The 71,790-nt window shown below is 39.8% G+C and overlaps 4 protein-coding genes and 2 non-coding genes across 6 annotated transcripts; 1 reads left to right on the top strand and 5 right to left on the bottom strand.

The window, feature by feature from the left end:
• Positions 1-4,216: 4,216 nt before the first annotated feature.
• On the bottom strand, positions 4,217-13,297 carry wdr73 (WD repeat domain 73). The gene is made up of 8 exons (XM_047597745.1): positions 13,177-13,297; positions 12,377-12,444; positions 12,003-12,088; positions 11,824-11,912; positions 10,700-10,767; positions 9,801-9,965; positions 7,979-8,344; positions 4,217-4,618 (listed from the first exon to the last, which is right to left on the bottom strand). Exons 1-8 carry the CDS (start codon positions 13,245-13,247, stop codon positions 4,338-4,340), a joined length of 1,194 nt encoding a protein of 397 aa, XP_047453701.1. The 5' UTR covers positions 13,248-13,297; the 3' UTR covers positions 4,217-4,337.
• A 6,297-nt stretch (positions 13,298-19,594) lies between these two features.
• Positions 19,595-34,147, bottom strand: cfap418 (cilia and flagella associated protein 418). Its single transcript, XM_047597784.1, has 6 exons — positions 33,848-34,147; positions 32,614-32,716; positions 31,523-31,587; positions 31,037-31,102; positions 30,789-30,884; positions 19,595-21,939 (listed from the first exon to the last, which is right to left on the bottom strand). Exons 1-6 carry the CDS (start codon positions 33,988-33,990, stop codon positions 21,780-21,782), a joined length of 633 nt encoding a protein of 210 aa, XP_047453740.1. The 5' UTR covers positions 33,991-34,147; the 3' UTR covers positions 19,595-21,779.
• Positions 34,148-37,625: 3,478 nt separating this feature from the next.
• On the bottom strand, positions 37,626-37,707 carry trnas-aga. The gene has a single exon. It is a non-coding gene; the product is annotated as a tRNA-Ser (tRNA).
• Positions 37,708-42,828: 5,121 nt separating this feature from the next.
• cd83 (CD83 molecule) lies at positions 42,829-47,069 on the bottom strand. The gene is made up of 5 exons (XM_047599345.1): positions 46,871-47,069; positions 46,534-46,670; positions 45,465-45,693; positions 44,710-44,813; positions 42,829-44,494 (listed from the first exon to the last, which is right to left on the bottom strand). The coding sequence occupies exons 1-5, from the start codon at positions 46,917-46,919 to the stop codon at positions 44,342-44,344; spliced, it is 672 nt and encodes a 223-aa protein (XP_047455301.1). The 5' UTR covers positions 46,920-47,069; the 3' UTR covers positions 42,829-44,341.
• A 6,309-nt stretch (positions 47,070-53,378) lies between these two features.
• Positions 53,379-70,996, bottom strand: zgc:113232 (uncharacterized protein LOC541546 homolog). Its single transcript, XM_047599344.1, has 26 exons — positions 70,768-70,996; positions 68,164-68,248; positions 67,575-67,640; positions 67,268-67,422; positions 66,233-66,349; positions 65,788-65,841; positions 65,618-65,671; positions 65,189-65,242; positions 65,048-65,101; positions 64,298-64,351; positions 63,293-63,346; positions 63,061-63,114; positions 62,818-62,871; positions 62,414-62,458; positions 59,771-59,824; positions 59,632-59,685; positions 58,962-59,015; positions 57,665-57,736; positions 57,077-57,112; positions 56,294-56,338; positions 56,147-56,179; positions 55,554-55,700; positions 54,971-55,147; positions 54,660-54,750; positions 54,219-54,296; positions 53,379-54,074 (listed from the first exon to the last, which is right to left on the bottom strand). The coding sequence occupies exons 1-26, from the start codon at positions 70,786-70,788 to the stop codon at positions 53,869-53,871; spliced, it is 1,968 nt and encodes a 655-aa protein (XP_047455300.1). The 5' UTR covers positions 70,789-70,996; the 3' UTR covers positions 53,379-53,868.
• Positions 67,704-67,775, top strand: trnap-cgg. Its single transcript has one exon. It is a non-coding gene; the product is annotated as a tRNA-Pro (tRNA).
• Positions 70,997-71,790: the final 794 nt, after the last annotated feature.

The following is a 71,790-nucleotide window of genomic DNA, read 5'->3' as shown; positions in this document are numbered from 1 at the left end:
TCCCAGACTCTTGGACTAATGCTCTGAACTGACATGACGTCTAGGGCGACACAGGTAAAATACTGTCCTTAATGATGGACTGTGAACCAGTCGAGTCTCTCAGTATGGTGACTACTTTATGGTCTTTTGAGTCTCCAGACAATGAGACAAAGCCTTCTGAAATAAAAACTCTAAAACAAGAGTTAGGTTTATTATCAACATTCTCAGACTTAATCAAACTCACTTTCTTTTGTGGAGGAACTGAGGGTAAATGCTGTTTTCTTTTCAAAGAAACACAGCCAGCAATGACATGACCTCTTGTGACGAAAGAAACACTCGTGGAGGTGACTGGGGTCCTTTGGCCTTTTCAGGAGAAAAATTACCAGTTCAAGCCTTGCAGGATGTGAATGTGATTCTGTCAGGTCGAGGGGACAGTGCAGACACATTCTTATGTGTTAACACAAACTCATCAGCAAGGACAGCAGCCGTGGACAAGGAAGACACTTTCTGTTCATTCAGAAACATTACCACTTCCTCTGGCAAACGTCATTAGCGGCACACCATTTATTAAAGAGGATGCCCTTCTCCCGTGCAAACTCAACAAAAGTCTCAACAGTAGATTACCTGAGGTTCCTAAATTTTTGTCAGTAGGCCTCAGGAACAAGCTCATAAGCATGCAAAATTGCCTCTTTTAACACATCATATTGCATACTGCCTTCTAAGGAAAGGGCAGACACTACCTCCTGTGCTTTAATTATCAGCAACCCTGTTTGCTGGATACTGTTTGAAAAGATACCGACCTGTCAGAAAAGTTTAATGAGTGACCAGGGGAGATTTTCAGAGCTTCAACGTCAAGTTGCTTCAGTTTTTCTTTTCCCTCAGCTTCTATTTCTAACCTTCGTACCTGTATGCGGAGATCATAATCTGCTTTACACACCAACTTATTTTCCTGGGTTTCCAGCTGAAGGCAGGCTAAACAGACCCTGAACTTAGCATCCATATTAAATCAGCCAACTATTCTGTGACCTTTTTCTTGAGTTCTTTCTTAAGACCATACTTTTAAACAGGAATGTTGAAGTGTGCTGCAATACACAATAAACTATACATCAATCCCTCAAATGAGGGATTGTGAACTAAGTCTTGCAAGTTGCAACTTATTTTTTCTCACAGGCCAAACACACAGTGAGTAGCTTCTTACTGACAGAATAAAAGAAAAACAAACAAACAGGAATAACCCATACTAGCCCCCAATTGTCAAGTGTAGACAAGTAGAAAAAGACCAAGTTAGGGTACTAAATTTATTTGATTAATTACAAAATTTGCAGTGTCTGTTTCTGACAGATTGAATGCAGAGCGAGTAGAATCTTTAATTAAAATGTCCTTGTAAAAGAAGTCACTGATAATTAGAAGGACGGTTTAGAACTTTAACGTATTAATTCAGCCATTCGGGAGAACAATTTCGTAAGTCTGTTTCTGAACACTTATTGAAATAAAAAATTTTCAAAAGGTTTCAAAAAGTTCATCTTGTTTGTGGCCAAACTGAGACCAGCTTCTTTCTTTTGGTGGAGTCATGAACACTGACCTAAACTGAGGCTAGAGAGGCGTGCATGCAGTTCTTTGTATGTTGTAGTGGGGTCTTTTGTGACCTCTTGGGTGAGTCGTTGCTGCTCTCTTGGGCTAACTTTGGTCGGTCAGCCATTCCTGGGAAGGTTCCTCACTGTTCCATGTTTTCAACAATAGAGGATAATGGCTCTCACTGCGGTTCACTGGAGTCCCAAAGCAAGAAATTACTTTTTCCAGACTGACGGAGCTCAATTACTTTCTTTCTCATTCATTCCTAAATTTCTTAGGACCTCGACATGATGTCTAGCTTTTGAGGATTTTTGGTCTAATTCACTTCAGCCTCTTTCACATCTGTGCGTTTCCGTAGTTTTCGACCCAGGTCTAATGACCCAGCAATCAACCCGGGATTTTATCGCCTCAACTTGGCTTCCATGTGAACAGGAATGCCTCATGGACCCACTAATTTACACGGTGATGTTGATGTACCTGCCTGTCACATTCTGATTTTGTCACTGGACGGCCTGTCAGATTGTCTCATTGTAGAAGCTCCAGTGCTGCGAGCAGCTCAAAAACGGAGCAAAGTTGTGATCTTCTCCCATAAGAGACCGATCTTTGAAGGGCAGAGATTTTTGTCCGTTTTTTAATCAAATGTGTTGCTACACAATCATTAATGGAAGTGCATAGGTAAATTAACCTTACGCCATGTTTGGGAAATCACACCGAGGATTCTCGATGTGAACTGCCCATGCGTGGCTGTGTGTATACAGTTTATATAGCAATATGGTACACTTTTTTGTCGCATTGGCAAGGCTGTGAGATCTGCGAGTAATTTCTTGATTAAGAACAGGTGTGGCAGTAACCAGGCCTGGGTGTGGCTAAAGGAATTCAACTCAGGTGTGATAAACCACAGTTAAGTTATAATAGGGGGCAAACACTTTTTCACACAGGGCCATGTAGGTTTTGTTTTCCCTTAATAACATTCATTTAAAATCTGCATTTTGTGTCTGTCTGTCTATCTGCCAATCAATCAATCGTCCAACCAACCAATTTCTGTCCACTGGAAAGGCAGCCAGAGTCAAAAATGGAGGAACGTATTGTTGCTCAGTAGCTGCACTGCATGATTTACTCTCCATCTGATCAGAAATTTAGTGGTTAAAGAATAAGAGATAGAAGAGGACAGAGAAGGACAGTTAGAAGAACCTGAACAGAGCGAGAGGGAGAGGGTGGATGAGAGGAAATTAGCAACCAGGGACAGTCAGATTTGGAGATATTAAGGGCCTGTTCATGACCATGTGATCTTGGAGATACAATTGAGATCGCATTTGAGAGATCTGCACTCTGACCACATTTGGAACCGGTCTCGGTCGCATTCCTTTGGGATTGTGAATGATCTTAATACAAGGTCTGAATCTGAGCAGGCCCTTAGATTACAAATGAGACTGATGTGCATGAGACATGATAGAAAAGCATGGCTAAAAGCACTGTTACTCTTGAGTAGACACACTGTTTAAAAAATGTCTGATTTCAACCTAATCATAATTGCATCATTCAAGCAAGCCCCTTAGAATATCTCAAATCTTTGTGTCTTTATTTAGTATCAAAAGAAGTGAGCATAAGGGGACCAACTAAGAGAGATGATGAAACCTTAGACAATGACAAAGCATTTCTTCAGCTAAAATTCTAACCTCAATGCTATAGTCATTGCTGCAACGTTACAACACAGATGTCGTCAGGATTTGGATTATCTTAATACCTTTTTTTTTCTATCAGATGGTGTTACCTCAGATATTCATGTCTTAAATGTGTGCTTAAGATATCTAGACTCAATATTTTAGTCTTTATAGCTACACACTTTGATAAGTTTAGATACTTTACAGATTTGAATTACTGTGCATTTTTAAATTAAAACATGATTGGATGAGACCTGGCAAATCTGAAGTCAGTCATCAATGATAATCAATGGTCTGCATGCTAAGCGCCTTACAATACCTGTTCAAATTTTTTTATAACACAGTCTTGAGTGAAAAGTGGCTGAAAAAGTTGCCAATCAAACTAAACTATAAAATTAGAGATGCTGATTCACACTGAAATATTATACAAGGAATATGGTGGGTAATTTGCAAAGTGATTTCTGGAAATTATGGACATGGCCGGCTGGCATGGAATTAAGATCACATATGACCTCACCTATTAATATGGTCCCTGGGCAAATAGGGCTTCAGCCTCATGACTGTTAGGAACTTCAGTTGATTTTGAAACAGAAAGGTGTAGTTCAACTGAATGATCATTTAAACGATGTTAAGACTGAGATTACACATAGCTTGCAGTGACAGGATCCAGATGCTGTGGCTAAACACTAAAAGAGCAGTGCATGTGGTAGATATTCTGTATTCAATTTTAACTTCTAGTATGTCACCAAGAAGTAGCCTGGCAGTGACCCCAGTTTCTGGTCAACCGAGTTTCTGGCGGATTGTACCCACAGAGTTATTCCTATTTAAACCTCAATTTCCCACTAGTTTGTCAGAACTGAAGAAGCTACTCGGATAAACACACATGAAAATAAGTCTCGAACCTTTCAATACAATCCAACAATTTAAATGAGAGTGGTTACTTGGAACACATGTCACCATAAAGGCAAAGTTCTGAATAATTTCAGTGAAATAAATTCCACTCGTCGAATATTTTCCATTTTATTTAGTGATATTTCAGATTCATTGTAAAAAAAATATAGATATTCCAAGTTTGTAAGTCATTTTTTTCTGGAGTTTGATGAGCAGTACTGTAATTTCATGAGGTTATTTATTCCCCCTTGTTGCAGGTGAACTGAATCTTTCCTTTGTCCCTGATCCATTTGGATCTACCCAGTCCCAGACATGGACGGAGCCGTCTGAAGCTGCAGACAGCAGCGTCTGCGGCCGCTCTGGATGCCAGGTGTGTGAGGTGACATAGATGGGGACGCTGTTATCGGTCTCTGGCGATGAAACCACATGGCCACGGTGCTGAAACAGAGGTTGTGCGTCCTGTAGCTCTGTCCTCCAGAAACGTGTGTTGAAGATCTGGACAACTCCACTGAAACCTGGGAAAGAGGAAGATGGGAATGTTGAAAACGTTAAAAATCTTTTATCAATTAATCTTGGACATCAGTTCTGAAAGGCAAATTTATTTGAACCTAGTTTTGTTAGCCCTCATTTCTATTATGTCAACGAATGAAAACAACAGTAAAAAAAGAAAAGAAAGACAGAAAGAAAAAAAGTGTCAGACAGGTTGGAAAAAAAACACCAATTCATCTTCAAACTGTGAAGTGGAAGTAGGCTAAAGACTGGCCCTTACAGCAATTCGACAGTCTTAATAGACTAAATTAAGGATATTCAAAAAGGAAAAAAAAAATCCAAGTTTAACCCAGACCTAGGGCTTTCATATAAAAAAAATAATATTCAGACCTTAAATAAGTTCTAACATTTTAAACTAGGCTAATCTATCTGTGCATTTTCATATCCAGATCCTGAGAATGCTTAATGAAGCCTCAACATTGAAGTATACAGAAAACCCAAGCACACAGACCAGTACTTATTATTTGATTCCCACACAAACTAGGAGTCATCAGAACCCTTCAGCACCGAGCACCGACTGTACCCATAAGACAGGATGGAAAGGACAAGGAGGGGAAACACATCAAACAAACTCTCAAAACATGGTGATATCCCAACTGGGCCTTTGTCAAAGGCCAAAAAGATATCCCAGGAAGGACGGGGAAGAGGAGCACAGCAGAAGGAAGAACATCACCATCCCCTACATAGCTGGTGTATCAGAGAAACTCAGGAGAATTTTCAGAAAACACAGCATCCTAGTTTATTTCAGACCTGGCAATACACTTAGACAAAAACTGGTCCACCCCAAAGACAAAACACCTAGACAAAAACAGAGCAATGTAGTATATGTTGTTCAGTGCAGTGAGGAATATACAGACTTGTACATTGGGGAAACCAAACAACCCATCTATAAATGCATGGCCCAACACAGGAGAGCCAGCTCATCAGGAAACGACTCGGCAGTCCACCTCCACCTGAAGGACAGAGGACACTCCTTTGAAGATACAAACGTAAAAGTCCTGGCCAGAGAAGACAGATGGTTTGAGAGAGGAGTGGAAAAACCTTCTCTAAACAGAGGAGGTGGACTGAGATTGTATTTACCATCTATTTACAATTCAGTTTTGACTTCTATTCCCAAGAACTTTCAACACCATTCACACCTGAACCTCCAGACTCCCACTGATAATAGCTTCGTTAGAGCTCCATTCATAGGGTAAGTAGCCTAGGCACACAGTTCCCCCGACAGGTAAGTACCAGCCGTTATGGAAATAGTGACCCCAGTTTCTGGTCAAGCAAGTTTCTGGTGGGTTTTACCCACAGAGTTTATTCATATTTAAACCTCAATTTCCCACTAGTTGGTCAGAACTGAAGAAACTACTCGGATGCGTGGCGAAACGTCTTCAAGAAATTCTACAAGTCCAGTTGCCTTTATTCAACACCTTTTGGATTTAATGAATGACATTATTTGGAATTATTATCTTGTTCATCTAGTTTGAGGATGTCATGACTGTGGTGGGAATCAACAATGAGATGAGAGTAACTACAGGTGCAAGGTCACCTTGCCATGTGGCGCCAAGACGTCATTCTCTCTCTGAGCGTTACAAAGACGAAAGAGACTGATGTAGACCTGAGCACACCCAACATCCTAGAGAGGATGAGCAGCACCAAGGTCTCCTCCTGGGCTACCAACACCACATCACTGGCGACCTGCAGCTTCGTTTACAGGCGTCCGTACTGTGGTTTTAACTTGTAAAAGGCCAACTATTAGTTTCTAAAGCTTACGATGATTAATTTTACCATGAGCGAGCATTAGAATGTTAAGATAGTCTTCAGGGTGGCATTAGAAAGGAAAGGTCACGAGGTCTCTTAAACATTAAGTAGAATCATCTTCTGCACAACTCGGCAAATGATAATTAAAAAATTTATAAAATTGGCTTCTCTAAATAGTCAGTTGGATGGACCAGATGTAGATCACATACAATGTGCTCAAATGCCACCATGACCAACTCTCCATCTTTAATTCCAATAATAAAAATGCATAATGAGTAACGCATCACCAGGGTGTTAAGATGACAATGGACATGACAGCCTTAAAGGTTAGTTGACCTTTATAACATCAACATCCAATAGCCAACCAAATTAAAAACTGTTAAGACAAAAGGTGACTGAGCACGAAACTTGTTTTTTTAGGACCTTTTTTGACTTGTTAATTTGGAACAAACTTATGAGTCAACATTTGGTAAATGTTTAAGCCTGTCCTTCCTGCTGCTGAAGAATAATCATTTAACCCTGGAAGTTCACGGATGTCGCACTTAATAGCGTAACAGAGATGATTGGTTTGACAAGAGCAGTTGACCATGAAACTACAATGCACATTCTAATTCTTAAGAGTTAAAATACCAAACCAGGACACATTAGTGATTTCAAAATTGAAAGAAATTACGGCTGTCAGTAGAATATTTAATTACGGCATGATTTCCATTCATTTCCATCAATATTATACTCAATTTCCATTAATGCAAATCACATTTCTTTCTAATTTTCTTTTTATTTAACTTTATCAATATGGAGTGGAAACATATTCTTGATTTATACAAATTATGTTATTATCATTGCAACAAACCAAAACTATGACAAATACCGTCCAGAATATTATTACCCAGGTGTCTTTTCCAATTCATGCAGCTGCTTGACTCAGTTCCCAACAATGACTGCGGTGGTGCCTAATTCCCCTCTCCAGTCAGCGCTCTCATCCTGCTTCATTTCACTATTTAAGAGCTTTTCTGTCATTCAGGATGACTGTGATTTTGTGAGAGCTGTCTGCCTCATGCTCCACTGTTTGCATTTGAGGCCTTCTTGTAACGTGAATACTAAAATCTTGCTATCACCTATAACTTACGTTTTAGCTTCATGCTCACATTTCATTTTTCTTTGAAGGAACCACTTCCCTACCTTCTTCCCCTAGCAGAGCTTGGACATAACAGTAGCTAACAGAAGTGTCACCATCTCATCTTCTAATACTTCTTATCCTGCTGGAGTCATCAGGCAAGAGGCGGGGTACACCCTGGACAGGTCGCCAGTCTATCACAGGGCTAACACAGAGACAAACAACCATTCACACTCACAATTAGGGTCACCAATCAGCCTAACAAGCCTGTATTTGAAGGTGGGAGGACACCAGAGTACCCGAAGAAAACCCACGTAGACACAGGGAGAACATGCAAACTCCATCCAGAAAGGCCCGAGCGGACTCGAACCCAGACCTTCTCACTGGGAGGCATCAGTGCTAACCACCGACCACCAACTCAGTCTGTTGTTAAATCAGATCAGTGTGCGTCTAAACTCACCCGACACTGAGAGGCAGTCGTCCAGGGCTGGAGCCCAGGACACTCTGACATGGTCCAGGTTGCAGAGACGTGTTTGGACGTCCAGCTGAGCCTGACACACGGCTCCTCCCAGGTTCCTCAAGTCCGACACCACCGCCCGTCCAGAAGAGGAGAGTCTGAGGACCCTGCAGCTGGACGGATGCGGGCCTGTAGAAACATCTGTCCACCAGAGGACAGCTTCGCCTGATGACGTGGGTGAAGGCGAAAGCTGAGGGGCAGCAGACGTCCGAGTGTCGGCCACGTAAACGCTCCCACTACAGCAGCCGGCGAGGAAAACCGTGTCACTCACAAACTGTAAGGAAGTCAGAGGATCTGCTGAGTCAGTCTCTGTTGGGAAAAATAACACACAGCACACACAAGGATCTGTAAGACATTATAACATTAAACATCATCTGCAACACCTAAAGCGCGTTGTGTGTTGGTAGAATTTTGGTGCAGCCAGTAATAAAAAAAAAAAAAATCAATATGAGTCCAAGTCCACTCTGTATTTTTCTCCATCTTTATCTTGCCATGCTATCAGTGGAGGCTTTCTGCAACACCGCTGGACTCCATCAACAAATACTGTAGTTTTACCTCTCAGATCATAGAAGTTGCCACTTAAATTCAACCACCATGTGTAATGAACTGAACCAGAGACAGACGGAAATGATTCTTAAGGTTACCTGAAATATCTGCAGTAAAAAAACAAATCCTTGTGACTTGTTTGCGAATATGTGATAATATACATGTTTCTTAATGATTTTTTAAAGGTGGCCAAATGTGCCTTTTCTTGTTTTTTGTTATACACAATGAGAGCTACAATTAGTAGACCACTTGGCATATTTCAGAGCGTTTCGGTGTGTTTCTGTTGAACTGGTCATTAAAATACCCAGAAAACGAATGAAATATCTACAACGTCATCACTGTGTTCTACTAACCCCATACAACAGAGCCACCACAAGGAGATTCGGGTTATTTTCCTTACAATAAACAAGCTAGGTCTATTTCACTTCCAATATCGCTGAATCACGTTCCTTAACACAAGAAGCTAAAGTAGTTGTGTAATCATTGTCAGGTGTGATCATGGTTACACTGATGTTGAAGCAAGAGTCTTAGGACACAGCTGTGTGTTTGTTTTGAATGTACAAGGCCTGTCCTGCTCATCGACACTACAATGACTAACGGTGCAACAGCGTCTTCACTAACTGTGTCTTTACTGGGAGAAGGAGGACTTGTTGGCAGAAAAGCAGCAACGAAATCAGATTTGAAGGAGGAAAAAAAAAAGGGTGAAATTTACAAAAGACCACAAGAAATGGACAAATGAAGATTGGGCTGTGGACTGATGCCTCCGAGCTGAACAGTTTGGCGACAAGTGAAGAGTCTGTTCGCTGAAGGAAGGGGGAGAGATATAAAAATGAGTGTCTCTTAGTATTATGGTGTGGGGTGCCATTATACACTCAGCAACAGGTGACTTAGTGAAAGATGACGGCATCATGGATAAGAAAGTATACTGCATCAGTCTCAGATGCATGGCCTTAATTGCCCTACTCAGCCACACCTGCAGCAGACATGGATAAAAGACATGACTGTAGAGGTCTACGCCACAGACGCCACATTTCAGCTGCAGAGGCTCACCACGTCTCAAGTGTCACCTTCTTTTTTTTTATTCCAAGGTGTAGAAAGAGACCATTTTTTAGTAACTCTTGTGTTGGTCTCCACTTCATGCTGCAGCTCTTTCATACTTGTTTATATGTGAGCATCAGTTTAAGGAATGAAGTGTACATGGCAGGTCCAGCAGTCTTACCTAGTGAATAAAGAGTGTGTCCTGAGGTCAGTTCAGTCAGCTGGACGTCACTGGTCCAGGCTCCGTGAAGGATTTGCGGCGGTGTCGAAAGTCGAGCTGCGATCCTGCTGCCTCTCTCTGAAACACTCCTCTTCCCCTGGATGCTTCCCGTTCTCCTGATCACATCTGCCATCAGATGACAGGATATTAAACAATCGCATTTTAACAAGTCAGTTTAAGTTTGTTCTGCAATTTCAAACCATGATAGGTACGTGGTAAAATCAGGAAGAACTCATCCCAAAACAGCTCCTAGCAGAAAGAATGACCTATAACGCTGTCTGATTATTTTAGATGAATAGTGCTTCACCGTAGTGGGCGTTATAAAATTACCTTTTCTTCATGTCATTTTACCAGCAAACAACAAATAAATGCAGCATCAGTTGTAATGAAGTTAGTTGTTTTCCAGGTCCTGTTAACTGATGTGAACTGTAGTTGTTTTGTGATGAATAAAAATGGTAAATATAAATCAGAGCTTTAATTAAAATTACAACATACGCATTGCTTCTCAAAATCAAAGGGACGTGTTTCAGAAATAAAAGTTGAAAAAAAAGTGTAGACACGCCTGATCTAATTCACACCATTTATGAAATGTTAATTAAAGCCAGAACCTGTCCTTAAACTTGCGGTCTGTGGGACTGTAACACTCAGTAAATAGCATGAGTAATCCTGGGAACCGCTTCAAACGAACAAAAGGACTCCACAAAAAATGATACTGTCAGTTAAATATTCAGAGTAACTAGAACTAATGGAGGAGTAAATGGGAAACGTGTTTAATATTTAATATGTCTTTACATTTTGGTAATGAGCCTTCTACTCAAGTTCTGTCAAGTTCCACAGTGGAGCAGATTCAGTGAACTCACCGCTGTCATCTCCTCCAAGGTCCCACACCTGCAGGTCAGAGCTCAGCCCATCGTTGGTCACGACACACCTGCCAGGCCACGAGAAGAAGACGTTAAATCATCTTAGTGAAAAAGACATCTGACAGAAGACATCAGTCTGCTTGAGCACTACTACTGAACTAACTCCTCTGATGCATGTTTGTTAAAGCTGCACCTTACAGGTATTATGAATGAATCTAATTACTGATTATTTTTTACGATTAATCATTAATTATTTGCCTACAAAATGTCAGAAAATAAAGAGTCTTTAGCGTCATCTTCAGAGGCTGGGACCAGGCCATGTTTTGAATTTAACTTTTAGAATTAAAACTAGTAATTAAAAATCTGAACTGCTGCTGATTATTTTACTATGGCCTGATTAATGCATTACTAATTAATCAATGTATCATTTCAGCTCTGAGGACGAAGAGGCACTTAACACATTCTGAAGCTCAGAACATAAAGAAGCAGGATAATAGTGTTGGTTTATTGTTGAGAATTTTTCTATGAATATCATTAAAGTGGATTAAGTATAAGAGTGGATAAACTTAATTTAAATTGCACTCTTCTCACTCACCAAAGTCCAGACAACAAAATATAAAACAATAAAGATGTATTTTAAGTGTTCACTATGCACATTTATGTTGGGTGTGGGTGTCTTCTTTTTAAAGTTTCTTTCCAGTTACACATTTGTCCCTGCATTTAATCAATTTATTTTAGCTTCTCTAAAGTAAATGCCACAAATGGTAAATGGTCTTGCTCTTATATAGCGCTTTTCTACCTACTCAAGGTACTCAAAGCGCTTTTACAGTCAGAGACACATCCACCCATTCACTCACACAAGCACACACACATTCACACACCAGCACCAGTTGCACTGGGAGCAACTGGGGGTTCAGTATCTTGCTCAAGGACACTTCGGCATATGGCACATTTGGGGGATCGAACCGCTAACCCTTCGGTTCACGGACAACCCGCGCTACCTACTGAGCCACAGCCACCAAATGAAGCATTGTAACTTTTCTGCAGGGAAACACCTCAACGGACCTGCATGCACTGGAACTGGAAACTCAGCTGGTGCCTCCTTCACCTGAGTTAGAACTCACCTTGTTCCTGGAATGTGTCTGAGGCAGCAAACGGGACCGTCTGTGAAGCCACCATTGGCAACTTTAAAATCCCGTTCTGCGCAGAGACCCTGAACACATCGGCATACAGCAAAAGCTCAGAGTCTCTAAGTTACACCCAAGTCATCAGTTTATGAAAATGAAAAAGTGGTGATTTATACCTTGTTTTCATCAGCAAGAAGTTTCAGCGGAAGACGAAGCTCCAGAATTTCATTTTTCGATGGACTGAAGCCTGCAACGCATACGGCTGTAACACAACAAACACTGATAAATATTGACAATTTCAGCTGCAATTACAAGCCTTGATGTCTGGAAGAGTCTCTTTTCATTGCTGTGAAAACATCAGTCTGCTCTTGTGTACAATTGTGCAACATAATAGCAGTGGCCTGCTGATGCATTGTTTTACTTGTAGCCAATGAAGGGAGGCAACTACAGTTTGTTTTATCTGTTTTGTTATGCAAAAAACTGAACTTGCACAAAAGTGTTATATTACTTATCAAATGCTGATGTCAGCCAGTCACATAAATACACTCACTCTTCCCTGACGTCCATTCGATGACTTGAGTGGGATGTTCCAGCTGATACACATGAAGATCTTTGTACCTGAAGGAATCAGACAGTCATGAACCACATAAACCTTGATAAACCACTTAGTATTTAGCCTGCTTATCATTAAATCTGCACACACAAATGAAATAAAAAAATAAAACATTTATAGCATGGAGCTCCCTGCAAATTAAAAAGTTCAAGAAAAACAAAATCTAAATTCAGAATTATATTTTTCCCTAACATAGTCCTACAGATGTGTTGCAGTGCTTTGTCAACAGTATGTGATGTTTACGTTAATGTTCATGTTAAAAGGACTTATTTTTAACCTCCACGCCAGACTTCATAAAGACTTTTTAATAATCAATATCTCCTGCCTCCGTGATCACCGTAGACGCGTTTGCAGTACAATACCATCGGTTTTAATAATCGTCTGATCATGTAATTTAATTCGTCCTGGATATAACACTAGCAGTCAAACCAAGTGACACAGTACTTCGTGTATATCTGGGCTGTACAGGTACGAGTCTGCTGGCGTTAACCTTGTGTTGTTCTAATGTTTTAAAGAGAATTGTCGTTTTGTGTAGTCTACTATGGCTAAGCCGAATCAAGGAGGACTAACGTTATAATGTGTGCATGAACGACTTTGTATTTCTAAGGACTGTAAACCTGCTATGAGGCGTAAATGTGTACGACTTTCAAGCGGAGTTTTGTACAGCTAGCTCCAGTAACTAACAGCTATTATAACAAACATTACGGTTTAACAAAACTGTAAAAACGTTTGCTCACGTTTTCAGAGACTCGATAAACCAGTCATCTAAAACATCATCAAACTCTGTGTCTTCCACCTCTCCCATCATCTCACGTTACTACAGCCAGACCGGGAAAGCGGCTTCTCTTCGACTTCCTCCCTCCTCACTTTGAAATAATGCTTAAAGTCTACAGCGCCACCTGATGGTGTGGAGTCGTTATGGGTTTAAAGTCAGCTTAAACTTTAAACAGCATATTTACTGTAAAGAACCATTTTACTTTAAACTTTAAAATAAAGAGTAAATATCAAAATAGTAAATATGCAGATTTCCTTCAAATTTGTTTCAGTCTTTAATGAAGAGAACAAATATATTTGCTGTAGATAATTTAAATACATTAGCAAGAAGGTTCTGGGTTCAAATCCATCTGCCAACTGGGGTCTTTCTGGTTTCTCACTGTGGTTTCCACTCACCATCCAAAGATATGCTTGTTAGGTTCATTGGTTCTAAATTGGCCCTAGGTGTGAGTGAGAGTTGTTTATTTATCTTGCCCTCAATAATGTCTTGAGAGTAAGACCTCACGTCATTTGTCTCAGTGTCTGCACCATCTTGTATTTAAAGAACAAAACCTAAAATAATGGAAATACTGGTGAGAGTTGAGGGAAGAGGTCACAACCTGTGGTATTAATGAGCTGTCTCCAACCTAACAGAGAATACCAAGTCACAACAACAACATTAATGTGTGTGTCACTGCACTCTAAGTGCAGATGTGTCAACAAATGTGCCTTTGGATGGCTGCAGGCACCTAATAACCACAACGAGATTATTTTAAAGCTGTATAAAGCAGCACTATTGTGGTCAACAGATTTGTACTGAAACACAAGCTCGACTTTTGTTGTTATGACACACGGTAACAAAGGAAGGTTGCGTTTAATTGCTGTGAAGATTTGTCTGCTCAACTCAGTGTATTATCTAGAGTAGAGGTTGATTTTGATAGTGTAATGAAATAAAGGAAAACGCAAATAAAGGAAAAGGCGTTTGACATTAATGATAAAATGCTCACACCACCAGTGCACCTTTTTTTAGTCTGTCGGTTTCCTCCTTGGCCAGTGTGTTGGACAGTCAGGACTTCATCCTTCCCACGATGTGCGGCTGTTGTTTTCCTCCTCCTCCTCCTCCTCCTCCTCCTCCTCCTCCTCTTCAGCAGGCCTCTCATTCTGTTCTTCCTGCTGTCTGACAGGATAGAAACTGAGTCACTTTTCTGTAACTCTGGCTTCCTCTCTCAGCCCATTCCTCCCTGGGGAATACAGAATCAAGTCTAGAATTACATTGATAACATGGAAACTGATGCCTGTGTACAAGGCTGCAGCTACTGTTTGAGGTAAATCAGCTCATTGTTTACACGTTCACATCATTTCAGGGGCTCTTGTCACACGGCAGTAACAGTGTCACGTTCCAGTTTTCTGAACAAATCTGTTTTCTCTGTGCACACACATCAGTTATTAAATCAGATCTAATCCAGCTTTGTGAGCACACTTGAATGGTTTTGCTCAAGAGCTACCAATGTACTAATGTAACAACCTCAAGAGAAAGCAGGTAGAACAGAAGCAGGAGCATAATGAGAAGGGTGCATTCGAGACAAACAACATTTGAGTGAATTAGCTAAATAAAAGCATTTTCTTTGTAGTGACTCCACCTGGGCAGGGAGAAACCTCAGCTCCCATGAAGTGAAGGTTATTAACTTTATGTTCATAAGCACTGAAATGTCTTCTCATGATTAACAATGCAACTTTTTACATAATTTTGTTCTTTTGCTGAGAAGGTGTAACGCTAGAAATAAACACAAAACACTAAACTTCCTCTTACGTACACAATCATGATGACAGGTGCGAATAACAAACATCGATCAGGTTTTAAAGGCAGATCAGATTTCTGATATTAAAGTGTGTGCAGCACAGCTGAATTGAGAGTGGAGTTTCCTGAAATGTTCAGTGCTGAAAACGGAGAGATTTCCTGCTCCACTATCTATTTATTACAATCCACCACACAGAACTGCTGTGAATAAACAATATGGTGATAGTTTGTTGTCTTCTCCTTTTTAATTTTTTTTTTTTTTTACATGAACTCCAGAAGGAATAAGGGGTAGAAAGACTTTCCTACTATGGAGGACACCAGCTAATTTCACCTGTGTTTACAATACAAACTGACTCGGCCATAGAATATTAGCCAAAATTATTTTACTGACGTTTGAACATTTTATCCAAGGAAGCAGTCCAGCTTACCGCAGGTTCTACTATACAGTATGTCCCACCACCAGAACCATCACTGACATCAGCCACAGGACTGATGAACACAGTTTCTCTGTGCCTCTTTTGCCTTTTCTCTCCATCTCAGAAGATCCTAATAGATAACGGTACGGTCAGATCCAGTGTCAGTCAGGCCACTGATCTACTGGTTTTATGGGCCGGTCAGACCAATATAAATTAAAAAAAAAAAAAAAAAAGTGTCGGGGCTGTCGGACTAAATAGCACATCAGCCCACCGGGAAAACTCCTGGTACTCCTGAAGGCCAATCCACCGCTGGACTGAGAGGACCTGGGCGTCCTCTCTGATTACTGACATTGTGCTCAAATCCCCCGAACCACTTGATTTCAATCCAGTGATGCACAGAGAACGGGCTTTTCATCCAACACAGGTCACTTCCATCATGAACACTTAACATGCATCACTGATTGCGTTCTTGAAAAACACTCACTTTTCACTTGGCTGACACTGAAAAAATAATGCCTTTCAGCACAGAGCCTTCCTCGGAGCATTTAGATTCTGTTATTTACACTGCTTGGCCAAAAACAAACAAAAAGGTCACACTCTGGGAGAGGCTGACCACTACACAAACCTTTCTCCAGCACGTCCCAAAGATTCTCAGTGGGGTTAAGGTCTGCACTCTGTGGAGGCCAATCCATGTGTGAAAATGATGTCTCATGCTCCCTGAACCACTCTTTCACTATTTGAGCCCAGTGAATCCTGATATTATCATCTTGGAATATGCCAGGAAGGAAGACAGTAAGAAAAAATCCATTGATGGAATAACCTGGACATTCAGCAAGTAGCCAGGTGACCTCATTCTTCAGGCATGATGTTGCTGAACCTAGACCAGAGCAACTGCAACAACCGCAGATCATAGCACTGCCCCACAGGCTGGTACAATAGGTACTAGGCATGATGGGAGCATCACTTCATCTGTCTCTCTTCATACCCTGATTGCCATCATGATGGTTCCCCACTATCCTTAGAGTTTTTGATAACGCCTTGGACAGTTCTAAACCTTGTTTTAGTAGTTTCTGCTTCAATCTCCTTAATTTTCTCTGCTTGATGCAGCCAATGATTTGACTTGTCAAACAGACTAACATCTTTACCACAACCATGGGATGTGCCTTTCCACATGGTGATTTAAGAAATGAGAAGCTACATGTTGTATCAGTCAGAGTTAAATAACTTGTTGCCAGCTGAAAGATAATCACCCATGCAGTAATTATCCAATAGGAGTTAAATCCCGGTGGAGATGTTTGTTGGCCAGGCTGTGTATATCTACAAGGGCAGAGCTAATACACAGCTGACTGACTATAGCCAATCACTAAAGGACCAATCCCTTTTTTATCCTCAGACTCGTGATAGTGACATATCTCCATAATAAGATCCCTTTGACAATTTGTAAGCTCATGGGACCAAGAAAATTCAGAAAAACTTTACAGGAACAGCAAAGATTTATTGTTGATTTTATAATCAAAGTCCTTTCAGGTGTGCACTATTTCACTATTTTCTACTTTTTTTATGAGCTTGGGAAGCATTCTTGTTCAATAGGGTTATACAAAATTGTTATTTTCTAATACCTTTTTTTCTTTGAAAGGTTTGATGGGGTAGAATTCTTCTAGATAAGGGCCAGTAGCACGAACTCAACCAAAACAAATCCACAAAGTCCTCAAAAAGTATTCTGACAGAGAATCCGTCTGAAGCAAACAGACAAAGACAAAAACAAGTGATCTCTCTTGACCTGTGCTTGGAAGACGACTTAAAAACAGCTCTGAACGTCACTCTTTTATGACTTTCCCTGTTCTATATCTACTTTAAGATAGATATACTCTAAGATTATTGGTGGATTTTAAGGATTTTATTGTAGCACAAACCCATTCATGCAAATGTGTCGACTGAACACGCAGCCTGTTGGTCGACATCAAAATGCTTAAAACCAACTCAGTATCTGTGGTGTGTGTCTCACTTCATTGCTCACATTCTACACTTGTTCTGTGCTGTGGATTTTAAGCAGCCGTGTGTTGTTCCTCCCTGCAGAGACTGAGCGCTGCCTGCCTCTCATTTAATGCACCACTACTGTGGCACAGTCACACAACTGTAAACACCTTTTAAACATTACACAACCAACATTTAAGTTAATATAACCACTACAGCTAATCTTTCCCAGAGCCAACAGACCAAAGAGCAGCGTGTTTGATATCAGCTGTCATTGCTCACATCACATCACAGAGCTTTGACAGTCTCCTTCCCACTGCGGTTGTTTCACACTCGCAGCAGGAAAGCCTGTGTTTTCTTTGGATATGATAATTATCTATCTCTCAGACGAGCCAGAAATCGTCCCTGGCTGAGTGTCAATAGGATGCCAGCAGGTGCTAATAGTTTCTGCCAGAATTCAAAGCGGATAAATGGTATGTGGGATCTCTTGGATGAATGTTTTTTTCTAAAAACAAAATATCAGTATTTGTATGTAGAGCGGTATCGATATCTATCTATCTATCTATCTATCTATCTATCTATCTATCTATCTATCTATCTATCTATCTATCTATCTATCTATCTATCTATCTATCTATCTATCTATCTATCTATCTATCCTTTGTTTATTGGATTGGATGGAAATGAATATAAATGTTAATGTAAATTGAAGATTGGAGCGTTGTCTGTATCTGTAAAATCTGTATTTCAGTGTGTGTTTGTTGCTGCAAAACCAGAATAAGGGATCATATTACTCTGATCTCCTCCAAGTCTTTACTTAAAGTGTGTCACAGGTAAAGAAAACAAGGGAGGACCCAAGTACAAAACACAGGAGTCAGGAGACACGAGCTTGAACAAAATGCTCCGCAGAGGTTAGCTGGTATAACAAATTCAAAAAAGGTGAGATTCAATGAAAAGAGAATTGAGCTAACATGAGAGAGCCAACAGAGAGAGCTACATGTAGAACAAGTTCTGATGACTTAACACAGGTGAAGTCAATGATGATAACTTAAATGCAAAGAAATAACTGATTACAAAAACAACAACAGGAACCACAATGAAACCAAGCTGGATTTGGCTCAGACAGGAGCCTGTGTGTGTTCTGCATAAAGACACTTAAAACAGTAGCACACACATCCCATTTCTGAATGCACCATCCACGGCAACAGCCATTTCTTGCCTGTATTTATTCCGGTCATTGCATCACTCTATATCTCCAGTTTTTATTAATCTAAATTGCATATATCGTCTTCCTCCTTTTTTCTTGCTAAATTAACTTTTATTTAATGTTACACCAGGTAAAATTCCTGTGTACATTGTACAGTTGGCCAATACAGAGATTCTGATTCTAATAACAAGAGACAACACAATATTTTGAAACAAGCTTCTATTGGAGAGCCTTGCCTGGTTCTAATTGAAATGATGAAGTGTTTTGAATATTTTTATTGTTAGTATGAATTAAAGGACTGGCACCTTAGAGGTACAGGTACAATGTTAAATAGTTGTAGTTTTTAAAAATCATTATCAGTTTACCTCTAACCAGTCATTCATTTTTCTATATCTTATATCTTGTAATATATCTTTCCTCCTATATATATATTTTAATATTCTTATTTGTATTCTTTCTTGCACATAGTCCACCCATATGTACACTGTATGTGTAATTGCTGAATGTCTCTGTGTGGGATGAATAAAGACATAATCTTATCTTAGCTCACCATCAAACTGAAAATCACCACTGTGTCATTTATGAGGTTTTTAATTGACCAAGTTGTTGACCCTCAGCACACATCCAGAGAACTCACCGCTTCGCTCACTCCCTGAGTAATTCCACAGCTGCTGTTACTCTGCGTGGTTTAATCTGTTTGCAGCTAAACTGAAATATTTAATCTCACTAAACTGTGACTTGACAGCACTGACTGAATTTCACCAGGTCACATCAGACTGTCATCACTTCAGAAGCTGTTACTAAAGACCAACGAGGCAGAAAACTGCAGGGCTGAGAAAGAAACTGCAGCTTCCATGAAACTCTAATCACCAACAACCAGATGAGTCCTGGGGATGTCTAACAGACGCATTAGTGTATGTGCTACTACCTAGGAAAAGAAGTTATGAATGTCACAGATGACATCTGCTGATGTGACATTTATAGGAAGAAAACAAAGGAGACGTGGAGAATTGCCAAATCAACAGGATTTTTACTGAGTCACTGATTCACTGACAGAGCACATGTACATAAAAATAAACAATACAGCTAGAAAATATGAATGGTCTTAGTTTGAAACTGTGAAAGACATTATTTACTTAGTAAAATTATAAGAGCATTTTCCACACAGATGTGGATTCATGTTTCATTATTAACCTCACAGTGACGCACATGACAATATACTCGGTTGGGAGCCAGGTCCAGAAGTCAAAAAAAAAAAAAAAACACCCTTTTAGGGAAAAGCTTCTGGCAAAAAGATGTAATTGCACATATCAGGGTACTGCAACTGCATAAATGGTCAACTGAGTCTGAAATTTTGCATGGTGTCTCCTGACACATCGGGGAAACTATCAGAATAATATTCTGGGGCTTTACTGCTTTTCTGTTTTCAAATACTACCCTCAGTATTCCCCACAAGACCAACAAAATGTCTGTCGACCTGACTTAAATGTCATCAAAGCGTTCAAGCATTTTTTTTTTTACACGTATCACTGCCTTACATGGATATAAAAAAAACTTCCCATATTTATGAGCTTCAATTTAAGTCTTACATGACATTTCTGTCTACAGGATTACGACTGCTATGACCAAAGTTCTCCAGTGTACCTCAAATTGGAGAACAGAACATTAAAGCATTACCCTTCCAAATGGTATTAAGCATGTTTTCTAGTATCTAAACAATATCCTAAAGAAGAGTTGAGACATACTGCTATATACTACTACACTATCTAATTAATTACATGAAATGTGAATAATGTCACCAGGGTATCAAGGTGCAACATAAAAGAACAGATTAAGAAAAGGAGGGTTCAGTCCAGGCACACAGTCATTGGTATATATTGTATATACACCAAAAATATATATTGTCTGTATGATGTGTATCTATAATTAGTAATTTTGTCTCTATTGATGGTTGGCTTCTTGAAAACAGACTGCACACTTGAGTCATTGTTATTCATTGTCTCGCCTGGACTTGGTCCTTCAATAAACCTCTTATTTTGGTCCCACTTACTTTGTTTAATCTGTTCTTTTATGTTGCACCCTGATACCCTGGGAGCGTAACATGATATATAGTTGAGTCCTACAGTGGAGTTGAGAGGATTTCTGTCTACAACTCTTCCATGAAGACCAGTTCTGGCCAGACTTCTCCAGACAGCAGATGTAGGTGTACCTGGGTCCCACAGGTTTCTGACTGTTCTGAGCTGATGACACTGCTGGACATCTTCAGATTTCAAAGGGTTTTTTATCTGCTGCACTAAGCAGCTAAGCATACAAATTATTTGTATTGGAGAACAAGACAAACATCCTATCAAAAAGCTGCCTATCCTCATGTGACCACAGTGAATATCTGTGCACCTGCCTGGACTGAATGACGTTCAGAAGTCAGAGTGAACAGAGGAGGTTCTGACTGGACCAAACACGACTTACCTGCATCATTATATTTGCTGGCATATAACTTATGGGAAGTGGATATTATTCTGTTACATTACATTAACTTTGAAATGTCTGCAGTAAGGTTCTCTCATGTTAGCATTTGTCTGTTAGCTCGCTAATTCAATCCAATTCAATTCAATTCAATTCAGTTTTATTTATATAGCGCCAATAACAATACAAATCGTCGCAAGACGCTTCACAAAAACCAGCCTGCAACCTGCAGAGCAGCCTGAGGGCGACGGTGGCAAGGAAAAACTCCCTTTTAACAGGAAGAAACCTTGAGCAGAACCCAGCTCATATGGAGGGACCCATCTGCCAAAGACTATTGTCTATTCGTAGTGGTAAATGGTTTTGTTTTTATATAGAGCTTTTCTATGTATTGGTACTCAAAGCCTTTATAGTCGCAGACACAGTAAGCCCCAGAATATTATTCTGATAGTTTCCTCGATGTGTCAGGATACACCGTGCAAAATTTCAGACTTAGTTGGCCATTTATGCAGTTTTGCCAGAAGGTTTTCCCTAAAAAGGGTGTTTTTAGGCCCCTGAGGCCAAAAGGCCCCGAGTTGGGGGTGGAGGTTGTCAGCTTGTGATGGCCCAACGTATAGGATAACCTGAAATAATAGTGAAAAAAACATAGCAAAAAACATCATGAGGAGTGGACCTGGATCCCAGCCTATACACTTGATGTACCCAAAGACTTTCTGTCTTCATCATGTCACATTAGTCCTGGTGTTTTCCACACACCCATCTGAGCTGAGGTTGGTCCCTGAGGTCTGTCGGCTCCAACGTGGAGAACCAGCTGCACTGGCAGCTGTACGCCCGCACACCTCTCCTCTTCTTCAGCCTGGCTCTGAGCTTCTGACGGTCCGGCATGTTGTTCCTGCCCACAGGTAGAGACAGAGACAGAATGTAGTTAGAGTTGAATCATAACGGAGGATTTGACAATAGTGTTTATGGTTCCTTAGTGCTCCTGCTGAGCAGCCGCAAAGTATTTGTTTTTCCATTTCAGATTCAATAAGAGATAAGTTTGATAAGTTTGATAGTGTGTAACGGGTGGTAATTAATATCCGCTGTGGTGTCAAGATGAAATTAAAAAGGGTTCTTGTCCTGGGATAAACTCTTAGCTACAATATGAAGAGCGTGAGCTGCAGCAAATTCATCTCATCTCATCTTCCGTACCGCTTAATCCTGCACTAGGGTCGCGGGGGTTGCTGGAGCCTATCCCAGGCATCAGGCGAGAGGCGGGGTACACCCTGGACAAGTCGCCAGCCAATCAGAGGGCTAACACTGAGACATACAACCATTCACACTCACACGCACACCTAGAGTCACCAATTAGCCTAACGAGCATGTATTTGGAGGTGGGAGGAAGTCGGAGTACCTGGAGAGAACCCACGCGAACACAGGGAGAACATACAAACTCCACCCAGAAAGGCCTGAGCTGGACTCGAACACCTTCTCGCTGGGAAGCATCAGCGCTAACCACCGAGCCACTGTGCCTGCAGCAAATTATTATTTATTATTATTAGATACAGACAACCACAGGTAGTCATCAATAATGTTTTCTATACCTTTCAAAAAGCCAACACTTCCTCCATACTTTTCTGCTATAAATTATACTATGAAGGAGACAACCAAACAAAACATTGTGCATTTACTGATCCAAGAGAACCAGAAGATGCCACCGCCCAGAACAGTAAAAGCATGAATGCGAAGGTTCCACACAGAGGAGTGAACAACTTTATGTTTGAGACAATCCAGGTACCCTGAAGAATCGGTCAAAACCAAGAACTAACAACTCCTCCATCTCTGTCAACTGCCTGAGCAGATGTCAGGCAAGACCAATATATACACTCTAAAAGAAAAATTTAATCTCTTCCTTTTTTCCAGAGGGAAGCAGGAGAAGTGATAACAAATTCAAGCATCAGTTCACAGCCTCCACAGACCCCTTCATAGCTTGAGAGAATTCTCTCAGGTGTGATTCTAAACTGTTCTTTACAGGGAGCTGAATGGATGAGCTTTAAATGTGAGCCAGCACTCTGCACCCAATCTTTCTGGATCAATTGTCAATCAACAAATGTATCCTTTCCATCCCACTGGAAAGGAAATCCTATCGTATCCATCTTCTGTCTTATTCAGAAACAAATATATTCACTCCTACATGTGTAGAGGTTAAGCTCATTTCTTAATGTTTCAAGAGTCATTAGAGATAAATACATTAGTCTTGCTGGACATCAGGACACTTGTTTGAGTGTTTTTCTGCCTATTAAAGTGAACGCCTAATATCTCTGTGGCCTCAAACCTTTTTTACTGGTTAATTGTTGTTTACACTTATCTATTAATTAAGTTACTTCACAGCCACAAGGACAAAACAGTTTAAAAGGCTCTGCCAGGTAATGAACGACAACGCTAATGGTGTTTTCTGCCGCTAATTGAACCTCTCCTCTCAATCAAAATAGCAGCTGTGGTTTTGTTTCTTCTGAATGAGGACTGAACACACGATCAGTTGAGTAGATGATCTGCAACACATTCACTGTCAAGTTCAGCCTCAGTGTTTCAAGGAGCATCTGTCTATAGAAGAAAGTGTAAAATGCAGACCCAGAAAAACTAGCTATGATAATACTGGACACGGACATCTCAACAAAAGTGAATGATGATGTGACTGTAACTGCTGCATGTTGACTCTCACTGAGCACTTTATCGGGAAACATGTTCTACTGGATTCAACTCTTCATCCTGCTTATTGAACTAGTACACGATGACTTCTGGTCTGTGGTTACAACATAACCGCTTATATGGAAACTAAATTAAATGATCTAGGTTTTATGCGTTTTCATGCCACTAGACATTAAAATGTTGTTGACCCACTAAGTGCTTTATAGAGAACTGTGAATTCAGTGAATTTCTGCTTGTTTCACTATGTTTCTGTTCCTTGAAAAGTTGAAAAGTTGCCACAACGCCTGATGTTTGCTTCAGTCAAACATGCACAGAAAGAATGTATTTTCAAATAGAGAGAAACATTGTGATGTAATATTCTGCTATTGAAAAAAATACTGATCAGCAAACAAAAATGAGATCGCTCGAGCCATTTAGTTCTGATTATTGAAATACTAATGTAAACTCGAACCCTGCTGTCGTTTTCATCCTTAGCTCTAATCACTGATTGTTTATGTGTTGAAAAAGTCTGTACCACTTTACTGTTTTCTCTCTTCACTCTCATTGGGCCTAAACAAGTCAAGGAAGATGGCTGCCCATCTTGAGTCTGGTTCAGCCTTCTTTAAAAGTAATTTTCTCTCCCTTCTGCTGCCGTTCTCCAGTTCAGCTCATTAACAATCAAGATTCAGTCCTTTAATCGTAAGAAACCTTGAGCAGAAACCTTGAGCAGAAACCAGCTTTAGTGGAGGACCCATCTGCTTGAGGCTGGCTGGGTGGAGATAGAAAAAACCACAAAGGTGGGACCGGAAAGAAGGCAGGAGAGCAGCAAGCAGATAAATTCATCCATGCACCTGGACAAGGCAAATGCAGCACATATACATGATACAAAAACGATTACATGATACATGCATGTATAGTTGCTGCACGATATTTGCCAAGCTTGAGAGTGGACTCCTCTCTATAATACTGTACAGTATTAATATTTAAAGTGTCCTGAGATTAAATTCAAATTAAAAGGTTTTGTGTTGCATTTCTTTAATGGCCTTTAACACATGACTAATTAATAAACATGATTTACTGTCCTATATTCTCCCAAATAGAAATCCCTTTATCTTAAGTAATTACATGCCTGCTGGTACGAGGCAAATGAGCATTCAGACATAGTCAGACGTTTTGCTTGAGTGCACTTAACACACATTTAGTGCTTTTGTCCTGGCTTTGTACAGTTTATGTGGGTTTCTTTGCTGTTCTCTGCTTGAAATAAAAGCACACCTCATCAGGCCAGGTCAACACCTTGCGCTGTTCCTTTATGTGCTTTGAAATGGAGTTGTTCCTCAAGTGTTTTTGTGTGTGTGTGTGTGTGTCTGTGTCAGGCTGTATCCTGCTGGGGATGGCTGCTGCCATCAAGGAGTGTCATTGCTATGGGGTGAAGATCTGGTCTAAGTAGACGGTGCATGTCTAAGTAACATCCACAGGAATTAATGTCAGGTCCAAATGTTTACAAGCAGAACATTGTCAATGTTATTTATTTAGGAGGTAGAAGCGAAAGATATCAAGACAAGAAAGCTCCTCACCGTGCATGGAGTGTTTCATCCCAAGTCCAACACCCTGAGAATGTACACTAAATGGACATAAAGAGGCTGAGGACTAGTGAGCATTAAGGCCACAGCCCAGGATGAAACATCGAAAATCCAAGAGTACATCAAGAAAATGGCCCCAAATGATGAACTGCTAAGACACTCGGTGCGTTTACATGCAGAGCTTAATCAAGCTATGCTCAAAATTCGACTTTCTGACGTTTCGAATAAAATCGAATAACTGTTCTCCTCTTCCACACTAGGTGGCGATATGTGTCTTTTCAGCAGGTTAATACCACGTTAATATAGCCGATTTCCGGGTTGACCTATTACGTGATATAATAAACAAGAGTCGCTCATGCGGCAGATCGGCATTTCAAACAACCACCAGACGGATAATAGTACATTTTTTAATCTTGTACATAATGTTCGCGCTACTTCTGGTGCAGGTACGATCCGCGCTATTCCTCAGACGGCTCCGTTTCTCTTCTTCTTCTTCTGCAATCGGCTTTCTTGGATGTTTTTGTTCTGGGGTCACATGCCAGCACAGGGGTTGTGGAGCATGCCCACACACATTATCCGATTGAAAACTCCGATTCAATCGCATTATCTGGGTGTCTCAATCGGATAATGAGAACTCTGATTTTAATCGGAGTAACATGTTTACATGCACTTAAATTCTCCTGTTATGGTCCGATTAAGGCAATGATTCAGGCTTTTCATATGCATGTAAACGCACTGAAAGACAAGAGAAACCGGATTAGAGAGTGCAGAGGAAGAGGAACAGACAACCTGGAGGGACAAGCCCCTACACAGCATGTACCACTGTCAAATTGAAGAAGTGGCTGATATTGGAAAAAAAAAGAAAAAGAAAAAAAAACTAACAATGGCTTGAAAACCCTGGAATGAAAGACAGCACAGAGGTGCTAATCATGGCAACAGCAGACCCTAAGCACAAGAGGCATAGAGGCAAAGATCTACCAGAGTAGATCAGACTCAAGATATTTTTCAAAGACGCCCCTGAGAAAGCCCAGTACATATTAGTGTGTAAGATGCCAGCCGATTCAGTGTACATGGAGAGGCACAACCAAGCAGCTGGGATAGCGTACAGGAACATCTGTACCCGGTATGGAATAGAAGTACCCAATTCCCAATGGGCCACATCACAAAGGTGTTTGAGAACAACAGGGCCAAGTTTCCAGACTGACTAACAGTTCCTGGCTAACCCACCAGACAAAGGTGGTGGTGATAGATGTGGTGCTACCAGCTGATGCCAACATCAGAAAGAAGGAATGCCTAAAAGTTTGAGAAGTACCAAGGGTTGAAAGAGCAGTTGGAACGGATGTGGAAGGTTAAAGCGAGTGTGGTCCCCATGGTAGTAGAAGCACTCAGGGCAGTGACCCCCAGGGCTCCAACAGATTCCAGGAACAACACCTGAAGCCTCAGTCCAGAAGAGTGCAGTCATAGGAACACATTATCCATCCATCCATCCATCCATCCATCCATCCATCCATCCATCCATCCACCCATCCATCGCCACAAGGACACCAAGGGCAAGGTCATCATCCTGAGTGCCCCCGAATGTCTCAAAAAGCTTTGAACTTAACAAACACTAGAAATAAATTGCACACTTGAGGAGAAAATGTCTCTCCAAACACCAAATAAACTAGGAAACAAGTGGAAAAGAAATCCCTCATATGTATCCCTCACACCCTGGACACAACCTTTTTGAACTTCTTCTCTCCAGCACCATCGTCACTGTGATGGCAACATTCCCTGGAGCAATGTTTACACGGAAAACACACAAAAATTTTGGTTAGAGATTCCAACTTCAATTTGAAAGTGTTGACATGCCCCAAAACATCAATAAGAACATAACTTCTTTGACACATGCAAAATCTTCCTGCACTGGTGTGTTTACCAGGCATTCCCCTGCTGGAAACGTGTAACATCACCTGTTGTTTACTCCATGTCGAGTAAACATGCACACAAAATGTATTTTAAATGTATTTCGAAAGAGAGATGATCATTTCAACTGTTTTCATAGTTAATCTGATTCAAAAGTGCTCCTGATGGGGTCGGATCAGGTCAGTCTGCTCCCAGTGAGGTGGTTACATAAAGTATTGTTATTATGATTATTATGTAGCAAGTGTCCACGTTATCTCAGTCTCACTTGTTGCAGTTTGTACTGCACTTACTTGTATTGTATATGTACAGTTAAATGGGTTGTATTACATAATCTGTTTTACTTCTATTGTGCATAAGTTATGAGCATTATCTGCTGGAGATCACCAATGGTCAGAATCAAACTCCTTATTCTGAGGACAGAACAAAGGTTTAACAAGACTCAGCACATTATTTTGCATTTTTGCTGTATTTAAATTATTTGATTTATATTAATCTCAGCCTTCAATTTGTTGCACAGCAGCCAGAGTGTAGATTACTCAGATAGTTAGTCAGTCAGACATAATGATGTCGAACTTTACCTCATAAGACAACCAATCTGGCTTAATTTAAAGTGTCTGGGTGGACACATGCAGTGTCTGTCCATCTTCAGATTCGATCTGATCTTGAGCTGCTGGACAATGGCCATTATATAGACTTATTGTTTCAGTTCCTGGAGAATAGGGCATCAACTGAGCTGATTCCTTTATCTGCTCATTAAACTGGCTGAGGTTGAGTTGAGTAAATGAAGACACACTTAAAATTAAATGAGGATGACTTATCTACCGTCAGATAGGAGAACATGACCTCATTTGGGCTCTGCATAGGAAACATTTTCCAGTTCACAATGTTAAAATGTTTCAATCGTGGCTATAATAAAATCTATAGTTTGTGGAGGTAACTGCAAATGTCTTTTGAAAATGTCAACTCATAGAATTCCTGATGACATGGTTTAGTATCAGTTTTACAACTACCTGGCTTCCATCTGTTGATGCCTTAGCATTCTGCATTAATGACAATGACAGAACATACAGAGAACCATGGTAGTGTGGAGTCAGCTGAATGCCCTCCAGATCAATGAGCTGGAGATGGACCTCTGCAGGCCCAAACACTCACATCCAGCATGCTGGTCCATTGCTGGACCATCCAGGGAATGGCCAATACATGCACCATGGTGTTTAGTTGAACAATAACCTGGGCTGGGTGTAGAACACTCATACAACAAAAGAGCTGAGCAGACCCTGTCTGCCAAGGATACTCAGGTTCTCTGGAGTAGAGGGACCACTCTCAGCAGCCCTTTAGTGGCATGCTTTCCTGGGATGCTCATTTGATTCAGTGGAGGTGTTCAGTGGAGAACCACAGCTATCTTTCCTAATCGGGAACATGCCTCATCCCATGCATGGGACTGTGACAGCTCTGGTTAGCCTCTTCAGTGCCTCAACTGTGGTGCTTTATGGACAGATCATTCCTTCCTCCAAGCCTTTTCCCAGTAGACCACATACACAACTGGAACCACTCATGTGCAACACCTTTACTGAGGTATAATATTGTTTAATAGCATAGTGGAACAACATCAGTTTAAAAAAATATTAATAAGCAATTCAATGTGCAAAAAAAGCAGGCTTAATGTTGAGTCTTGTGTGAGACTGTTAGATCCGCTCTGCTGCTGTAGTGCCATGAGCTCTCTCACTGGGGCATCAATAAAGGAATCTTATCTTATATAATTTAGTGATAGATAGTGATTTTCATTTATATTTACATTCCAATGAAACTCTTCAAGACTTACACTTTGAATCAAAGACCTCTGCAATGCCACTGCAAGGGTGTTCAGGGGCAAGTTGGCATGTTTAAACTCAGATAGACTCATTGTGGCTGAACATATATATATATATATCTTTACAGTATATAGAATTAAATGAAACTCTGCTGACTCTCTGTGATTGTCACATGGTATTTGATCAGCAGTCTCACTCTCAGACCACCTCCATCCTGTCAGTCGCTGTTACTGTAACAAAAGACACCATGTCACCGGGAATTAGTCTTTGTCCCTCTCGCTGCTGCACATGGAGACTAAATGAGACCATTATCAGAGTCATTTAAATACGAAATGGGAGTCATTGTGTCACCTGAGTGGTGTTTCCACGTGGTTCCTGGAGGATTTTATACTGAAGCAGACGTGAAATTATATGCAATAATTTCTCACTTTATTTTAAGTGGATGACAATGTGAGGCTGTCAGTTTAGTCTGTAAAAACAGTGCTCAGAGGATGAAAAGTCAAAAACAATCACAAGTTTTCAAATTGTAATTAAAATAAAAAAGAACTAAAATTTGATGGATTCAATTTGTTTTAAAACCTCGTTAAAGAGAAACTTTTATCCATTTTTGTTTGTGTCTTCTACTGACTATTCACAAATGATCGAGCTGGATCCTTGTTTTTCTGGCAGCTCATCTATGCTGCACAGGAGCTTTCACAAGTTATTCCACTGAAGACCAGAAAGAAAAGGATAAACTGGGCTATTAATACGAGCAGTGTAGAGAAAGTATAAAGAAATAGGTCACATCTGTAATTATAAAATAATAATACTCACTAGGGAAGTGTCTACTTATACTCAGTTTACTCTTACATAATGGTTAAGCGAAGGTATTAAATTGAGATGGTGTAAAATAATTATTCTACTGCTTGTTTTTATTCTTGTTACACTGAGTTACAGATGCAAATCTGTTCCTGCTGGGGAGAAAAGTTAAGACTGTTCTTTCAGGAATGTGGGAGTCTTAATGCTTGACAAGACATTAAGTAGAAGACCTCCTCTAAAAATATGTTTCCTCACTTTTTCATTTGTTTTGCATGTTGTGGTGGAATGGGTGTCGAGGGAGAGAGTTACTGCCCCACAGCTCAATACTGCCTCCTCCTGGTTAATCTGAAAATCATATTAATATGATAACTCCACTAGGTGAGTTTACTGGAACCTATGGAAACCAGTGAAACTCAAACCAGTTTGAGTTGTTTGAATTATACTATTATTTGTCAGTTCATTATGTGCACTAGAGACAGACACCTGTCTGTCTGTCAGTCTATATCTGTCTGTCTATCTCTATCTATCCAGTTCATACAGAGTTGTTACATTTCAGAACACAATGCACCATCCAGCAAAAAACTGACATCCACAACAATTGCACTGCACAGATATTGATTGGGTTTTTCTATTTCTCCTCTCTGGCTTTAGTTTGGAAGTGGTGTCGATATTAAAGTGGATAAAATTGTAGCATTGTGGAACTGAAGCTCTTACTGCAATCCTTCCATCATCAGTATAGTGTTAAATGAGATCAAAACAGCATTATGGTGTCAGCCGCTTATAGTGGCCAATAAGATCTCCTGTGGCACTTTTAAGGCAGCAGTTTACATCCTGAGGGTCGGGACTCCAAAAGGAGCCACTAAGTCAATTTAAGGGGTGGCAAGACGAACAGAAAAAAAAGTCAATCTTAAACTTATCTTTTATTTTGCCATTTTTCCAGTAAATTAATGTTTTTTTTGTGTAACACTGCGGCAACTTACCTTAGGAACAGGTAATCACAGGATGAGTCCCACTCACAGTCATCGAACATCAGCACCCGAAAGTCACAGGATATACACCTCAGCTGGTCGCACGACCTATTGATACACATTACGACACTGAAGTTGCAAACCTCTGTATATTAAATTTGAACAAAAAGAAAAGTATGGATACTGGAGTTCGCTGTCTTTGGAAATGACAACAGACCAGGCATGACAGAAGCAGTTGGTATCAAATTATTTTTTCACACCTCTTGGATGTGGCTGTTCCAACACCATTTGTGACAGAACTGCCGCCAATGAAAACTGGACAGCACCTGCATGCAGAACAGACGACACAGAGGAGAACATGCAGATTGTCTCACAAACAGTTGAGCCCATTCAGCACATTCAGAACCTGAGAAATGTATTAGAGATATACATTACAGTACTTCTGCTTGCTACTTTTATATATTTAATGAGACACTAAACTTTTTTTCTGTGCTTCATAAAGTCAGACAGTGTGAACACTAATAATAGCATTATAAAACAAGTTACTTTCATTCTGGTAGTTAATTAAATGTTAAATGTCCTTTAAGCACTGATTAGATCCCCAACGTTCACCAGACATAGCAAGATGAACTAAGTCAACGGAAAGATATGTAAGTCCTTGAATTTGCTGTGGCTTTTCTCCATGTGCCCTGCACACACACCCTACACAGCCTGTAATTATTTCACGTCTGAACTCATTGACTTACTTTCTGCCTCCAGAGTGAGATGAGAGCCTCTTCTCCACTTGTGCTTCTCTTGGAAATGGTTCAGTCTAAAATGAAAGATAAAAATAAGTTCCAACAAATACATAACATCAAAATGTAACTTATTAGAACCTGGATTCATTGCCAATGGGATTGGCACCTCAGATTGAGTATTTCAAAATCTATGTCTTTAGGTTTTGAGACAGTGGCTGAAATCATCTTTTTATCATCCACTGCAGCCACCTGATGTTCATACTTCTGTTCTATCCAATACAAGCTGGATTTAATTTAGTGTTCCCCTATTCCACTTGCGTAGCTGTCTGGTGTGTTATTTTAAAGTTATGGGAAGAGAATGCTGAAAATGAATTTGTTAGATACCTGCAAAAACTGACCTTTTGTCCACCCGGAGCCAGTTGCTAAAGGAAGGATTTGTCTACCTCTAAAACTTGTACAAGCTTCTCAGTCTTTGTAAGTGAATCTTACCTATTCTCTCAACACAGTTGCAAACAACACAGAGCAGTGATTGTCAACCAAAACATTACTTTCTACAAAAAAGGAGAAAAACTAAATAAAATGAACAATTCTAAAACTCTCTGTATAGCTGAGAGAACTATACTGATCTGGCATAACATTATGACCTAATATTGTGCTGGTGCTTGCCCATTTCCAGCTTAAACAACTTCGAGCTTAAAATGTCCATTACCTATTATAACCCACCCACTTATAGTTTCTGTGATAAATACAATCAGTGTTATTCACTTTACCTGTCAGTGGTCATAATGCTATGCCTGATGGGTGTACATTGTAATAATCACGGTGGTTTTACATTCTACATGCAGAGGAAGCTAATGGAAGGATGTTGCATTGTCATTCAGAGGATTAATGTCAAATACAAAATGAAATGTCTGTATATACTGGTAATAATAGTAATATGTACACAGGTTTCTTTGTCTGCAGTTTGTTTTACAGAGATTAAGCAAAACACCTCGGTCCTTACACAACTTTTGGCACAATACATTTAATTAATAGATGTCATGTGACACTTCAGAGAGCAAATAAGGAGACACAAAGGAATGCCACAGATGTAAGATAACCTTTGAATGAGGAGAACTGCTGCCATCTTCCTCCAGTAATTCTTCCAGAAGAGCATCAATATCTGCAGCAACACTGCTCCTCGGCTTTTCAGGTTCTGTAGCCCTAATTGACATGGAAAAATATCTATTAGTTTTAAGCAGTACTTTAGTTGGGCATTTAGTCGGGCTGTTTGAAGTGTTCTTCCACAAATGCAGAACTTTAGAGAGTCTAGAGTGCTACAGTACTGCAGGAAAGGGTTTCTTTAGGGCTTCTCCAAAATAATAATATACACCATAAGAGCTCTAAGGGAGCTGAGCCAAAAGAATCGGACCTCCCATCACTACTCTCTCTGGGTTATATGGTTTAAGAGGCAAGAGATGTACAACTCCACTTGCTGTGTTCTTACTGAAGATGATACTTGTCACGCTACAGGGTGGTTGTATCTCTAGTTTATCTCCACTCCATTGACTTCTATATATTTAATGACAATATTCCAGCAGCTTATTTTTCACTCCTGATATGTTGTGTTTTAAGTGAGGTTAAATATTTAGGGAAAATAAATGTTGGAATAGAAATGATGTCATTTGCATTGCATTGCATTATTTAGAGGAACTGTGTAGAGTAAAACTTTTATTTGATATGACCAAATGAATCTGAGACATTGAGTCAGTATTATTAAATATGAAATTATTAGTTTGATTAAGAGGGGTGACATTTGTGTCAAGTAGTAGATGCAAAATAAAATAAACAAACTAAAAAAAACGAATGCTGGTGGTACTATGTATTCAAGTAGTAGTAATTAAGTAGCATTTAAACTGAACAACTTGCTTTGTTTCACCAAGTTAAGTTTAATTACTTGATTTTTTTTCTTCCTTTCTTTGTTGTTTTGATGCAATGAGTTGCATACTTTTTTTAAATTATATTTTTCCGTGTAGTGTATATGATATACATGAACTGGCCAGATCGACACAGGTGAATGAATTGATAAACATAGAATTACAACTATAAAATGACAAACAAGTACTGAATAAAGGTCGATAGCCAACAAATAAAACACAAAACAAACTCGTCCAGGCAAGCTTCTGCGAAATGTAGCCTACTTATCTTCTGAATCTTGACTTAGCTTGTAGCATAAGGCTAAGGTTTAAGCCATTTATGGGCCAGAATCAGACGGTCCCAGCACTTGGTTGGAACCTTGAAACGTCTAATGTTCGCTTGCAGCTGACATTGGCTAGCTACCCTAGCTTTGTTTACCTGTGTTTTCTCGGTCCATCTTTCTCTTTGCCACATTTTCCAGCCTCGCTCGAGTTCGCGCCAGCTGAAGACGCCACTGAAACGTTGTAACAAAACTTCTTTTCAACTTCATCCAGTAGCTGGTCCAGGTCATCGTCAGCCATGATTTTAACTGCCCCTTGTCCGCCCCCTACGAGTGGGGCTAACTAGGGGCTAACTAGCACAAGGTAGCTAGGCAGCTAGGCAGCTACTCATGCAACTCAGAGCGTTCGCCGTTGCTAAGTAACTATGGAGGTGAGCGGAAGCGAAGCAAACACGATTTCAAAATAAATGTCGGAATTCGGCGCCCCAGCCAGTATTCCTCGATAATCATACACTGTAATAAATGCCCACCAAGTATAAGAGAATGTCGCATTAAAAACGGAACCAATGTGCACTGATGTTTTGTTTTTTACTTTGTATTTTGTTTTGTAACTTTACTCCTCGTTTTCAGGAATCAATCTAACACTTGCAAACTATGAACAATATATAAAATACAATAGCTCCAACTATGAACATTGTTCGTAAATATATGTACAGTATATTAATAGACATTTAGCTGGTATATTAACACAGCATATATATATATAATTTTTAAACAACACCGATTTGGATGGTATTTAACTCTGAGACAGTCAGCACAGCTGAAATGTCTTAATTTACTGTAAGTCTAATCATTTTCGAAGAATGATTTGTGCTGGAGTGAATCTGATGTGACAGTTTGAGCATATTAGCAGGTTTAAGGGGAAACATTTAATCATATCACACATGATTATCTACCGTAGCTAACTCACGTCATATTTAAGGTGAAATCAAGAATTGAATTCATTTAAGTAGAAACAGTTCAAGTACAGCATGAGACCAAGACTAATTTCCATGTTCTTAACACTGACTTTCTGCTGGAACATTTAGACTTAGACAGACTTTAATGATCCATGAGGGAAATTACTTTGTCACCTTAGCTTCATTGTACATAACAGTAAACAATCATAAAAACCACAAGAAAGATAAAATAAAATGAGATTAAATAAAAGTAAAATAAAATAAGTATTATCTAGCAAAATAAAATAAACAGTGTAATGAAAAAATGTACAGAATTAGCATTATCAACAAATATACAAAAGCAGTTGGCAAAACAGTGTCCAAGGTGATGTGGTTGTTTAGCCAGTTGCATAGCAACAGGGGCATGATTGTGTCGCATGGTGTTTCCTTGTCCTTGTCGCTGAGGGAGGGATGTAAACGCCAACAGAGTGTGTCCGCCCGTAGAGCCTGAAGCTGGGCACAGATGTACTGTGGTCCTATGAACCATATCTCCAAAGCACTTCTCATAACACACAGTCCATCCATCCCGCTGCCAAAGACCTCACGTTCCCCATGAGGACATACGGTACCGCCGACCCAAACCTCCTTCTCCACCATCTCCAACACCTGCCTGGCATTCCCAGCACTTCTGAAGTTCACAGGAATCTCTGGCCTCACTCCAGGCAGCTCTGGGGACATGGACAGCACTGGCAGCTGATCTCCGGAACACACCAACACACCAGCACACAACGCCCGCTCGGCCAAACTCCACAGCCAACAACCAATGATACAGCCAAAAAACAGAAAGTCCAGAAAAAACAATATAAAAATAGCACAAAAAGACAAAGATGACCAAAAGACATTTTGACTGTTCAAGGCACAGGAAAACAAACATGCCTGAAAGAGTGGTTGCATGTTGCCAGTAGCTCCTGATATAAACATTTTTTGGGTTATTCTTATCTTGTTATTGGTAGTTGGTTGTCTGACTTGTTCTTGTTTTTCTGTGCCTTGTACCAGCCAACATGGCTGTTAACGTGAGAAGTTAAAGTGAGAAGTTAAAAAGGTTCTTTTTTTGTAGTTTTATCTTAATTTTTGGACAATTTTTTGTTCTGTTGTATTTTATAACCATTTTAAGGAAGGCAGAGATTTGTATTTCGGTAGCAAAACCAAGATTTAAGAAAATCCAAGCACCCCGTATTGTAGCCACATGTGTGACGTTTTTCTCAAATCTAATCGTTTCGAAATCGGTGCAAAATTCAGTGATTGATTTTACTTTAAGTTTGCGAAATACCCCTTGCCTTTGTTGGTTTACAAACATGCACCGTTGCCTGTTGATACTGCACCAAGATGACGGTGCTATCCATTCGTACTCAAACGCACACATAGGGTCGTCCAGAGCTACAGAGAGATTTACTAGAGTTTTACTCTGTAGCTCTGGGCAGCTCTGCAGTTCATCGAGTGGCCGCTTAAGGCTGGTTGCAAAAGGGAGCAAATCCCCATAGACACCCATGTTAAAAAGCCCAACTTTACAGCATTATTAAACATGTTTACAGCATGGTTCAAAAACGGTTTTGATCTCAATGGTTTATTTCGCTATTCATGACAACTGTACGGGGGCGGCCTGAACGTTGAAACCCACCTACCCAACTCGGCGCTACCGGCTTAGCTCAGGCTACCGAGCTAGGCTAATCGCTAACCGAGGTGCTAGTAGCCGGCTAACACGGTGGCCTCACTCCCGGTTTGATGCCATTTGTCCCGACTAAAATATAATACATTGAATACAGTTAATGATTTAGAAATGAATGTCTTTAATTAAACAATATTTTGTTTCACATTATGTTTCCTCGATCTTAATTTATATTACTGTCCAATTTAAACTACGTAAGGGATAATGCCCGACGGGGTGTCCATTATCAGAAATTAATGGACGACGCGGAGGCTCAGGCTTATAACCTCATTTCAATACGTTATGTATTATTACGTTATGTATGAACCCGTACTGTCATATAACATTAATATTTTTTTTCCGTATTTTACCGTAAAATTGTTCGCATGGAAAAATTAACGTGAATGAGACATTAATGATTCGTATTTTACGTGGTGGATTAATATTTCCCAAATGACACACTTCACTTAAAAGAATGATTATTATTTACGTTCTGACTTCGGTGGCGGTTTGATAGATAGCCTCCCGTTAGCCTGGCCAGCGAACCGGAGCCTAGCTGGTAGGCTAGCCTAAGGCTAATTCGTTAGATAGTTAACTTCAGCTACCGGATTGGCTATATTTGGCACTGACACCGACCATACGAATAGTTCTCCAAATTCACTTACCGGATGGTCTTGTGGGTGCAGCAAAAAAGACAACTTTTTTTTTTTTATTATTATTTAAAACGATCCAAATAGACCGAAATCTTAAACTCAACCTAAAGTTTGTCATGGCTCAGGTGAGGACTAGCAGAGACCAAAGCAGCTAGCGGCCTCTGGCAGCGCCTGTCACTCAAAGCGAGAACGCCCTTAATTATGCAGAATTTTAAACCTTAATAATAAATAAACGAATGAGTAAGAAAAAAATTCACCCGCTGTAAACATTGTTAACAATGCTGTAAAGTTGGGCTTTTTAACATGGAGGTCTATGGGGATTTGCTCCCTTTTGCAACCAGCCTCAGGCGGCCACTCGATGAACTGCAGTTTTTTGCACTTCCGCATGGGCTTCATTGCTCAGCCCGGAAGTTGCCGCCTGGCTTCATTTTCGAGATTCAGAATCCAATGGGTGACGTCACGGTGGCATTGTCCATAGTATATACAGTCAGTGGTCTCCAAACAGTCATGGCGCCGTGGTTTTACTCTACACAACATAAAGTGCCAGCATTAAAATTCTATGGAAACCGGTGTTTACAGTGTAAAAAGCAAATAATTTTCTATATAGGGACAGATACAGTATATATGCAGAGAAAAACGACGTTGTCGGCAGGATTCGAACCTGCGCGGGGAGACCCCAATGGATTTCTAGTCCATCGCCTTAACCACTCGGCCACGACAACCGGATGGCATATCATACCCGAAATATGTCTATAATACTGTAACTATAGCTACTGTAACTATTTTGTCGAACGCGTACAATGTTGGAAAACCTCATCTCATCTCCCATACTGCTTACTTTTAACTAGGGTCGCGGGGGTTGCTGGAGCCTATTCCAGCTGGCATCGGGCGAGAGACACACAGAGACAAAAATTCGCACTCACACGCACACCTAGGGTCTAATTTAGAGTCTCCAATTAACCTAACAAGCGTGTATTTGGAGGTGGGAGGAAACTGGAGTACCCGGAGAAAACCCACGCGAACACAGGAAGAACATGCAACTCCACCCTGAAAGGCCCATGCTGGACTCGAACTCGAACCAACTGTAGATGCTTCTGTCCAAATGTCTGAGTTAAGGATCACACAGGTCTCGAGTGTGTTTATTAAACTCAGCAAGAAAGTGGGAGAATTACTTCTCAGCATAGCAGGCAGAACTGGGAGAACCCCGATAACCCGAACACCCACAAATACACAGACGCGGTGCGACCCCTACTGGGCAAAACGTGATCATGATCTACATCCCTTTCCTTAAGCTCACATCCCAAACACAAATGAAGGAGCACTGGACTAATGAAGGCTCTCTAAACATTTCTTTATGACTTTACACATTTAGCAATAACCTTAGCTGCACTTAGATGAACTGAAAGCTATCCAAAATTAAATAAATATGGATGGCTGTATCACAACAATGAAATCACGCGTTCTTAACCTAGACGAAATGCACAATGAATTATGATTACTCATCAAACAATAACTCATCCTAACCATACATGAACACAATGCACAAGGAATCTTTTTTCTTTTCTTTTTTTTTCTTCACTGCATGTATTTAGGATTTGGTCTGCAGATGCGACCTGAAAGTGTTGCGTAGTATGTATTGCTGTTGTCTGTTGGTAAATGTGCAGTGCATGTTAACTGGGAGGATAGTGTCTGTTCTGCTTGTATTATGTTTGGATCTGGTGAGTGTGTGAGAGGAGCACTGTTCACAGTATGATGACTGGTGGTGTATGAGTCTTGATCCTCTGTATGGAGCTGTGGTGGTGGCTGCTCTGCCACTGGAAGAATGTGACGGTGGTTCCTCCTGTATGTCCTCCCATTTGACTGAATGACACATGAGTGAGGCTCCTTGCTCTTCTCCTTCACAGTCCCTAGCTGATCAAATCCTTTGAGTGTTAGTATACAAACCACCTGTCCCTCTGTTAAAGGCTGCAGTGGATGACTGGAACGGTGTGTGTTTGATGTGACATTAGGCGATCTGCTGGGGAACCCAGTGTTGAATCCCGAGGGATATTTCTCAGATTCAGAATGCTGAGGAAGATGTCTGACCCATCTCTGTGAGACTTCTCCATCACCTCTTTGGCACTGCGCACTGTTCTTTCTGCGAGCCCATTGGATTGTGGGAATTCAGGACTGCTGGTGGTGTGAATGAAATCCCATTGTGTGGCAAAGTCCTTGAAATGCTGACTGGTGCATTGTCTGGCATTGTCAGAGATGAGAACGTGTGGCATGCCATGGACTAAAAAGTGTCTCTTTAGTTTGGAAATCACAGCTGATGATGTTAGCTGATGGAGCAGGTCGACCCCAAACTAACCAGAGTATGAGTCCACAAGTACTTGACAGTGTTTTACCGTGCCACTCAAATATGTCTGTGGCCACTATGGACCATGGGAGATCTGGGACTGGATGGAGTTGCAAAGGTTCCTTTTGCTGGTGTGACTTGGTGCTATTACACACAGCACATGTGAGTAGCTCTTCAGTGATATCCTTAGACATTTCAGACCAGAATACATAATGCCTCTGGCTCTGCGATTGGTTACTTCAACACCAGGGTGGCCTCTGTGAGTTATGGTGAGATACTCTTTGCGCAGGGGACGGGGGATGACTGCTTTGTGGCCTTTCATAATAACACCGTCATCCACAGTGAATTCGTCCCTGAAGGGAAAGAAAGGAGCAACGGTGGGCTTAAGATGGCTTTCTCTGGCAGGCCATCCGCTCTTGATGACTGCACAGAGGGTTTGTAGTTCTTCGTCCTCCACAGTGTGTTGCCTGAGCTCATCCAGACGGGCTGTGGAGATGTAGCACACTGACATGACTTCATAGGCTTCCTCCACGTCATGTCTCTGGGACGCTTGGACACATGGAGCCCTGGAGAGTGTGTCAGCTAAATACATGTGCTTGCCCCTTTTGTACACTAGGCTAATGTCACAGCTCTGCAGGTGAAGTAGCATCCTCTGAAGATGAGCGGGGACAATGTGAATGGGCTTTTTCAATATTGTTACTAAGGGCTGGTGGTCAGTTTCCATGATGATGGACTTTCCATACACATAGCCTTTGAGCTCTTTTTCTGTGCGTATCATGTCTCTGCACCTGTGAAGGTGCGTGAGGCATGCTGCTCCGAGCCCGGAGAGTGACTGTTTTTTTGACATCATAGTATGCCAATACTGGTGGGTTTGCGGGGCATGACTTCAGGCAATCAAAAGCCTCTTCGTGCTGCTGGAGCCAACACCACTCAGTGTCCTTGTGTATCTGGTGTATCTGCTGTGTATCAGTGTTCTCAGTGGAGCTGTGATGTCACTGAAATTGGGAATGTATTTTTCCAGGTAGTTTCCCATGCCCAGGAAACGTTGCAATGATGTGACATCAGTGGGGACCGGCATGCTGGTGATGGCAGCTGTTCTGGAGGGGTCAGCTTTGAGGCTGGCTTGCGAAGATGTGGCCTACATACCTGACTTGATCCAAACGAAACCTGCATTCCTCTGGATTGAGCTTGAGTTTCACCTTCTTCACCCTGTCAAGCAGTTTCTTTAAGTTGGCGTCATGTTCGGCCATGTCGCGGCCTCCGATGATGATGTCATCCACGATAACGGAGCATGGGTAGTCGGTGAAAAGCTGCTACATTGTGCGCTGTAACACTTCACTAGCAGAGTTGATGCCTAACGGCATATGCAGGAATCTGTACCGCCCAAATGGAGTACTGAACGTTGTCATCATTGAAGATTTCCTGTCAAGACAAATCTGCCAGAAGGAGTTCTTAGCATCCAGGTCAAAGAATACGGCTGCCCCGGACATCTGGACTGCCACCTCCTCAACGCAGCGCATAGGGTGGTGAGGTCTTTTGAGTGCTGTGTTGAGATCCTTTGGATTGATGCAGAGCCTTATTTCGTGCTTGTTCTTTTTATGTTCTACTACCATCGAGGAAACCCAGTCTGTGGGCTCTGTGACAGGTGTTATGACTCCTATGCTTTACATGCGATCAAGCTCTGCTTTAACTCTGTCTTGCATTCCTACAGGTGTGTGGTGGGCTGGTCAGACCACGGGTTGTATGTTGGAGTCCAGTGTCATAGAATACGTGACTGGAAGCTTTCTGAGTTCATCGTTGAAAACATCTTTACTCTCTGAGACTCTCTGCTGTCCATGGTGACAAGGTGAACATCAGGGCTCATTCTGACAATTCCCATATCCACACATGTCCGGAATCCAAGTAGTGGCTGCTCATGTGAGTCCGCTATGAAGAAGGATATCATGTAGCGCTGCTCCTTCAGACTGCATGATAGTGTAACTAGTCCCATTGTTTCAATCCTGGTGCCTCCATAAGCAACAAGGTTTGCAGCAGTCTTCTGCAGAGTGCCTCCCTCTTCTTTGGACACTTGTTTAAAAGTCTTTTGAGAAAGCACATTACATTTTGCTCCAGTATCCACCAGTAGTGGATACTGGAGCTCAGTAGTTTTGCCATTCAGTTGCACAGTGACAAATCCTTCGGCCCTCTCACAGTCCTGAGAGTTAACACTGCTGACATCGATACCATCCACATAAAACGTGTCGTCTCCCTGTGCTGATGGCTGTTCCAATTTGACTTCATGCCCTAGCCGCCTGAAGCCCTTCCTTTGTAATCTCTGTTGGTCCCAAGGTTTGGATTTGCGGCACCCTTTAAAGTGGTTTATCTTTTTACAGTTATGACACTGCTGTCCACGAGCAGGACACTTCTCTCTTTTAGCCACATGGCTGCCACCATGGTCTGAATGGGTGTCTGGGGCCTGGGTTGCTGCCTTTTATTGTAAGATGGCTTCAGTGCATCCACATTGGTGGCCCGAGTTGCTAATGTCTTACCGTTTTCCTCTGTTAATTCGTGAATGCGACGGACTGAGAGTCAATTCACTGTCTCTCAGTAGAGATTTTCTCAAAGAGTTACTGGTGATGCCACACACAATACGGTCACAGATGAGTTTGTCAGTTAAATTCCCAAAGTGGCAACTATAAGATTTTATCCTTAAATCGCTGATGTAACATTCTATGGTCTGTCCATTGTCCTTTTACCTTGAGGATTGCACATTTCCCTGAACTTCTTCTTCAGGCAGTCCGGATCCTCTCTGGACTCTCCCGGGGTGACCACTGCTCCGCCATCCCCGGGCGCACGCACATAGGCCGCATATACGAAGGAGGGTTCAAGGACGATGGCCTCTGGGCCGGCGAGGTTGAGAAGAATGAAACCCGTGTCTTTGCCGGCTTGTCCGGGTGTGCTGCAGCAATAAAAATATCATACTCCCGTTCAAAAATACGCCAGCTTTCGGCAACGTTGTCGTCAATAACAAAAAGGTCTGGCCCGCGAAAACCCTCCGCCATGACGTTCAGCAAGAACAAAAAATGTCCTCGGCTACCCAGTTAGCGCAGCCCGAAGCTTCAGGTCGGTGAAAAAGAAAAATCCAATAAGTTGCTCACAGGCGTTCGTCGCTGCTGTCTTCTGACACCATGTAGGCGCTTCTGTCCAAGTGTATGTGTGAGTCAAGGATCACAGAGGTCTCGAATGAGTGTGTTTAAACCAAGAAAGTAGGAGCATTGCTTCTCAGCATAGCAGGCAGAACTTTGCGAACCCCGAAAACCCACACAAATACACAGAGGCGGTGCGACCCCTACTGGGCATAATGTGATCATTCGTCAATGATCTACACCTACTCTTAAATCTACTTAGAGTAAAAAAAAATCAGTGGTGTAATTCAGTTTAAGTTTGCATTTTAAAAATTGTATTTTATTCTACAGACTATTCTACAAACTAATAATAGAAGTAGAAATGTGAAGTTGGGCACAAGCAATGATAAAAAAATATTTTAATTTAAGAAAAGAAAGCAGTCAATAAAGATGCTAATTTGCTAACAAGGGGGAAAACCCCCTCCCACACTGTGCGCCATGGTAGTTTCCCCATCATGCAGATTAGGGCTTTGATGGCACAGTGGACTCATCTTGAACTAATCCTGATCTCATTCCAATTAACCTATCTGCACTAAATCCACCTTCATGACTGTTAAGGTTACGTTCAAGCAGCATAAGAAAGGTGGTACTTCAGCTGTACGAATTTAGTTCATGGTGCTGTTAACTGGTCTGAATTAAACACAACTTTTTATGATCTGAATGTTTATGTTATTTAGCCTAGCCCACTGATTAAAACAGAGTTGGCACATACACAATACTGTTTAACTGTACTAATGGCATCCATTGGTCGCCCACGTCCTGTACTTTCCCAGTGTCAATACAAAGTTTCTATCAGTAGGCGCGTGAGATGTCATCATTTTTCAGTTCCTATTTTCAAAGGGCATCAAGTCTCATTTTCCACATACGCATGTGATGTTAATGTGATGAGTTGTTTTTCCTTTTAGACATGTGGACATAAAGCCTAATAGTTTATTTTTAGACTCACTTTTAGTCCACACTGGTATTTGAAAGATCAGATTATTATTTTGCAAATGTTTATTTCATCTGATACTCATAAATAACACGTAAAAAGGCAAACATTTTGATAAAAAAAAGAGAGAAATACATTTTTACATAGAGTACACAGAGTGGTTCTGTGATGGCTCAGTTAATGCAAATAATTTTAGTGACCTTATGTTCATCAAGATTAGTGCCCATTGAAATGCAACTGTTCATCACAATGAGATGTAGTACATCAACACAAAAAAGAACAATACAACAAAGGAACTGAAGAACAAAATTAGCTGTAGACAAGATAATGAGTCTTATAGCAAAATTGCTTAGTTGTCAAGAGAAGGAAATAAATCTTGATACAGTGTACCACTGTTAACATTATGAGAACAACCATGGATTTTAGACGAATCCTAAAAGTAACCTTCAATTGGTACTGCTTGGTTCACTGATGTTACATACTACTATATCGTACGTAACAGCAGTGAACATGCCTCCTTTTAATGTGACATCTGTCACCTGATCCCTCAAGTTACCACGTAACATGCCAGCTATCTTGGTGTCTTGAATGCGTGGCCGGGATGAGTCGAGGATCGACCTGCCAAGTTTTACTCAACCCGCTCTACCTCCTCAGCCACGCCCTGTGATGACAGTCCTCTGGGAGTGGAGGACCGAGCGCCTGCTCCACGACCCGAAAAATCCATCTGCCTGCGCCTTTGTTAAAATCCTCAAAGTTGGTCCTCAGTTGATGTAGGATTTCATACAGTTTTAAGACTGAGACTGAGGGTCGACCAATTATCTTCACTGGCTATCGACAACCATACATTCCTTTGTTGGCTGAAAAGCCTAGTTAGAGGGGTCTTGCAGGTCAGCAGGCAGGCATTCTTCCATCTGAAGTTGCTGTTAAACACAGACATGCTTCATTGTGGATGTTTTTGGGCCCAAAGTGTAGATCAACTTCAAGTCCTTTTTGTCAAGAGGTTTGAGGATTCCTTCCATCAGCGTTTCTTTTTTTGGTGTTTTCTTTTTGTCTCTGAGGGTATTCTTCAAACAACTCTGTGGTATGGACAAGGAAAATATATTTAGATTGGGAATGAACAAACAGCCGACATACAGACTTTTTGAGTATATTTATGAGATGAGATGGATATCATTTCCCTCGACAACAACATGATCAAGGTTTTTGAGAAACACATGAAACCACATAAATGCTGTAATGGCAAATCCTCTCAGTGTTGTGTGTGTGTGTGTAGGCATATTCCATTACTCACATAGCTAATTAGGAATATCACAAGTGCAACCATCAGCAGCACTACGGCAAAAATAACCAGGTAGCTGTCTGCCAGCAGAGTTTCTGTCTGGTTGTCGAGACAATCTGGAAATGAAAGCACAAATTAAAGTTAAATTAAACTGCAGTATATATGTCCATTTTAAAGGCACTGAGTCAGGCTTATTGAGCAGCTTTTAAGCCACTGAAGAGACTGCCATTTATTGTCCCTAGAAGATACATCCTCTACCTAACAGTTATCTATTGACTTTGCTTTGGGTGCATTCAAAGGGGTGATATTCAAAGTGCAAATCGAAACATTATGGAAAGATTGGTACGACATAACTATTGTGATCTGTCTGACATATCATTTAACTCCACTGTCTGGGTTTATTTGTCTAACAGACTGGTTTATGACCAAAAACAGTACTTTGTGTTTAGTGCTAGCTATAGCCAACATGCTCAATTTAGATGGTAAATTCAAGGTTGAACATATTATCATTGTGTTGTGAGCACTCAGCTCAAAGCCTGGCTGGGGACATTTTAAAGAAAGACCCATTAACAAGTTCTTAATGTTTAACCAATAACTCCCACACTCTATCCCTTTAGCCAAACATCCCAGTTTTGTTCAAAGTTAATGCTCTAAAGATAGCAGATGATTCAAATATGGGTTTAAGTGTCATGTCATGGACACCTCAGGGAGTTGGGAAGGTTTGGAGAATCTACTTGTAATATCAGAATGTGCACTCTGACTTTTACCTGTCAGTGTGAGGAGGATCTTCCCCTCCCGGTTCTGCTGTCCCACAGGTGCTGCCAGCTGACACATGTAAACACCGCTGTCGCTGCACGTCACATTGGGCAGAAAGATACTGCGGGAATCAGTAAGGAGTTCAACCTCTCTCTCCACGTCGATGAACCATCTTGTTGTACCATTGAGGAGGTCTCTCATCAGAAGGCCGCTGTTGTGAGTGGGTGAGCCATCTCTGACCTGCAACACCATTGGTGCAATGTTAGATTTGTGGAAGAAACTGATAGCCAGAGTCACATCCTTTACAGCAGTAGCATGATAGAAAGCTATCAGCTGCTAATTAGTCATTTGTATATTTTTGAGCTGTAGACAAAATCAGACATTAATAGACTACCTCAACCAAAGGAAATATGCTTATATTTCAGTATCTTCTGCCATTTTTTAAACAAACATATCATGATTTGATGCCTCAGTTTGCATTTGATTCTTGGATGTTATAAGCAAATCTCAAAACAGCATTCAGAAGATGTCATCTTTATCTTTGAGAGGAAAATATACAGTTTTGAGGTGTTCTGAGATAGATCGAGTGTCTAACTGCTACTGCAATGTCATCACAGTTCAGTGTCATTATTATATTCAAAACACATTTTACCCTGTCTTTCCTGTTCAAAGGTACACTCGTGGAAACTTATGGTTTCTAATATAACAGTCCTGCACTAAATCCCTCTTCATGCCTGTGTTAATGTTCAGTTTATACTGAAACAGTGTCAGAAAGGTGGTAATTGAACAGTATGATCATTTTGGAGGATGTAGTTTGTGGTGCTGTTAAACTGGATTGAATTAAAGAAAAAGTGGTTCTGTTATTTAGCCCACCGATCGTCTTCACAATGAAAAAGGTGGAATCAATAGCTCTCGGGTATTTTACACTAACGCTGAATGCCATGTTGACGATAAGATTCAATAGAGGATTGGTTAGAAGACAGGAAGAGAGAAACGGAAAGTAATTATCAACGAGAGTGCACTGAAACTAAAATCTTTACGAAATAATCATATTTATATATATATATCGTTTTGTTTTACCTTGTACCACTTCACGGCCATGTACTGGACACCAGGCTTGGGGTTGGCGGTGCACCGAAGAGTACCGTCATCACCCGAGAGGGCTTCGACCACCTCCATGTCCTCACTGAGTGTCATCCCCACAGAGTGACACACACCTGGGCATCAACAAATGCGCCAGTCAGTTAGGTTCTTTTTTTTATTTTATTTTAATTGCAGCAGAAATAATAATAAAAAAATAATAATAAAAAAAGTAAGCTCTTGTCTTTATTTTAAAGCAACATAGCCAACAATAGAGCGATTTCCGGGAAAAAAAAGTGCATAACGATTAAGGTTAAATACTTTAAATGCAACTTACACAGTGACAGCAAAAGCAGAGCAGCGTTCAGCATGACTGTAGACATCATGACGATGACGAGAGAAGGTTGAGAAGATTGAGACGTACTTTCTATTATATATAGGATAGGTCGCCGGTTGGGTGGGGAAACCCAGTGATGGGCGGGACTTTGGTGTCGATCTGATACCAAGTAAATACAGGACTAGTATCGCTGATATCGATACCGATTCCTTTTACAGGAAATGTCAAGATCATTGAATAACGTCGTAATTTTCGCTTTAGTTAGTTGATTAAACACTAAAATAAAACACATGAGAAATGTTTGAGTCAGGTAAACCTGTTTCCATTAATTAATTACAATACAAAACAAATTAACTGTATAAAAAATAAATAACTACCCCTTTACTACACAATTGTTTTAGAAAAAGTAACTAGTGCAAAATAAGAAAAAGGGAACAATGTAACAAAAATATAAATCTAACCATGGAGAAAGTCCTGTAGACTTTGAGAGAAGCTGCATGCACTCCGTTAGGAGCAATTTACTGGACTTATAGCATACAGAAGAGAATGGAACAAGTATCGAACTCGTCGCGCTGTCGATCGGCGCTTCCTATCGATACTATCGATACTTAGATCGATACACCCAGCACTTGCTGTACACCGGCTTGTATTCTGCACGTGGACGATCAGCTTCACTCATTATTAATTAGCATCACTGTCCTAATCATGGCCCATTTGTTGTCAGCTGTCGTCGTTTTATGTGAGTATCCAAACTATCTGACTGTGTTTTATAATAAAGCAGCTGTTTATTTTTTTTAAATCCTTCCTGTCATAAGTTACGAGCTAGCTTTGGGTAGTTACCAGAAGAGCGATAATAATAATAATAATAATAATAATAATAATAATAAAGCGCTAATAATAATAAGACGAATGTCATAGGACAAATCATTTGTGTTGAGTGTCGGCGTTTATGTTCGGGGTTTTGTGACGACTATAACTTAGCTAACGTTATAGTAAAGTTAGTAAACAAACTGCTTAACTTACATACTTCTGTCATTTTTGCTGTTGCTAACCATTTTGAAGTTTGGATCCTGGATTTAAACGTATGGATCCTGGATTCAAACGTATGCTCAGGGTTTTATTATGCCATCCTTTCTTTTATTATTGTTTGCGGATATCGAAAATACAACGATAGTGAAATTCAGCCGTGGGAATCCCCTGACTTTCCATGTTGAGCGAAACAGATAGTGTTACTGGAAAGGAAGTTTGGGGAATCCCAGTGACGAAACTTTAGCATACAAAACAATATTAAAGTAAAGACAGTATAGACAAAATAGCTTAACTCATAATTCAGAGGCTTTAACATAACTCCATCTACATGCGTGTTTCAGCTGTGGTGCCTGCCAGTGTCAGCCCTGTGAGCATAGAGGAGGAGCAGGGTGCCCTGTCCTGCTGTGATAGCCCCGCACTGAACTACACTGAGGACTGTCGAATGCACTGGACTACCAATGAAACGGTAGAAATGATCCTTATTATACTTATCTTTAAAAAACACAGACAGGTGTTGCTCTCCATCAGCTTCGTAGCATGGCATCAGTTGCCTTTATAATGTGTCCTAAATCACTTCCTGTTTACTGCACCATGCACTACATTTACCATTTACGTAGGCATTCCCCCAAAACATCTCACCTCATCTCATCATCTCATCTCACATACCATACTTAATCCTCACTAGGGTTGCGGGGGTTGCTGGAGCCTATCACAGCTGGCTCCAGGGCGAGAGGCGGGGTCCACCCAGGACAGGTCGCCAGCCTAATTGTTCTCCTTGTTTTGCAAAATACACCTCAAATATATCACAAGTCACAAATCACAAATCTGATCACAAGTGGCCAGCTTTTAGTGCTTGTGTTTATTCCTGCTATTAAAATTCACATGCGACTTCAGCCGACTCTTCAGATCCGATTTCAGTTTCGTGCTCTGTGTACAAGGGGACGGCTATGGCTCAGTAGGTAGAGCGGGTTGTCCATGGACCGAAGGGTTAGCGGTTCAATCCCCCGAGTGTGCCATATGCCGAAGTGTCCCGGAGCAAGGCACCTAACCCCCAGCTGCTCCCAGCGCAACCGGCATCGGTGTGTGAATGGGTGGATGTGTCTCTGACTGTAAAAGCGCTTGGAGTACCTTTGAGTAGCAAAGCACTATATAAGAGCAAGACCATTTACCGACGTTATAACTTGGGCACATGATATGTTCAGTTATTATTTATTGATGTCAGTCCTGAGGTTTCCTGAAATCGAGGGAAATCAAGACATCAGTGATTAAGGAAATACACTTACACATGGCTCCTTGTATATCAACGTGATCACGTCAATAATTAACCACATGCCACATATATAATGACAGGACCACACACAGTACTCATAATACTTTTTGTTGTTCATTCTTGATTAGATTTATTTATTTTTAGTTAGTTAACAGCTACAAGAACAGTATAGAACAGGCATCACTCACGCTGATTTTTCCTTTACAGCTGATCATTTATGATAGCAGTTGTTGTTGTTTTCTGAATGAATGAGGCAAAACTCCACTGCCGCAAGAACACCTCTGTTGTCCTTGCCCAATGTAGCTTCTGTGCTTGATAACCCATTTCTGGATACATGTTTGTAATTTATGTTTTGTTTATTGGTGCAGACCTTTGCCTACTTGATCGGGGGTGTTAACCGGTGCACAACTCCATGCAAGACGATGGAAGGTGGACGGATGACCCTTGATTCATGTCGCAGTGTCAATGCGACGGCAGTGTGCCCAAATGTATGTTACACTCTTTTCGATATTAAAAAATAAAGCAGATAATGTAATAAAGTCATATAAATCCAAACTGATAAAGAAGAAACGATTTGGTTGAGGACTAATTTTCATTTATTTGTTCACAGGGGCCTGAAAAAGTGAAAGAGACCAGAATTATCTACCTCCCCAAAGACTGTCCTTCTCATTCACGGAGGGGGGCATGTGGCCATCTCTGTGAGTCCTCTTTATGAACCAGCCAGCATTGATTTCTGACAGTTTTTAAACCAGCGTCTTGATCGAAAGCACTTCATGGACTCCCTTTTCAAGATCGTCTTGTTTTATTCTGCAAGTCAAAATGGAAACGAATTGCAGCTGTAAATATTGTCTTCCACCTGAAGATAATCTTTTTCTGCAGTTTTACAGAGCTATGAGATGACTGAGCACAATGTGCATTACATTTATTATTATATTTATTATGTTCTACTATAATCAGAATAATCAGCCCAATCATGTTGAGCAGATTAACTATTTAAGTGCTTGAGCCGATCACTCTCTTTCTTTGGAATTCATACATACTTTCTGATTCTACAGACACAGAGACACTTCATGTCTTGTTGTGTTGTGACTGATTTTTTGGGCCATGTAAACAGCTACATAGTATATCCAATTATTGTATTCATCATTCGTGTAAACAGTTAAGTCAGAGATTAGACAGAAAAAATCAACGTAGCCACTGTTATTATTTGCTGTGGTTTATTTCATAACAGGCTAGTTTAGTTGCAGTGTAGACATTTTGGAAAGGAAGAGGAGTTAGTGGAGTAAAATTCTAAGGTGCAGTAGTCCCACTTGAGTTAATTTTGATTTCATGGTTGTTCCGTAGTTGATGGGTCTTCCTCTGAAATGAAAGCTTTGTAAGCATTCACCTGTAATGCAATCAGTCATTGGTTTAATTGGTTAGAATGTGTGAACTGCTGGTGAGCTATCTGTTATTTTTCTGTTCACTGTAGCTTCTTCCATTGCCCTGGTACCACTGGCCATCATAGCAGGACTGGTGGTGAAGAAGATGACCTCCTGAAGCATCAGCTGCTTCTACCGCCTATACAGAGCTGTTTTCAAGGTTCTGATCCGCTTTCTTCTGCCTGCTGTCTTTTGCACATATAGAGCCTGTTTCACTACAGCAGACATGCATTATAGCACTTATATAGTAGTATTTATCTCTCAGCTTTTAGTGATGAAGCACTTTATGATCTTTCAAGCACACCCACTTTGGTCTATTTCAGGTCTGATCTAGTATCCCATGTCACTTTATGACAGTTGAATGTCTCTGAGGGTTGCATTTACAAAGAAACCTACCCAAATAAATCTGTTAGAACATATCAAATATAATGCATATTCTGTCCTTAGATGTTCATGTTAGTACTTTCAGTTTAATCAGCTGCTATTTATAGATTCAGATAACCAGCACAGCTAAAACATTGGTAAATACAACCCTCAGAACAAAGTTACTTTACAGTATAGATAAGCTGAAATGAACAATTCAGTAGTCCAAGGTTAGTCCAAATTTATTGTGCCCCACATCAGTTGGTGACTAGTGTGTAATAATTGTAGTGTTTTGAGCAATCTCACTGGTATTTATTAATTTGACTATTTAATTTAATTTAAACTTTAAATTATAGTGCTGTAGTAAGAGCTGTTCTTACAGTTGTTGTGATGGGAGATCATTCGTCCTTTGTAGTTCTTAATGTTGGTTTGGTGTGTCCGTACCATCACCCAGTATGCTCAGGGACATAGAATTGAGGGTGCAGCTTTTCCCAGTTTGATATGTACAAGCCATTGATATTGGGTGCCTAAAAAGCTTAAATGTTTTTTGTTCTTTTTTTTGTTTCTATTTTATCAGGAAACAATGCTCTAGTGAAGGCACTGACTGCATTTGCACTGAAAAATGTATTGCAGTATGTACATTCTGCATAATTTCCTCAATGACACTGAGTCCATGAAATTGGGTTATTAGAAAACAAAAACTAACAAAGGAAGCTCTATTATTATATCAGTAAAGTTCTCACATATTAACTATAAAGGTACTTGGAGGATGGTCAGAGTTCTCGGGTAGAAAAGGGAAACATAGATGAGTGCAGCTTTAATGCCGGTACAAGCCAAATATAATGAAGGAATCTTTTCATTTCAACTTCTTTCTAAAACCAATTGGTCAAACCTATCCGATGACAAACAAAGTAGCACTAATCCTGATAATATTGGCTAGCTTTAATTCATGCTTATCTCAAGTTAAAAATACTATAAGTTCTCTAATAACACTACTCAAAGCCAGTGTGCAGACATCTAAGTAATATTTGTTTAACTTAAGCTGCTAAATGATGTTAAACTACTTTTGCTTAGCCTTCACACTGAAGCTGAAACAACAACTTGTTTTAATAAATAGGCCAATATTTCATTCAACACTTGAACCTTTCAACCTTTGGTATCTTACTTATAAACTGAAAAAACAGAGAGCACACTAAACATCTCATCATGTGTTTTGGGAAGTAATCAGTTGTATTAATCAAATAGATTAAACAGTTGATCAACAATGTAGAAAACCTATCCTAACCTGGTAATTTTGGCCGTTTTAGTCAACAAATATTTGCTGCTTTTCTTTTGTTTGCTATGATTGGACTGAAAAATCAATCATTCTTTCTTGGGCATTTTAAACTTTTTAAACCGACATTTAAATGGACAAAATGGTATACAAAACTATCAATCTTCAATCCATTCTTCTGCCTGTAGTTGGTACTCTACGTACATAGCAACCAAATAAAAATTAAACCTCAGTGCGTGCAAGAGCCACCAATAATGTATCAAAAGCAACGTTAACTGAAAAGAAGCCTACTGTACAATTGCATAACATTAAGGAATCTTACCTCCAATTTTTACCAACTGAATTATCTGACTATATGTTACAGTGACATCAATACCAGCAATATAAGCAATGCAAAAGGGACATTTTTGAAATTTTGCACCATCAACATTCCTACCAAGATGTGAAAGAAAAATGTGAAAAGTGATCTTGTATTGTATAGCCAATCATTACCTCTTCCATATGCTGTGTTTTGCCCTTTGAGACCATGAATTGCTTGTTGATATGACCTAATTTATACTGTGACGTGCTTTTAAGGCCAAAACATCTCTGTAATTCCTTTTCTTGTGCCTTTTGTGCTTTTTTATAAAGATAATAAAAACTCTGGAGTGATACTGTGATGGATTTTTAAAGTGAGCCTGAGACTTTTTTTTATATAGATGTGGATGTCACAGATATAGTTATTTTTCAGCACATGAAAGCTGGCGTGTACACCAACCAGCATGTTAATCAGTACGCGTTTTGCAAGTTGTTGGACCAAAAAAAATAGTTTTAATTTCCAAAAAACTCAACTTAACACCTATTGATACATACATGTATGTAGCTTTAACTTTTATTTGTTTATTTTCTCAAGGGAAAGGAAACCTGCTTCCTGCTTGCATTTCTTTATGTTTCAAATAGTTTTAAGTATTAAGTCCTCTCTCTGGGCCCTTAGAATACAAACAAACAATTATTTGATTAACACATTTCACTGCTAACCTGATAATCAGCTCAACATTCATTTTGTTTTTCGTTTTTATTTGAATTGCTGAGAGGCAAGAATTCTTGTGATTATTTTTCATTAGAATCGAGCATAACCAGTCTTAAAAATGTGACGCCTGACAAAGTGAAGACTCAGATTAAAAAAACATTAGTTTATCTGAAACATATTTCAGAGTACAGTACATGTATTAAAGATTCTTTACAAAATATTTACATAGTATTTATTTCTTGGATAACAGAAAAGAAAAAAAAAACAAATAAAACCAAAAGAATATCAGTGAGGAATAATTTACTGTTTTTAATTAAGCACAACACATTGCCCTAAATTGTAGTGTAAAATAACAGTTTAGATATTTATTATGTATAAACTCTCTAAAGTTTAGATGTTTACCTTGTCTGGTTCAGGTGGAAGGATGATTGCTGCACAGTTCAACATTTTTGTGTGGAGTGCCCCATGGTACTAATCTTGGTCCACTGACTTATTCCTCACAGTTTTTGGCATTAATGTATACAAAAGATTTTTCTCCATTAAAATCCAGCTCCTGTGTTATTACTGAGTCAAACCGTGAAGTTGCCACCAGGTGATCCTCACAAACTATAATCTCAAGGTGGTCCTTGAAACTCAGATTTTTGAACTCCCGGGTCTTTTCACCAGACCCTGTTCTTTGCGCATCACTGGTGCATGAATGCTGCAGTCCCGCACCTCGCAAAATCCTGGCACACCTGCATCACCGATCATACCAGTTTGACCTACTGGACCAGGGAAGCCACGAGGTCCACGGGGTCCCTCCATGCCATCTTTAGGTTCGGCTGGATGACCTGGCAAACCTGGAAGAGGTAATCATAGATTTATAGGCCTGTAGAATAAGTAGTAGAAAGTATTGTCCCTTATTTACAAGGAAACCGTGTCAGACTGGAGGAACGGTGTCAAACACATGTCCTGGTAAATTCAACTGTGAGATAGTGTTTTACCTCTGAATCCTTGCGGTCCATCAAGTCCTGGCAGACCTTTACCTGGATCACCTGCAACGCCTTTAGGTCCCTTCTGACCTGTTCAGAAAGACACACAGAGATTCCAGGAAAAGCTAAAATTGAGGTACTCCTGCAAAATCATCTTTTGACATGCTTTTCAGTTAAAGAAATACTTTATATCCTCAATTACAGTTTCTTAAAATCCAGAAACCTGCAGTATGTTCATGTAAATCCATCGAATAACCAAGTCAAACTGTAATATTCCTGTTCATCTAAGACTAATTATGGATAAAATTAGAGTTTTAGATGATTTAGGATCTCAAATGCAGGAATTAGTTCATTTAGACACAAATTACAAAAATGAAGTAATTATTTAATTGAAAGATAAAAGATTTATGCTCAGAATAAATACATGGTTGTAATATGAAAAGTTGATCTTACCTCTATCACCCTGCGCTCCTTTCTGTCCCTCTAGTCCTCTGTCACCTTGAAGGCCTCTCGCTCCTTTAGCTCCAGCTTTTCCTGCTTTACCCTAAAAGATGAAAAGAAAATGGTGTTAAATTACTCTTAAAATGCAGATTTCTAAACAAGATTGTGAAGAAGCTGATTTAAAATTTTAAATGTGAAAAAAAATAAATAGAATTTGTGTAAATTGTCATCATCATGCACTGAAGACTACTATCCACAGATATGGGGAAATGAGCCAGGTGTTGTTTTCACCACTGCTGTTGTGAGTCAAGAGTGGGACTTACAGCTTTGCCTGGTGCTCCCGGTGGTCCTTTGGCTCCTGGGGGCCCGATGAGGGTACGGTTGTTGGTGGGACATCCCTGGGAGCACTTGGCTTGGATTGAGGAGGCGTACTGGGAGATCTGGGCTGTGACCACCCCTCGGCAGAGCTGCAGGACCTGTTCATCAGTAAGACCAGGACCCTGCAGGACACAGAACACTCTTATCTTCTCTTCATTAACAAGTTATTCAAGGCTCGACTGAATCATAAAATCCTACTGATGAACATCCCCCATCAATAAACCATTAAAAAATATCCTTTCAGACCCAACTAATTATTATTTTTTATTAATATTATATACGATCAATACGTTTTTAGATTAGTTACTTAATACTTAAGTATTACATTAGCATTTAGATTAGTCACTTGAAAAAATTAAAATAAATTAATTGGAAATCATTTCAATCAAAAATTTCAATAAGTGTCTCTGCTACAGTTGATTTACTGAGATGGCAAAAATAACATTTCATTAAAGCCTCTTATGGTCAAAATTAACTTTAAACATCTTTATTCATCTTTAGGGTCTGCACCCTCGCAGTGTTACTCACGGTTGGACCTTGCACCCCTTTGGGTCCTGCTTGTCCTTTGACTCCCGGGTCTCCGATGGGGCCACGCTCTCCTCTGGTCCCCGGGATGCCAGGCGGTCCGTTAGGGCCGGGGCCACCGTCACGACCAACTGAGCCTTTTGGGCCACGCTGATGAAAAAGATGGATGAGAGGATGAGGTAAAGATGCAAGTCTGACCATAGTAATTATTATTATTAGTAGTAGTAGTAGTAGTAGTAGTAGTAGTATTCCAACCGAACTGCAGCTTGGTTAGAAATGATTTGCACTGGGTTTTTTATTTTTATTATATGTGCAAGATATGCGTGATATATATTTTCAAAAATTACACTTCATTTCATGACGTTTATAGATGCTTGATACATATATTTCTGTTTAAACAGTTTCAAACATTTTTGGGCTTTTACTGTTCTTGTTATACCTTTTTAGATTGTGTTCCTAACATTGTGTCAGTGGTTTGTGTTTGTCTCTTTCCTGTTTCAACATGCCCCTATGTGTTCAGAATCTCTTCAGTTGCACCACAGGTGTTCGCATTTCCATGACGCCATGATAAAAAAAAAATTAAATAAAGAAACCACCTGTCCTTTATCTCCCCGATCGCCTACGCTTCCCTGTAAGGCAAAAGGGAACAAAGGAGTTAACAGTGAATCCCAGCAGCCGTGGAATGAGGAAATGAAATGACACGAAAATACGTGGGAGACAGTCTCACAACACCAGTGTTATACCTTTTGTCCTTTGTCCCCTTTAACGCCTTTTTTCCCTGCTGCACCCTGCAAGAAAAACAAAAAAACAAAAAAAACAAAGAGGAAGTTGTCAGATGATGAGGGAAAGTCCCTTCTGTGTTTCACTAACTATAGGTCACGAGACATTCTATAAACAACTGCTGCCTGTAGAAACAGTGGTGCTTCTCTGAAATCTTGTATTTATGGCCAACACAATATGTGCATCTGTAGTACAAGTGGTACACTGGAGGTTAGATTAGAGATGGGTTGCTTAACTAAAGTGGCAGAAAGGATGGATAGTCCAGCCAAGTCCTGTTAAGAATCACTGACAAGAAAGCAAATCCACACACAATGAGAACTCAAGAGGCATGGATGTTTTACATTTTTCACAAGTGTTTCATTTTTGCATGATTTGTATGTGTGTAAAATTTTATGTTCTCATAATCACAATAAAGAATCTTGATGTTTAAAATTTAAAGCTTTGTTAAATCTTTTGTAAAGCTTACAACATCCATGGCTCCCTTGTAAGTCACACTCTGGCTTTGATTGTCAGTCTGAAGCCATTCAATCAGGATTTTTCTCATTTTCTTACTCTTTGACGAGACCTGCTTTTGATGTGCTTTTTATTCATCTCTGTGAATTTGTGCAATACTTCAAAGCCCTAAGACACATTTTGGGTAAGCACCCACTGTCTGTTAGCTGTTTCACTCATGGTGGGCGTCTGTTGTGTCTGTTGCATATTAGTCAGCACACTAATTTATTTACTGTCTTTGTTAAAGAACTCACCTTCTCACCGTCAGGTCCTGTCTCACCTTTGGCCCCCTGGAGGAAAAACAATAAACACACAGTCTAATGTACATTTTGAAGGTTTACATTGAACTGTATAATTTTTCTATATAGTATTGCAAATTTCCAAACATAAGCTGTGACTTGACATGTTGTGTTTCTTAATTTACAGTATGTGATGATATGTAATCACATTGGTGGTATGTAGTCCAGGTTTTGCAGACCAAGTAAGCTTTTCAGCTTTTTTTTGGAAAAAATAAATAAATAATAATAATAATGATGAAATAACTACAACAAATGCAACAGATTAAACAAGTATATGTATGTATGCTTGTTTGTAGGCATTCATGTATAGTAAGTGAGAAGTGAATACATCCATTGTAAACCAGTTTGTGTGTTGTTGTTGTTAGTCATTCCCTGCTATGATGTGTTCAGAGCTGTGAAAAGAATTCCTACTTTTCCACAACTCATACTGTGATAAGAGCCTGAAGGCAACTGATATGCAATAAAAGACAGAACTAAACCTAAATATAAAAAGATGCAAGTTCTATGGTTGTTGTTATTGTGTGAAGTGTTGTGTCCACACACCGTTTGGCCCTGGAGGCCCTTTGGTCCTAGTTTTCCTGGTACACCAGCATCTCCTTGTTCTCCTGCAGCTCCCTTGTGGACAATCAGAAAAGTATTTCATTTTGTGATTTGTGTATTTTTTGTGTTAGCCATTATTTGATCTCTTCCTTCTTCTTCTTATTGCAAACCCTTTACAATATGTAATATCTACTAAGTTGGGATAATACTGACATAATATCAAATTGTAAATATAAACAAAAACACAAGATCACTTTCACTGAATGTAACGAAGCACTGTAGACAGATAAACATTCAAGGAAGTTGAAGGCCTTACTGATTGAGCCCCTCTGGGCAAGTCCCTTAAAGCCAATAAATGTCAAACTTCAAATAAATATAAATTGGTTTTGGTATGATCGTTTATTTATCAAGTTTATATCCTCCAATGCATAAGTGTCTTTTGGTGTGCCATATGGTTCTATAGTAGACCTGATCTGATCTTCACACATGTATATATATGCTTAATTTCAGATCTATCTGACCATCGACCTAATAATCTACCTATCATTTAAAAAAAATTATGATTTTAACTCTGTTAAACTTTTGCATTTTCATACGCTCTGTAAATTAAAAGAAAAGCCTAAGAAGGTGTCCTAGACTTGAGTATGGATAAAGAATATATTCTGTTTCTCTTCTGGTTGTATTTCTGATCAACAACTGGCAATTTGTTTTTGTTTTTTCTTTTCCACGTAGGGACAATCCCTTTTCTAGTTTCAAAGGTCAGTGAGAGTGACCACATGTCAAAATAAGGTGCTAAGCAAAAGGGAAAATTTCTCAAGTTGTTTTGTAGTACTGGTTGTCACAGCTGAAGAGATGTGAAACTTCTTTTAATAATGTGTCTTAAATGACATAAATACGTCCCCCATGAGGGCATGTGTGTCACAACATGTGTTGTAGGGCCTTCCCACGGTGATTCAAGAGAAAACAGAAAGACTGGTTTCACTTCCTGTGATAATGACTAATACAAATGTCAGGACTTCCCACAGATCTAGAATAACATGTATTTAAAGCACCCTCTGACTGGTTTAAAGAGCAGAGTTATCAAAACCAAAGCAACAAGAGGATCATGATTAAAGCCATAGCCTGGGTCAAACTCCAAAACATGTTGGCCTTTTGTTAAATTATATAATCAGCACAAGATGATATAGATATGTCACTAGGAACTATTACACAATGTGTCATAGGTTTTTAGACTTAAAACATGACATACAGCTGAGTTTATGTGAACATCGAATGGATGCTCCCAATTCTGCTCACTCACCACAAAGCCCACTCTGCCTCGAGGTCCCCGGACACCACGATCCCCTTTATTGCCCTGCAGAAGAAGAATAGAAGATAGTGTAAATTGTACTGTATTATCAAATGTCTTGATTGTGAGTGTGTATTTGACTGTATTTTAACACATTATGATACTTCTTCAGCTGTATCATAACATTTCTGAATATAAATAATGTAGATGTTGTAATCTAGACACATTTCTGCTGTGTAAAGGGAGAATTCACAGACAGAAACTCTTTACTTAGATTTGGTTTTATCAGGTCCTGCAATCCTGGTATTTTCTAGACTCAATGTGACTCAGAAATTCAAAACTGAAATGAAGATAATATAAGTAGAATCACTGTGTAATCAGTAAAATGATTGTACAATCAATCAATTAGAAACTAAGCTGTCCAACAAAACAAACATTCAGCATTATCCAGGACAAGATCTATGCAGCTAACAATAAGTTAAAAGTTGTGGTTTCATAAAACTGATTGGATTAACACAGGATTTTGAACAATTTTGGAATTAAGATAATTTCAGCAGCCACTGTGCAGTGTTTTATTGTTACAAGTAGGAAAGAAGATTTCTGGATGTGCAGCCCTTTGTTTTTCATCTATTTAACAGCAGTGGCTCATGGATTAGTGCAGTTTTTGAGGATCTATTATTACCTTGGTACCAAATGGTCCGGGCTCTCCCATCAACCCCGGCACTCCTATAGGACCCTGATGAGGCAAAAAGCACAATAAAAGATGTATAGATGACTGAGCGGTGTGCAGAGATTCATCACTCTAAAGATAATCCACTCACATCTTCTCCAGGGTCACCATCACTTCCTGGAAGGCCATCTTGACCTCGAGTTCCCTGACAGAAAGAGAAGAACAAGGAGGATATAGGCCCACTGAAAATGCAACACAGGTTATAAGAGTATGGCTTTATTAAGGTTGGATGGCAAAAGTTGAAATGAATCACAAAATGCTGCCATATATGAAAATGTTTCTACTTTGACCAAAACACTCGGTCAAGGCTCAGCTCCCTACATCTGCCTACACTGGCCTTTGTCTGCAGATTTATTTTGGTCTTAGCTTAGCTTAGTTATGTACCTTTGTAAAAAGGTTAGATTAGAGTAAAAATAACTACTCTAACCTATAAAAGACACAGTGATCCAGTATTAAAGCCAGCTCAACAAAATCAACTGTAAACCTGTGTACTATCTCTCATATTCTCAAAACTGAGGACGATTTTCTCCAATCTAAAATATATTATTATTTGTTGATCTCAGCCCTGACATTAGTTAAACCTGCACAAAATTCACATTATAACTCCAGCCCTGGAAGTTTCAATATGCACCATAATCTCTGGCAATAAAGGTAAATGAAGACATCAGTGAATGAGGAAATACTTGACTTAATCACATGCTGCTCCTTCTACATCAACATGACCACATAAACAAGTACCCACATACTGATAGGTTATTTAAGGCAGAATCACACTAGTGTACTCGGATTAAATCCTTTCATTTGTACATTCATACTTAGATTTATTTACTGTTCAGTAAGTTCAATGGTTAAAAGGACAGACTACTGTAAAATGCTAAGTTTAAGTCAAAGTCAGATTGGTAGAAAATTGATTTTTGAAAGTGTATTTTTCTTTATTTGTACAGAGCTTAAGGTATCAGAGGACACTGGGAAATTTCAGAAACTAGTCCATGTGCTTTAGGGAGTGACAAAAGATTATGACTCTACAATGTGTGACTTGTAGCTAGTTCCTGTTTCTACATCATTCCGTGTGACGTCTTACTTTCTTTTTCTTTTATCAACTGGGAAAGCATTTTTGGAAATTTTCTAACGTGAACTGTAGTGTTAAGACAAACAAGTCTGTATTATGAGATAAGAGATTAAAGTCCCTCAAGACTGTGAAAACAGTCATTTCAAAATGTGTAAGATACACAAGATTCAGAAATGAGAAGTAGAAATTTTCCATTCTTTCTTTCAGCAAAAAAAAAAAAAAAATCATTTTACAGGGTTTGTACCTGCCGAAAGTGAAATACCACACTGACTCACTAAATTTAAATTTTTCACCCTGATAACAAGATTAAACAAATGTCCTGTTTCTAAATGTCTGTACAGAAGGTCAGATGAGACACATGCAAAGATGACTTGTCCTTGTGATTTGTTTAGTGGCATGATCACCTGACGTAACATGCTGTTGTTGTTTGTTATGTCAAGACAACAAATACATTTATTTAACAAAAAACAAACAAACAAAAAAAACATTTAAAATAAATCAAGACTATAGATGAACATCCAGTAAATGGATTTTGACATTGTTAAAATGTTAAGGTCCGAAATAAGATTCAACATTAAAGGAGAAGAGAGAATTCACCACTTTTGTCATCCCAGAGGTGACGCCAGTTCCAGACACTGGACAGATGTGTTGTTCCAGAATACATAATAGTTTATTTAAGTTTCCTGTTCCTTCATGGACTGGATGAATGAGATAACAATTAGCGAGTAAGGTGTATTTTGCTATCTTTAGAAAGACTAAAGTCAGCTGTTCGATGTTCATTCCAGTCTTTATGCTAAGCTAAATTAACCACATCCTGACAAAAACCTCCTTACCGAATAAACTGGTCTGCCCTCCTCCATTTTTCCACATTTTTGTAACCTTCTCAATGTGGTAAAAACCAAAAAAGGTTCTATGTTGCATATTGATCAATAGCTTTGCAGCAAGTGACTTATATTTACTGTGATAATGTTTTATTCTGAATCTTCTGACTCTCAGTGTCAACATGTAAATAAATGTATTCTAATTCTGATTCCAGACTCATTGTTTTGTTTTACACTGTGAGTCATATTATTTGATTTCATTTTGTTTTGTTTTTTATTGCTAATTCACAAGTTCAGCTAAGCTTTATCTAGCTTCTGCTGGATAAAGACAGTGATAATCCACTTAGGAATTTAGAGGGCTACCAGGTCACTAGTTTCCTCAACATTTCCCTGGCGTCCCGTATGAACTTTGTAGGTCATCTGGAAACCAAAACTCCACTTTACCACCACAAATGCACCATCTCTACAACCACATACAAGATCTTTCCTTCAGGACTACAATTTTGAGGCATGTCTCAGCCTCGTGACACAACACACCAAATTTCACTTTGATCCATATCTTTCCAGACTCATAATGTATTTGCAATGACCACTTCAAAAGAAATGAATAAAAGGTATTTTCTTCAGCAGTTGAGCTCTTAATTAGCACAGTTATGGTCAAAGTAACCTTTCAAGTCTAAAATCTAATCACTTCATCCTTGAGTCCAAGTATATGGGGGGTGAATGGGGTTCCTGTGACACCGCCTTTACAACAACAGGACAAACGGGTTGACTGACAAAAAAAAAAAAAAAAAAAATGAAACAAAATGAAAAAGCATTAAGGGAATTTTCTGTGAGTCTGTACCTTTGGTCCACTTGGCCCAGTCCCTCCTGGTTGACCGGGGTAACCCTGAGGAGCACAAGAAAATAGATTATAAAAAACACAAAAATGAAGGAACTTGTCATTTCATCAATAGCAGTTTATTCACCAGCTCTAGGTTCAGTTAAACTTGTGGGGCACAGAGCAGAAATGTTGAGAGAAAAAAAAAAGCAAGAAACAGATGTCACCACTGTACATTAACGGACAAGCCCTAACCAAGGCACATCCAAAAATAAATAAATATATTCTGTGCTCACAATATCCCTTGTTGTGAGTCTGCCTTTATATTAATCACTGTATATTAATTATATTAATCTTTGCATTTGATTAAATGTGCAGTATGTGAATGATGAAAGAATGATAGGATAAGGACTGATGAGGTAGCTTACAGTGTAGCCTCTCTCTCCGACGTCACCTGGAAACCCAGGTGCTCCTATCTGACCCTGTGGGAAGAGACAGATCATCAGAGACAGTTTAGGGACTATCAACCTCTGCTGGTCAGTAGGAGGAAATGAAGCGACAGATATAAAGTTTTCCCCCCGAACACAGAGGAATATACAGACTTTGGAAGTATTCATTATCAGGTTAAGAGATAAAATCAACTGTGTGCAGTAGATGTTTGATTTCTATACCTTCTGTCCCTCTCGGCCCTGAGGACCCTCTTTTCCTTCGTCACCAGCGGACCCCTGAAAATAAAACATACGTAAGAGGGCATAAAATAAGTTAATAAAACCAAGATGCATATTAAACACATCTGGTGTTGTATGGCTGACAGAGACATATGATAAATACTGTTTTGTTTTTGTGTAAATATGAAAAGGTCCAACAATGATACAACCCATTTAAACAGGGTCACTCCTTTACCTTGATACCTTTGCCCCCTTTTGGTCCTGTGGGACCTGCATCACCACGAGGACCCTGGAATGAAGAAAAGATGGACGTAAATAATAAAAACAAAATACATGGACTCCAGAGGAGTAATAATGAATAAAAGATGGAAGTAAAAATGCCCAACATGACATAAAAAGCATTAATTGTCTGCATATATTAGCATAATATGTACTATATAACATTTCATATAATATTTTATTATGGTTATGGTTATATAATGGTATAATGGTTCTGTTGGTGCTTGAGCCAAGGCCATGAAATAAGGCGATGAACATTAAATAAGGTTGTTTATATTTAAGGTCAGACGGTTTGGTTGACTGTGGGCTGGTAAATCCCCAAAGTCACAGCCAGACTTTTTTTATTTGCAACACCACTCCATTTAGTTGTTAATGACATGAGGTAACATGCCCCCTAAACCACCTAAACTCTAGGGGATTTCCAGTGATAACAACACCAGCTAAAGACTATCCGGTTCGCACATGCTGACAGGTGGCGTCATCCTAACATCCTCCTTTCCTTCCAGTGCACCTGTCCTGTACACAGCTACTCAATGAGAAGTGGAGCATGGTTGCAATAATCCTCTCGCTTTTAAATTTCTCAGGATAGCTGCCTGTTCTTATTTTAAGATTTACTTAATTTTGGTTCAAGTAAGATCAGAGCTTTGCAGTTTACTTTTTCAATAACAAACCTCAACCTTTTACTTGTTAGTTAATTCATTCACAATCTTATCTACATTAATTCCTTTAGATCTTCTATTGGTCAGACATCTTAAGTTCTGTCTCTACTACTAAACAGAAAACTGAAGTGAATAGCGTGAAGTATGTGTGAGGGTGGCATTAACAATGGGACCTACTACTGTTGGATTTTCTCTGGCGGAGGAGTAACTCTAACAGTTTGTGCTTATTCAGTGCAGTAAAAGACACATTTCAGTAAAGCGTTCCACCACAGACATGCTGAGAGGTGGCTGTGTTTCCTTACAGTCTCACCAGGAGCTCCGACACCTCCACGGGGTCCCTCCATACCGATGTCACCCTGCCGACAGGAAGAGACGCCACATTTATTAAAGCGTAACCTACAGGTTTATCGCAGCAAGACCAGTTTCACAAAGAGCTGCTTCGATTACAATAGATGTCTACATTTATCTGTTACATAAGGCTCAAAATGAACAATAATCTGCTAAATTGACTTCTTTCTTTCAGCGAACAAAGTTTTGTGGGAAGAACAGTTGTGAGGATATTTTACAGGGACCATTCAGCAAAGACGTTCAAAACAAAGAACCACAATTAAAATCTGGCACACACTACAAAGACAAAAAAGTGAAGACACCAAAGGAACGTTTTATGGACACTATAGTGATGCTAAAGGTGTATGATGGGATGTTTGATGAGCCTTTTTTGGTTTGAGTTGTGGTTTAACTTGGGGGTTGGGTGGTTAAACGTTTAAACTTAAAGGAAGTTTTTGTCGTCCCATCAAGAACTAGATGCCAGTATGATCACACAGTTAACATCAGGACAGGGCGTGTACTAAATCAATGAAAACAATCAGCAAAGTGAAGAAGATGTGTGTTGCCTGGTCACCTGAAGAAACTTGGTGCCAATAAACACATCTGCTAAACTTCCACAGGAGCTCAAAGGTTGAACAAAAAGATAGTAAATAGTGTCCAGAACTCACTAGAGTGCTCACTCAGATGATTTGACACGCATTTAACACATGTGAATGTGTGCCTACCTTCAAACCCAGCTCTCCACGGTCACCTGAGGCTCCGATAAGTCCTGGTTCTCCCTGTCAGATGCAGTTAACACATTTGTTAGTTTAAAACGGTTTCAAAAATACTCTGAAAAAGATTCAAATGTTGCCTGATTAACTCACCATGGCCCCAGAGAACCCAGAAGCTCCTTCTTCACCTTCAGCACCTACATCACCCTGCAAGCGAAGATCAAAGGTCAGAACTAAACAAAAAAGGTCCAAAAATTGTATTGTCAAATAAAATGAATAACTGTATTTACATTTAGTTGAAAAACAAAGTGAATAAACTGCTACTATTTTGTCACAGGGTTCAGATCTAGTTTTCATCTTATTTTACTGTACTGCCCAAACCACAGTCATCATTCAAACCATAAAACGTTTTCACATTTCTTCTTGCTTTTACTTTTACTTCATCCCCTTTCATTAATTTCCAGGGTTATTCTTTCTACCTTCACTTTCAGTTTTCATTTATCAGAAGTTTACTGTAGACTTACACACACTGCCATACCTGGCAGTAAGAAGTGTGTCAGCACTATAACTTGATTTACTCACGACTGGTCCGGCATCTCCTCCTCTTCCCTGAACCCCTTTGGTTCCTTTATATCCCTAAAATACAAAGCACAGAGATAAAATTACTAATTAAAATGCAAATTGAGGTCGACATGCAGTTGCCTTTTCATTTGCATAAACGATAATATTGTAATTCTGATTCAAACTTTTACCTCTCTGCCTTGTGTTCCTGGGCCTCCGGTTTTACCCTGCAGGCCCCTGGATCCCTGAAAAAAAGAAAAAGAAGAACCTGAAGTCCTCAAGCGTCTTTTTCAAACAATATGAACAGATTATGATGAAAACCACAATGACTGTAGTGTTCAACAATCATGACAATATAATATAATGCAGTTAAAACAACAAACATTTATATATAATATTAAAAATAAACTTATGGGGACAGGACTCAATACAAAATTCCCTCAGTGATCAGAAATACAGTAATATATATTTGCAAAGGACAATTTCTTAAAATCACCTGGGATGAAAGAAAGCAACAGCACCTCTATCAGGTCATGCAGTCTGATGCTTTTAGAAGCCAATAAGGGACAGTTTCATGTGCTTTTACCTGGCAGCAGCTCACAATCACACAACTATGTGACATAAAGAGTCAGTAACCTTTGGTCCTGCGAAGCCAGCGAATCCAGGCTCACCGGGTTCACAGTCGCACTCCGTCGGCCTCTCCTCCCCGAGTGCCGCGTCAATCCCCGACTCCTCTGAGGTGTCGTAGGGCAGCTACAACACAACATTATCAAGTGCATAATATACATAAAAATACAATTTCAACCAACTGAAGCAAAGCTGTAACATTGCTTTAAAGCATGTCTGCTCTTATATGAACAATTCACAAACCTGCCCAAGATTCCTGTTATACTCACAAACTGTCACAGATCATCAGCTATGTGTTATATTACTAGACCCTACATGTTTCCTTCCGCTTGATGTATGTATCTATGACAGAAGTTTGTTTATCTTGTTTCTCCTGCTCTTCTTTTCTCTCTATCTTCTCTGTTTCTACCCGGCTGGCCTTCGGCAGATGGGTCCCTCCATATGAGCTGGGTTCTGCTCAACTGAATTGAATTGAATTGAATATGAATTTTCCACCTTCAAATACTGTAGTCCTTATTGTGTTGACCATAGACATATGGTGTTGACCATATGAATGGCGACCTCTTGTGGCAGAAATGACATCAGTGGACAATAACATTGACCAACATAATGTAGTTTAGATAGATAGATAGATAGATAGATAGATAGATAGATAGATAGATAGATAGATAGATAGATAGATAGATAGATAGATAGATAGATAGATAGATAGATAGATAGATAGATAGATAGATAGATAGATACTTTCTTTCCATTTGCCAGTATTTTTATTTTATAAAATAATTTTATATATCAAATATTATATAACAAATTTTGCCTGGATCTATAAAAGCACATGGTCTTGGAGTTTGGTTTCTTTGTTTGTTTTAGTATTGCAGTAATTGAAATATTAATTTTTACTCCCTTTGCGAAAACCAAAATAGAAATCAAATGTCTACTCTTTCATCACAACTAGGCCTCATTCTCATGATGCTCCAGAGCTGCTTCTAGATGGACCTTGTGGTGAGAATGAAATTGCTTCTTGTCAGCCCTCAGTTGTCTAACCTGCATGGTCTCTTTGTCCTCCTTGGCGTAGTGGGACTCAGTGGTGGTGGCGTAGGGGAAGGCGTCCTCAGTGATCATGGTGACCTGGGTGGGAGCAGGACCGTACGGATCATACTCCCCCTCATCGTAGCTGGGAGTCGGCTCAGGTGGATACTCTGAGGAAACATTGTTCCAGCATTTATTTGGAGCTTTTGAAGTAGTGATTCTAGTTTTCACTTTGAATCACTAATTGAAACAGTCAAGGTGTGCTTTCTGCTTCACTTGCAACCAGTCCATCAGTCAGGACAGTGAGGCATGCCGGGCTCACCTGGTTGAGGAGAGGCTAGGTTGTAGTGGTCGACAGCAGACGACTCCTCATAGGTGCGGTCCTCACCTGAACAGATGTGTAAAGAAACATGATGAGAGCTGAATCTGTGGGCTCCTGAAAACTTTACATGGCTCGTTGGTCTAGGGGTATGATTCTCGCTTCGGGTGCGAGAGGTCCCGGGTTCAAATCCCGGACGAGCCCTAAGTTTGGAAGAAGTGACCTTCAAATAACAATGCTGCCTCCACAGACAGAAAAAGACAAATTCAAATGATGACTTCCAACTGAGAGAAGTGACGGCTTTCAGGAAGAACACTTTTTAATATGCATCATTTGTGCTTGTAGATGCTTATTTGAAATTTTAGATCATGTCAAAACCTTTTATTTCTTTATTCAAGCAGATTAAGTTAGAAAGTAACTAAAACATGTCAGAATATTTTTGATGTTTGCTGTTCGACAGTTCCACATTTCTCCACTCATTCATCTGCATGTGCTGTTCCTCAGACTAGTGTCTGTAAAACAGGGATCGCTAGCTGCCTATGAGACAGCTTATCTAAATGTGTGAGTCCTGTTTGTATCAGGCAGCTCTGACCTGAGTGGTATCCAGAATATTCCTCCTGGCATAGAGAAGAGACGACACACAGCATGAACACAAGCAGCCCTGAGAGGAGCGACGCCTGCAGGGAAAAGAAGAAATCCCAAATCAGTGCAAATCAGCTCCAGCATATCATGAACTCCAGAATTAAGGTAATAACAGCTGCTGTGTCAGTAAGTGTACAGGAATAAAGCTTCTTTAGGTGAGAGAGAACAGAAGAACCTATAACTGAAGATGGTGTTTGATCATCTATTTGTGATCTTTGTCTCTCTATGTAAACATCAGTACCCAGCATTTAGATTTCTTTTGGGGTTGTTTACATATTGCCACGTGTTTTATATTGTCAGTGCTCTCCCACCTCTTGAACTGCACTAAATCAATTATGTCACTGTGTCATAATAACACACACTAGTGGTATACACTGGGTAGAACGACATGGACTGAAAATCAACTTTTTATGCACCTTTTTCAGCAGGAGATGATAAACTTTTCACAGTTTATCATCTCCTGCTGTAAAGGAAAACGATCTTGGACTAAATGAACTACTGCATAAAAGTCAGACATGTAACAGTAAACATTAAAAATACATAATACTGACCATATGACTAAGATTTAGGGGCTAGTCATATAAAACCATAACCACTAAGATTAAGGTAAAACAAACTAAACAAAAATGATCTCAGACTCATGACAATGTTCCTTTGGAGTCAAAACAGAAAAAAATTACACACGGTATAAAGTTAGGAAGTCTTTTTTGTCCCATTAACGTCTCATAAGATTCACAGTCTGGGACACTTTTACTGAAACTTTCCATGTTTTCTGTCAGCTTTCAAACTCCTAGGAGGAAGATGAACACTGAAGTGTTCTGTGCAACAAAAAATGACCTCTACTGATGGATCTCAGAGCAGACCGTATGGCATCAGAGAGGGTCAGAGTGGTGTCCAAAAAGCATTTCTTCATTTTAAAAGACTCTGGTCGCCCTGTGGCATTACTGGCATTTGGGTGAGAATTAAACAAACTGAGAGGTTCCTTTGTCGCGATTAAAACCACTGAGCTCTTCTCAGGCTCATCTCACATTCCTGAGGTTTCACTGTGAGCCTGAACACCAATAACGGAGGGAAAACCTACACATTTAACCACAGAAGCTGCATGAATAAGCGTAGACATGAGATCAATAAACTGAGTGCTGAAGGGGACAGAGTTGAACATAACCATTGAACATTTGTTCTATGTCAAATCTTAAATTGGGGTTGTTTGTTTGTTTATAAATTTAAAAACAACTCTTGATTTGTTTGTTTAAAAGTGTAATTTAATGAAATTTCATTTCTTAGTGAGTAAATAACTAATTATTTGTGAAATACAGACCTGAGATAAAGAAAAGCCAACACCCAACAACATTTAATAAGAACACAAGCCGAAGCTCTGTCAGGCCCAGGTGAGGGTATGATATCCTCTAAATAAACACACACTTCAGGTTAATTTGGGCACAAATCTAAAAGATCTGCTGTAACAGTATCAGTAGAGAAGGTATGCTGTGGTAAAAATGACCTGTAGGACCCCTGGGGAACTGAGGTGAGAAACTTCCTTCATCTGCTGCAATCTGTCATATTCTACATATTTCGTGGGTTCTCGCGGACTAATTCAGATGAAGAGCAAAGCTTTTTTAGTCTATTTTAGTTCACACATATACTCATTTGTAAATGTAAAAAAAAATAAAAAAATAAAAAAAAGTACAAAGGAACCAGATGACACAAATTAAATGAATTAAAATCATGTTTGTCTTCTCTGGAGTAGCAAAATCAAATGCAATAATAATGGATTTTCTAACATTTCCCAGTTCCTTTGTTTTAATGAAGAAACAGTGAGCAGCAGAAAATTATCTTTAAAACTTTATAAGACAATTTTAAGACCAAATGTTTTAAGGGTGATAAATATTTTATACGTGGGTGAAACGTCTGTGCAGGCCAATATTAATATTCTTACACAGGTGGAAGCTGACGGGTAAGTAATAACAAAATATAAATATAAAATCAAAAACCCTTCAAACGTTGACCAACGGATATTCAAGCTTAACATTTATCTACTCTTTATTCAAGAGTTAACCCGGCTAGTTTCTTCAGTCGGTAGGTGACAAACCTATGCTACTGCGGCTACGCTCAGTCTGGTCCACAAAAAAAAACATGCATTCATTCATTTTCACATTGAATAAAGTAATGATTTATAATGAACATATAATACAAAAATGAAGAAAAAAGGAGAACAATATTTACATGTTCAAAACGGAGTAGGAAGAAGCCTCACGTTTAGTTAATCCTACCTCTTCTCCATTTAACATTTACTTCCTGTGTTTTTTTTCCCCTTTTCACACGAACATAAACATGGTCATGTGTTTTTCCCTATACTCGGTTAACACCATGTGTTTGTACCGCTGCTTACACTTACTCACAGTTGGACATTGCTTTAGTTGCCGGCCTGTTCTACAAAAGAAAATAATCACTTCCATTTGAATGAAACATTTAAAATGACACCTTTTAAACACCCAAGAACATAAAACGGCCCAACCTGCCTGCTCTCTGTCAAACCCCAGCCGTCCCCTCTTACCTTGTCACTAGAGGCTACCATGGTGCTGCAGAGTCAGTCCCCTCAGACCAGACCAGATCCTGCTCAGGATGCTTCCAGGACACAGAGAAGGGCAAAAACAACCTGATGTAGCTTTCCCTGAGCACTGCACCTCACAGCGTTATCATTCCGACGGTTTCTCCCTGTCCTCTCTGTCTCTCTAGGATCCCTCGGGTTCCCAGGCACTAACGGGATCCTCTCAGTCTTTCTTCTTCTTCTTCTCGTCCTCTACCTCTGCCTCTCAACAGGGTGAGAAATACCAGAGCTACAATCCAGCATCAGCCGAGAACCACCAACACAGAGACAAAGAGAGATGCATGGGTTTGGGAGATTTATGTTATAAAAATGTCCTGTCATTCAGTCGACATGTACATCCAGGCTGTACAATCCACTGAAAATATTATAGAACTGAAGGTGTTCTGAAGTAATAATTATGTGGATCCTCTAAACAACCAGATCCAAAAGCTCACTTTCAATGACAGTGACATTTGGTCACAGAACAACCATTTTCACTTTAAAATGAACCGTCAGCATAGTAAACTTTATTCTCTGCTACACAATAGAAAACATTTCCAACGTAAACTGATTGAAAAGGTGATGAGCACGGCAATAAACAAAGCAGTCTGAATCACTGAAGCTGAAATGTACATGGTTTAGAGGCAATATTGAATTTGTTCTGGTGCATGCATGACTGAACCATTTCAAATCCTGAAAATGTAGAGACAAGCCATACATACTGTTAACATCTATTCTCACTTCACAACACCAGTGATGACTCCATTACTTAAATACTTGTGTGGACGTGGGACAATCAGCACTTATGTCAAAATCCATATTTCCCCAGTGTCTTTCACTTGTTTTTTTGTTTTTTTATAGAGCAAGTAAAACAGTGGCCTTTGACCCTGTGGTGAACATGTGCCAGCTATGACACTTTCATCTCACATTCCAAGTAGTTTTGAGTTTAAAAACCCCTCTTAACCAGAGGAAGTAGAGGAAGGCGAATCT

The sequence above is a fragment of the Mugil cephalus genome, chromosome 11, assembly GCF_022458985.1.
Source record: "Mugil cephalus isolate CIBA_MC_2020 chromosome 11, CIBA_Mcephalus_1.1, whole genome shotgun sequence".
NCBI classification, from domain to species: domain Eukaryota; kingdom Metazoa; phylum Chordata; class Actinopteri; order Mugiliformes; family Mugilidae; genus Mugil; species Mugil cephalus.
This window is presented reverse-complemented; position numbering and strand designations above follow the sequence as displayed.

Coding starts and splice junctions, on each gene's coding strand:
- wdr73 (XM_047597745.1), bottom strand. CDS start 13,247: ATGATGGGAGAGGTGGAAGACACAGAGTTTGATGATGTTTTAGATGAC. Junction 10,768..11,823: donor AGACACATTCCAGGAACAAG/GTGAGTTCTAAC, acceptor GTGGCCTGGCAG/GTGTGTCGTGACCAACGATG. Junction 8,345..9,800: donor ACACACTCTTTATTCACTAG/GTAAGACTGCTG, acceptor TTTTCCCAACAG/AGACTGACTCAGCAGATCCT.
- cfap418 (XM_047597784.1), bottom strand. CDS start 33,990: ATGGCTGACGATGACCTGGACCAGCTACTGGATGAAGTTGAAAAGAAG. Junction 31,588..32,613: donor GCAGTTCTCCTCATTCAAAG/GTTATCTTACAT, acceptor CTTTCATTTTAG/ACTGAACCATTTCCAAGAGA. Junction 21,940..30,788: donor TGTGATTACCTGTTCCTAAG/GTAAGTTGCCGC, acceptor ACCTGTGGGCAG/GAACAACATGCCGGACCGTC.
- cd83 (XM_047599345.1), bottom strand. CDS start 46,919: ATGATGTCTACAGTCATGCTGAACGCTGCTCTGCTTTTGCTGTCACTG. Junction 45,694..46,533: donor TGGCCGTGAAGTGGTACAAG/GTAAAACAAAAC, acceptor ATGGTGTTGCAG/GTCAGAGATGGCTCACCCAC. Junction 44,495..44,709: donor TGATATTCCTAATTAGCTAT/GTGAGTAATGGA, acceptor TCCATACCACAG/AGTTGTTTGAAGAATACCCT.
- zgc:113232 (XM_047599344.1), bottom strand. CDS start 70,788: ATGGTAGCCTCTAGTGACAAG. Junction 59,686..59,770: donor ATGGTGACCCTGGAGAAGAT/GTGAGTGGATTA, acceptor TTGCCTCATCAG/GGTCCTATAGGAGTGCCGGG. Junction 57,737..58,961: donor GAGGCAGAGTGGGCTTTGTG/GTGAGTGAGCAG, acceptor ATTGTCCACAAG/GGAGCTGCAGGAGAACAAGG.